General features: G+C 51.4%; 1 pseudogene; it reads left to right on the forward strand.

The window, feature by feature from the left end:
• Window positions 1-20261: 20261 nt before the first annotated feature.
• On the forward strand, window positions 20262-54727 carry LOC120095345 (uncharacterized; annotated as a pseudogene).
• The last annotated feature ends 16652 nt before the right edge of the window (window positions 54728-71379 follow it).

The following is a 71379-nucleotide window of genomic DNA, read 5'->3' on the forward strand; positions in this document are numbered from 1 at the left end:
TCAGTGGTAGAGCGCTTGCCTAGCAAGTGCAAGGCCCTGGGTTCGGTCCCCAGCTCCGGAAAAAAAAGAAAAAAAAAATAGTTACTCTCTGCCTCCCTTGACATTCCACAGTCAGGCATGACATTTCACATGAGGCATGAGGAACCCAAGCACTTGCTGGCCAACCTAGGCAGCATCTTGGGCAACCCTCCCCCCCCCTAAAAAACCAGAATCATCCTCTCAACCTTAAGAAAAGTAGGTGTAATGGCCTGTGAGCTAGGGAGGGCAGTGCTTGGTGAGAATGGAGAAAGGGAAGACCCAGTTCCCATCCCAGCACAGTCTCCACGTAGCTGGCTTAATTAATCAGCCAGTTCCTACTAGAATGCTCCGGAGAGGAGGGAGCTGGGCTGAGATCCCAACCCTCTGCTGTTTGTTGTATGGTGGTTTGCAAGAATCCAAGAACAGAAAACTAAGGAGAAAAGGAGAGGAAAGGAGGGAGGAAGGGAGGGAGGGAAGGAGGACAAAGTAACCCTCTTCTGGTAATTACTGTTAGAGGAACGATGGGTAGCAGGGAGACTGGGAAGTTGGAGCAACCTGATCCTAATGGTGCTCAGTAGATCAGTATGGCACCTATGGCCTTTTGTTTGTTTTGTTTGTTGTTGGTTTGTTTTCTAGAGAGGGTACCACTATGTATCTCTGGCTGTCCTGGAACTCACTATGTAGACCAGGCCATCTTGGAACCCACAGAGATCTCAGAGATCTGCCTGCTTCTGTCTTCCAGGAGCTGGAATTAAAGGCTTGCATTATCGTGCCCGCTCATGCTTGGGTTTTTACTAATTTGCAGGCTTATATAGAATAGATTCCTTGCTTGAGGCTGCGGTTCTGCTCCTCCAGTAGCAGAATCCCCATCCGAAACAGCGAGTTTTCCTGGCAGTTCACAGCCAAGGGCTCTCCGAAGCATATTCAAAGGGCTCAGTACAGAGTAAGGGTGGCTAGTCAGGCGTGGGGTTCTAAAGCACAAGTCCACAGCGCCCTTGAACCGAACTGCCCAAGAGAAATAAAGATTCTCACTCCCCACCAGATTTCTGCGGGCTTGGTGGTCGGTCATTTTGGAATTACACACGCCCCTTTACTTCTCTGTGGTCACTGCTTCCAAATAAAAACCTTGGTTTTGCGTTTGCTACTCTCGGCAAGCTTTAAAGCTCTGTTTGGAGGGACCTTTGTAATTAGGTTTGGGGAAACTAAATTCAATCTTGTAGCAACCTCACTCCAATCCGCCTCTTCTCTATGGTAGAGCCCCGCATTCCCAAGGCCTAGACGAGGAGCCGCCGTCTGTAGAAGTCAGGGTCCCTCATCCCATTTTGCCTGAGATTCAGAACCGCCAGATCGCCTTTGCTCTTTCTGACGGAGCATTTGGCGAGCCCTGGTGCTGGAGTGGGAGCCGAAGGCCTCCGCCATCCCGGCTTCGGGTTTTCCGTTGAGCTCATTTCTACTTTCCACCAGGAGGAGAGTTTTTTCTGCGTGTTGTTTTCCAAATAATTGTAAAGATGCACTTCGTGGATCAGGAGAGAAGTCTTGGAGTCAGCACTACCCTGTCCAGGCACCACTTGGCGTGGGGCTCCCACAAGAGTCTTCCCCTTTCCTCCCACACGATCTTAGCGGCAATTCTGCCCCACCCTCAGTCTCTTGTTTTCTTTGTGTAACATCCAAGAAATCTACCTGAGATTGACCCGGACATTTGAAATAAACAAGTACACTGAAAGATACCAATGCTAAGTAAGAGCTTAGCTCTGAATAATTCTTTGACCAGGACACCTTCGCCAAAAGAAAACTCAAAATTGGGGAGTGTTGGAAGAAAGTGTTTCGGTGGCGCGCCGGGCTCGGGGAGGAAGCCACTCCGTGCTAAACTTCGCGGAGCGCCGGGACCGAGGCCAGACCTAGCTGGGTGACGCAGGGTTTCTTGGCAAAGTTTCTTAGCGGAGTGACCCACATCGCCCACCAGTAGACCGAGGACCCCCATGGGGAGCCGGGCGGGTAGAGGATAACCCCAGGGAACATACACCAGAAATCTTCAAAACTTTGCAAGCTTGCTTCTAAGCCAACCCGCCTGCAACGAATTTGCTCGGTCTGGAAAGAAGGCGGCTTGGCCAGGTCTACAACCTTCCTCAAATCCCCGAACCGCACAGAAATTCAGACTTGGCGCTCTAATTTTCCTCTCCAGCCAGCAAGGTAAAGACTGGAAGGGCACTTGGAGTTAGAAAAATGCCTGTACCGGGCAACAGATGAGAAAACCAGTGTATGTGCAGGGACACCCAGATCTGCTCTGTGGACCGGCACAAGCTTATAGGCGACCACTCTCATACCTTGCACACACGCGTGCGCGCATGCACACATACACTTTATATGCACCAAACACACCACATTTGAACACAACATACGACTCATGTTGCCTTCCAGATCCCCCGAGGTAGGCGATGGGTCTCTATACCGGTGTGGGTTGTTGGTTTTGCTCGGACAGTGGAGGTCAGTTTCCTTTTCGCTACCCCTACCCCTTTTCTTTATTTAAAAGGAGATCGGGTGTTGACCATCCCAGGATCCCAATTTGGACTTCAGAGTCTCCTTGGTACTATTAGCCTTCCCTCTGTAGCTCTGGGTCTGAAAGGATGGGGTAATACAGCTTTAGGGAACAGACTTCGAATAGCCCAGCGAGCCGGCAAATCAGTTCTCCCAAAATGAGACAAAGAATCATGTCTGCAAAACAATACATAACCTGCCGAGAAACAAAATCAACCCCCAGTGACTTTCCTTCTGCTTACACCGGGAGGGGAGTGGGCAACAAAGGGAAGATTAGACGCAGTTCAGAGTAACCCTCTCCCTTTCTTTCAAGCCACCCCCACAAGGCCGTAAAGGGGAGGTCTGGCCAGGAGAAGGGAGGGATGTAGGCCCATGCGGGGGTGGGGGGTGGGGGGTGGGGGTGGGGGGTGGGGGGTGGGGGGTGGGGGGTGGGGGGCTGGAAGATCTCCTGCATCCATTCCAGAGCCCTTCATACTGCATCATTGACCATCCCCTTCTGTTCCAATTGGAAGAAGATCACCCAGCCTGGAGTTCTTCAACTGCTGCTGAAAGGGGCCAGAAGAGGTGGTGAGAGGGAAGACAGCAAGCAGAGAAGTCTGTGATCTGGGTCGGGGGGCTGTGCCAAGGGTCAGTGTCCTCCTTGGGAAAGTGAGTGCAACATGAGATAGGCTGTTAATCCATAATGCAACTGCTTAGGCCAACCGGACTGCGCTGCTCTTCCAGTGCTGCTCTCTCTCTCTCTCTCTCTCTCTCTCTCTCTCTCTCTCTGTGTGTGTGTGTGTGTGTGTGTGTGTGTGTGTGTGTGTGTGTCAGGGGACGGACTGTGGCAACTGCCCACTAGCTCTCTGCAGCCCAAGTTCTGGATGGCAAGTGGGAGCTGAGCTTTTATTTCCAACCATCATTCAACCCAATGGGGCCAGCTGTTGCTTTCCACACAGGAGGGCTGGAGGGCCAGGTCCTGGTCCCCTGGATATCTGGGGTCACTGGAGGATCCAGGTGAAGACCTGGTATCTGGAAGACAGTACTAAGGGACTGGGGGAGCCTGTCCCAGGACCTTAGAGCTAGTAGGGATACTATGGGGATTTGAGTCCTCTGTTTTGAATAACAGTAATGATTATACCATATGTTGTCAGTGTGCCAGGCACCAAGGACTTAAATGATTCTCTTTATCTAATGATTACAATATTTCTGTATAAGATAGAGGCCACATCCAATTCAGATATGTACATTAAACTTTCTTTTTACAAATGAGGACACTGAGGCACTAAAGGGCCAAATACCCTTTTGAAAAGCAATTGGAAAACAAACAAACAAACAAAAAAGAAAACTATGGGTTGGGGATTTAGCTCAGTGGTAGAGCGCTTGCCTAGCACTCAAGGCCCTGGGTTCAGTCCCCAGCTCCTGAAACAAACAAACGAAAAGCAATTGGAGTCCAGCCACCCGGTTGCCATAGTTACCAGGAGACTGTCTTTCCCTGTGCAGCAAGGTCAGAGAAGGGGGGGAGGAGGCTCCTGGAGAGCAATGTCTGCTATCGAGGCAGTAAGAAAAGAAATAATATTAATAATGGCTCGTCACTATTGGAGCTCACGTGCCACACAACCCAGGTAAGGGTTCTTACTCTTTTTTTTTTTTTTTTTTTTTTGGTTCTTTTTTTTCCGGAGCTGGGGACCTAACCCAGGGCCTTGCGCTTCCTAGGCAAGCGCTCTACCACTGAGCTAAATCCCCAACCAAAGGGTTCTTACTCTTATTCTTATTCTTATTCTTATTCTTATTCTTATTCTTATTCTTGTTTTATAGGTGAAGAAACCGAGGCACAGAAAGGCACATGCAAGGTCTGTGCTCATTTGGCTGCAAGGTAAGAGAGCTAAGGAGGCACTGTGCACTGTGACCTTGAGTGATGGGAAGGTGGGACCCGGATGGAGGTAGAGGGGCTTGCCTGGGTTGCCTTGGGTACCACAGTGGACAGGGGAAGGGAGTCAGGTGGCAGAGACTTGAGGAAGAGAGATTTGCAATGGGTCAAGTGTGCAGTGAGCAGGGACTCCCCAAAGGTGTGACAGAAAGGAAGGGAGCCAAGAGAAGGGTGGCTCAAAGACAGCCCCCAAGTGGACTTGGTGAATGGGACAGGGAAGGGTAAAGACTGAAGTACGCAGCCCAGGTAACCAGAGGAGCCCAGGGAAAGAACCATGTGTTGGATTCAGAAGTTTAAACGCATTTGATTGGTCCGTGAAGCATGGACCAAGATTCCGGGTTGATGCTCCATCAGGCAGGCAGCCACACAGAGTTGGACCTGGCTGTGCTTTCTGCACAGGTGTCTTTCCCAGCCCTGCCAATGTAAGCAGGTGAAACTTACATATATGCAGATATATGCAAATGAGCAACCCAGCCCGGGCCCAGAGCCAGGCAGGCAAGCCCTCCCCCACTCCCAGGGACCCAGAAAGGGCCATCCCAGCCCTGACTCACTTGCTGACACGCTGCCTGGAATGCCATCTCCCCTGCCTGGCTTCTTTTAACTTGGTAAACTTGCTCCTGGAATCTCTCTGAAGCTCAGGCCGGAAGTCCCAAGGTAGAACACTGGAAGCCAGGGCTGGGGAGACATTCTAAATCAGAGTACGCATGGAGTTGTACTGAGTCCCTCCTGCAAATCAAGTCATTGGAGGTGGGAGACAGATGCCTGTCTGGATTAAAAGTATGCAGTGTGGGCCAGCAACATGGCTCAGGCCCTACCCGGTGTGGAAGGAGAGAGTCAAATCCTTCAAGTTATTCTCTGACCTCCATGTGTGGGACATGACTTGTGTCGCACACCTCAAACAGAAATAAAATAAACATTAAATGTGTGCATTGTACACGGTATTTCCTGAAAACCTTTGACACACACTGGGGCTTTGTAACAACTCCATTTTACAGATGGAAACACAGAGGCCCATGTTGAAATGCCTTGTCAGGGAAAACCTGACTTGTGTTCACAGAACTGGCTTTCCAGAGCAGGCAGGCCCTTCTGACTCAGTGTTCTTGGCTGCACTCTGTGGTTTGTGCTGGGCTGAGAGAAGGGAGGGGGGAGCAAATTCTGGAGTCTGGGGCTCAAATTTTCCCAGACAATCATGGAAAAGAAGTGGTGTGTTTCTTTTGTATATTTAATTTTTTTTCTCATTTATTTATTTATTTGTGTTATGCTGGGGGATGGAGCCCAGGGCCTTGAGTACGTTAGGCAGATATTCTGCCAATGAACCTGGGGGGTGGGTGGGGTGGGTGGGACTTAGTCTCTTTTGGTCCTTGTACACTCCAGAAAGTAAATTCTTGCCTTGGAAAAGAGGCCATACCCTTTGGGTTGAACCATGCATCCCACTGTGACCACAGCTTGCTTGCTTACTCTCTCCTCTCCCTTCATCCCCCCTCTGTTTCTAGATACAAGGTCCCACTCTGTAGCCCAAGCAAACCTGGAACCCTCTTTCAGTTTCCCCAATAGGGGAATTGTACTGCTGGCACACCAGGGAGTGTGCTCTTTTTATGAACCTACTAAGTACAGTCTACAGCACACGTGGGAGATTGGTATAGATTCTACTCAGTGAATTCAGTCACATGCTGTATGCACCTGTGGTGTGTGTGTGTGTGTGTGTGTGTGTGTGTGTGTGTGTGTGTGTGCGCGCGCACGCGCGCGCGTTGCATGGGGCTAGAGAAATGCCCCAGCAGTTAAGATCACTTCCAGAGGTCCTGAGTTCAATTCCCAGCAACCACATGGTGGCTCATAGCCTTCTGTATTGGGGTCTGACGCCCTCTTCTGGTGTGTCTGAAGAGAGCTACAGTGTACTCATAGACATCAAATAAATAAAACATACAACACAATGAAGTACCTTACAAACTTGGTACTTGGGCCTCCCCCCTCATACACCCTGGCTTGTACAGTTGTCTTCCTCTTGTTTACTTACCTGTCTACTGGTGACCATTCAGGAAGGCCACACACTGGCCTAAGTTCTGATCGAGACAGGGTTTCACTATGTAGCCCAGGCTGACTTTAGACTCTTGGCCCTCCCACCTCAGTCTCCCAAGTGCTGGGATTACAGACCTGCCCTTCTGCTTCTTGCTTCCCTCAGGGTCCCCTCCTGCAGGACTGTACAGCTCTCTGGACTTTCCCTAGAACTGCTCATTTTCCCTCCCTGTCACATGCTCTTGGTGGGGTTTGCATGGATGGAGTCCTAGTGTGACCGCAGTACCTTGGCACAGGGTTGACATGTATGCTAAATGACCTGTGAACAGGAACTCAATAAATAAATGAAAGTGAATTGTATGTTTGTGTGTGGGGGGTATGCCTCTGTCTCTCTCGTCAGAAAGCCCAGTGACAGGGGCCCCATTGAGGCCAAAGGGTCACATTAAGAGAGAGGTTTCTGCCAAAGGTCCCTGCTACCTCCTTCCCCTCCCACTGTTTCTCAGCACCAGTTATCAGCTTGGATACTGGCCTTTCCCCCAGTGCAGCCAGGTAGAGTACAGCAACTTAGAGACCCGGTCAGTCTGAATTCTAATCCTGCCTCTCCACCCTGCAGTGACTTGGACGAGTAAAACTTCACTTGTGTCTCAGTTTCCTCATCTGGGTAGTGAGTGACACAAGAGCAAGGCCTGCCCCAGAGGACTGTGAGGATTCAGTAAGTTACCTGGTAACTGCATGCGTCCAGGGTTCATCAATTAGAACTCCCTCCTCAGCTCACACTCAGCCTGCCTGGTACCGGACTCAACCTACTTTAGGAAAGGTTTTTGTATTCTGGGTGTGGTAGCACATGCCTGTCACTCAGGAGACTGAGGCAGAAGGATCAAAGGTTCAAGGCTGGTGTTTGGGGACTGGGGATGACTCAGTGGCTGAGAGTGATTGTTGTGAAAGCAAGAGGACATGAGTTCAAATCCCCAGTACCTAGGGGCTGGAATGGGCAAATCTTATTCAGAATCTCTCTCTCTCTCTCTCTCTCTCTCTCTCTCTCTCTCTCTCTCACACACACACACACACACACACACACACACACACACACACACACACAAGTTCAAGGCTAACCTGGAACTTATAGTAAAACCCACTCTCAAGAAACAAAAGCTGAGGATTAAGCTCAGCTCAGTTGATAGAATGCTGGCCCAGGATACACAGAGCCCTAGGTTTGATTTCCAGCACCACATAGAACCAGGGCCTGTGGCATGAACTCGTAATCCCAGCACTTGAGAAGTAGAGGCAGGACAATCAGACGTTCAGAAACAGCTTCAGCTACAATAGCTGGTTTGAGGCCAGCCTGGGCTACACAGAACCCTGTTTCAAAAGCAAAGTAAAATGAGAAATAAAAGCCCAGGAATCTGGCCTTGTTATTACGTCATAGAGCCCAGAGGGCTTGGTGATGGCTGGAGTTGTCCCTCCAGGCTGTAGAATTCATGCAGGTCTGACCCATTCCCAGCTCCCTCCATATCAGTACCCAGGTCCCCATTCTCATCTGGCATGGTATCCTGCATCATCCTGAGATGTCTAGGGCAACTTTGATTCTCCAGCCACTCCTAAAGTCACCCTCAGTTTCTCTTGTGTCCTTTGAGGGTCCTTGTTGACTGGCACGTGGAATGCCTCTACACTCAGGATCGCAGCTAAGCCTCACCCTGTCAGGTGGGGCAAGTATTTCTGTCCCCATTTCACAGATGAAGAAATCAGTGCTCAGAATGGCCTAGGACCTTGCCTTGCCCAACATTGCACAATGATGTGAAGGAGCTAGGGCTAGAACCCCAGGCTGCTGTCTCTGGGGAACAGCTGTCTGGGTCTTCCCAGAATATTTCAATATATTCTTAAGTGGGCAAAGGAAGAAAGATCCTCAAGATGCCAATGGCCAGCTGCTAATAGGTCTCTCTGGGCCGTGCAAGAGAATTGGTGGTTGCCTGAACAAAGCCAGACCCTGGCAGCCAGACAGGACAATGAACAGAGTCAAGACTTGGAGAGAGGGCTGGAGAGATGGCTCAGCAGTTAAGAGCACTGATTGCTCATCCAGAAGTCCTGAGTTCAATTCCCAGCAACTACATGGTGGCTCACAACCATCTGTAATGGGATCTGATGCCCTCTTCTGCTGTGTTTGAAGACAGCTACAATGTACTCATATACATAAAATTAAAAAAAAAAAAGACTTGGAGAGAAAGAAGCAACTGATCCCACAGACAAAGAGGCTACCCACTAATTCTGTGTGACTGTCTTATTTTGCTTTGTTTTCTCAGTGTTGTGAATGGAACCTAGAGCTGTGTGTTTGCTAGGCAACCCCTATACCCTGTGTAACTATAGCCCCGGAGTATTCTGTAATTTAAACAAAAAAAAATCTATTTTTGTTTTGTTTTTACATTTTATTTTGTGTGTGTGTGTGTGTGTGTGTGTGTGTGTGTGTGTGTGTGTGTACCCCTCCCCTGACACATTCTACCACAGATGAGGATGTCAGAAGACAATTTTTGGAAGTTTGTTCTCTCCTTCCACTAAGTGGATCCAAACTCCGGTTGTCAGGCCTGGTGATAGGCACCTTCACCTGAGCTCTCCGGTGGGTCCGCTCTGACTTTTAAGGCCAGATGCAAGACAGCAAGCAGAAACCACAGGAATGTAGACCTGGGTTCCACATAAAGCTCTTTGTCATAATGTGCTTTCTCAACCGTCCAGATGCAGCCCAAGTCCTTCCACATCCTGGGTACATCCTGGGTCCCTTGCTGCAGTGAGATACCCAAGCTTCAGGCCGGCTTCTTTAAACCTAGACACAGAGTCTGTCTCATAAAGTAGCTGCAAGCCCCTGTATCTAGAGGGGCTCCCTCGGAGGCTGCAGGATGTAGTTGAAGATCTGAACTCTAGAGCAGAGAGACAAGAGATTTGCACCCCAGTTCTCTAGTTCACTAGCTAAGCGCCCCTGGACAGGTGGTTTAGGATTTTCAGTTTTCACTTTTCTCATCTGTAGCATGGGGTTAACAACAGCTACGCATGAGGTCATGAGAAGATCAAAGGAAACATCACGTGCCCGGCCCATGAGCACAAGCCCATGGAAAGCCAGTAATGTGAGGTTTTTGTGATGGTGTGTGTGACTGGGGGCTGCATCATAGGCTAGAGGAATGTGCTGGGTACCCACTAATGCTGTATGATTCTGTCCCCCAAGTATCAGGAAAGCAGCTAAGTAGCAACCAGGAAGCAGATCGACTCAACATAGGAAACCGAGTGGGAAACAAACAGACCCTCGTGGAGGTCCAAGGAAGTCTTCTTGCCTTTTCTGTCCCCACACCTAGGCCTGGGATCGAGATGGAGACTTTTCCTGGTTCCTGGAGGACCTTGGAGTCCTTTAGTCTTGTAAAGGTGGCAGGAAGTCCCAGACCGTCCCAGCCCACCCTGGAAGCCCTGCCTCTTCTGCACAGCGTGGGGCCGGAAAGTTCTGACTCGGTCACCACCTGTTATAACCACAAACCCTCAACTGGCCCAAGCCTCCAAACCATCGAGATGACGTGGCTTAGCCTGGAAGGTGGTGGTGGCCTCTGAGTGCCAGGCGCCCAGCAGGGCAGGGAGGAGCACTTGGCAGCCTGTGGGCAAGTCCTCGGCCTCCACCCTGTGGGGCTGCTCAACTCCCATGGTCCCTGTGTGTGTGTGTGTGTGTGTGTGTGTGTGTGTGTGTGTGCCAGAGGTCAACATCAGGTGTCTTTCTCAATCCCTGTCCACTGAACCTGGAGCTCCACATTTCAGCTCAGCTGCAGGCCAGTAAGTCACAGGATCCTCCTGTCTCCTCCTGCCAGTGCTGGAATCACAGGCATGTGTGCTGTGTTCAGCTTCGTATGCGGTACTCAGGATCCAAAGCCAGGTCCTCATGCATGCATGACTATGTCCCTAGTCCCTCAAACGCCATGGGCCTTAGAGCTAGAAGATATCCGAATCCCCCCCCACCCCCTCACCCCCACCATCTCACCCCCCCCCGCCTCCCCCACCCCCGCAAACCAGTGGGTTTTGAATTCTGGAGCCAAGAGAGATGGGGTGAGATTGGTAATTTGCATATTAGTAAACACCTCGATGGGAAAATCTTTCAGCCCAGTGCCCCTCAGGAGACACATGAAGAAGGGAACACAAAAGGGGACAAGGCTGGCATACGCCGACATAGTAAATTGAATGAAATCCCAGCTGTTTAGGGTGTACAGGGTGTCTTTATGTTAGCCATCTTTTTTGAGACAAAGTTCCTCAGGGTTCCTATAGCCTGGGCTGTTCCTGAACTGGCTCTGTAAATCAGGCTGGGCTGGAACTCAGAGTTCTGCCTGCTGCTGGCCTCACAAGTATTAGGATTAAAAATGTGTGTCACCACCGCCCAGCTTTTTGTTTGCTTATATTTTGTCCCATCCCTGACCCCCCCATCCCTAGTGCCCTGTCCCTCGTGCCTTGTCCCCAAGACAAAGTCTTACTATGTAGCTCTGGCTGTCCTTGAACTCACTCTGCACACCAGACTGGCTTCAAAATCACAGAGATCCACTTGCCTCTGCCTCCCAAATTCTGAGATTCAAGGCATGTGCCGCTACACTGGCCCTAAACCAACTATCTTTCAAAGCTCATTCCCCCAGATTAGAGAAGGCCAACTTCACAGGGAAGTCCTTCTTGGGTCTGTCCCCCATACCTCTGTCACAGGCGGTATCAATCATAGGAGAACCAGTCAGTCTCCCCAACTCACCTCCCCCGCCCCTGCATCCCCAATGCTACTAAATCCAAGAAGGGCTTTGCTTAACTTTAAAAAATTATTTTTATATAAATCGTGGTATGTATGTATGTATACTACTTTGATATAAGCAGAAGAAGGTATAAGGTCTCCTAAAACTGGAGTTACAGCTAGTTGTGAGCCTCCTTGTGGGTTCTAGGACTCAGACATGGGTCCTCTGGAAGAGCAGCCAGCATTAGTAACTACAGAGCCTTTGCTCCAGCCTCCAAAGGAGATTCAAGTGTGGGGTGTAGGCAGGTCCTTCAGGCTGAAGTCTGGAACACGTGGGTGTTTGAGCCAAGTTCTCTCAGGGGCACTCAAATGCTTGGGTGGGTATAGGTAACCCAGAGTGGGAAATGGGGATCTGGTTTGCAAAGCATCATTTTCAGTGCAAGTGACGCCGTGTTGAAGGCTCGTTTCGTGGGACTCAGGCCTCTCCAAGGCATGTTCTGGGGTCTCACCAAAGCCTGGCCAACACCATATAGTGAAGTGCTTTCAGAGGAGGATGCCAGGGAGGGGCCAGAAAATGAAGGGACGGGTGGGGCACTAGGTGATTCACTCTCTCAGCCTCCCACCCCAGGGCCCAACTGCCATCAGAACTGAGCGCCAGAGATTTCATGAACCCGTGTGTCTGTATGATGGATGGTGTGTGTAATCGTGTGGCTGGTCCCTGTGTGTAACTGTGATTGTGGTGGGTGTGTAACAGATTGTGCGCGAGTGACTCCCCGTGTCTTGGGCGTGGCTCTGCACATTGTGCGGGAGCTATGCAGTTATGGCTGTGTGTTTGTGTGACCATGTGCATAAGAATGAGTGTTATTTTGGGCTGTGTGTGTGAGTCCCAGAGACAGGTTCTGAGAGCCAATGGGTGCTGGGTAGATGGAGACAGAGGTGGTCGGCTGCCTAGCTGTGGTTTGCTGCCCATGTGTGGCTGTTTGGAGGCAGCTGCCATGGATACCTGTGGGACCCTGGGATATCTGCACGTGTGTCTGAGAATCTGAATGTTCTTGCTTCAGTATGACCTTTTAGAAGCCACTGGTCTCTGAGTGTCATGGCTTCAAGTGAACTGTGTCACTGTGCACTCCTCTGAGGGACTCGGTGGGTCAGTGTGTGACTGTGACTGTGTGTGACACCTTCCTCAGGTGGCTTTGATGTGGTTGAGTTTCTAGGGGCCCACAAGGACGCTGCCTCACTCCCGAAGACCTCAAACGATGCTGATGCCTTCAGCACAGCCTGGGAAATCCCTGTCCCCCTCCCTACCCTTCTCCATTCCTTCAGGAGCCTGCTTGTTTTCTGTTTTTACTGCCGAGGGTGAGTTCACGGCCACAGCTGACTCACCATTCTTTCCTAGAGGCTTCATGAAGGATTTGGGATTGCTTGGTTTGGGGCTTTGCTTAAGTGCGTAGTGCATTAAGGCCAAGGACACAAGGGCCTGTGAGCAGGAAGGCACCTTCCTGAGCCTAGAAGGTCAAGATGCCTCTTTGGGTGTCACCATCCAGTTCCCACCCTCCTACCCTGAATTAGAAGCCTCGCTCCTCATCTGAATGTTCTCCCTTCTAGCGGTCACAGGCCACGGAAGGGTGCTGGAGAAGTTGGTTGCCACATACTGGTTCCCGGACCCATATTCCTATGGCTGATTCACAGTGCCCGGTGCCAGCAGGAGCCACAACCGTACTGTGTGGGCGCCCCCTATGGGTAGAGCCTGTCCTAGTGAAAGCAAGGAGAACTTAGGAGGCTGCCAGGGTTGAGGGGGAGGGCATGGTCCTTGTCCCCAAGTGTCTTTTAGTTTCACAGGGGACTTAGAACATCTCTCGGGACCCAGCTCTAAGACAGCAAAGAATCATACAGTTTTCTGGACTGGGGGAGGAATCCTAGAGGCTTCTGGGAGGGGCTCATGAATTTTTGGGACCTAGTAGGAGAGAGAAAAACTCCAGGAGGGTAACTGCCCAGGACCTAGAGAGGGAACACATTCTTGGAAGATCTGAAAGATCGGAGAAGTGGAGAGATTGAAGGATTCCTGTTTTATGTGGGATGGACATGGGAGGGCTTGGACTGAACACAGTGCCCAAGGCAGAAGAACTCTGCCTAGGGCAGTCTGTAGATGGGAAGTCCCCCTGGTATCTATCTGGTGTCCCTCCAGCTGCAGTCGACATGTAACTACCCATGTCTCATTTCCAAGGGTAAATTTGAAGGCTGGAGCTTCTCTTCCTCTTGCTTTCACTGAGGTGGCCAGTCCAACTGTGCTCTGAACTAGCCTGCAGGCCCAATTCTCTCCACGTCTACCCTGAAGGTGTTTCTGCCAGGTCCTTGCCAAGCCAGTGGCCAAGGCCATGAAAATTTCTGCCTCCACCATCCTGGCCCACTGCCCCTGCGGCTCCTTCCAGCTCCTGGGACAGGCTAACTCAGCAGATGAAACCCTTCCCCCACCTGGCTGCAGCCCCAGACACCCCCATTCCAACTTAGTCGTGTTAGAAGAATAGAAAAGTTAAGGGGCCGGGCTTCAGGCATTTCCTGGGTGAGATCTAACCTCAGTTTCCCAGTGGACGAAATGGAGATCTGGTGTGTGGCCTACTGGGTTCCCAGGGCGCATAGGGAGGCTCCAGTGAGCTCATGGGCATGAAGGCCCTAGTGAGCTGTAAATAGTCCAGTGCCCGTGGGAGGGAAGGGGCTATGTTATTCCAGCTGGGCTCAGCTCCCCACAGGGAGATTAACCAGTGGGGCTGGGGAACGGGAAGGGTCTCTGAGTCAAGTGCCGAGAACGGCAGAATCCAGTCTGGTACCTCACTGCTAGGTGTCGGTCAGACCTACAGAGGCCACATGTTCCAGGACTAACTACTGTGTGACAGCTGCAGGGTCTGTGACATGGGGACTCTGGGCAACTCATTTGAGTATGTGAATGATGAAACTGCTTTACAGAGAGGGGTTGTATCCAGAACCCTGAGATCACCAGAGTCACCGCTCAGCCTCCGAGGCCTCTGCCATACATGTGTGCCTATTATCCCAACACTCAGAAGCTGGAGCAGGAGAACTGAAAGTTCCAGGCCAGCCTGGGCTATATGACAAGACCCTGTCTCCAAAACAGTAATTAACTAATTAAAAAATTAAATAAAGCGCAAAGAACGTTCTGGAGCTACAACCGGTCTGCTTGGAAGGTCTTGCTACCTTTCTCAAGGTTGTTAAAATTTAAAAAAGGCTCTAGAGCCTTCTCCTTCATCTTCAAATGGGCAAACCAATGCCCTCCCCCACATGCTCCTCACTACCCCAACCTTCCACCTCGGAGCCTGTGGTGAGTAGGCTGCACCCCTTTGGAAAGCTTTCCCCAGACCACACCCCTCCCTACCTCCCCCAAACCTTGCCCCACTAGCTTCCAGCCACGTGGAATCGGGCAAGTCACAGCACCTCTTCAAGCCCCCATCTTCCCATCTGTAAAATGGGATTGCTACTACCCAGCAGGGAGGTGGGGACCAAGGAGTGGCTTGTGGAGTCCCAAGTCCAGTTTCTGGTACCAGGAAACCCAGTTAGTTCCTTAGGCCTCTAGGAGTCTTTCCCATACCTGTCTTATGTATTGCTGTAGAGTTTCGATACTTTGTTATTTACTAAATACTGAGCAGAAACTTCTTGGGAAGCTCAGGAGAGGTTCTGTGCCTACTTGGAAACAGATGTCAATCTGGGTATAGGAAGTGACATTTGTAGACATGGAAATAGCCAGCCACTCTGACAGCACAGCAATCCTGCCTGGCTGAGGCAGAAAAACAAACAAACAAACAAACAAACAAACAATCAGAACAGAAGCAATCCAAAGGGTCCCTGCAAGATCAGCAAAGTAAAAAATTACAAACCAGCAAAGTTACAAAGTAACAAGAAGGGAATGCTGGCCAAGTGCATGGCGGAGAGATGAGCAGGATGTGTTCAGAGGGGACACAGAAGAGGAAGTGAGGGTTGGAGACTGGATTGGAAAGGTCAGGACAAGAACTGGAATGCCCTGAGAGCCAGGCAGAGGTGCTTCGGTCCATCAGTGTAGACAAGAGGGCTTGAGTTCTTGAGCAGGGGAGTAAAGTTGGATGAGCCTCCCTCTATTAAATGAAACTGACTTCCAGAAGTTTGCTAAGTGCTTGTTATGTCTTCTCAGTCTTCAAGCAACCTGATGAAATAAACACCATATTTCTATTGTTCTGGGGAGAGATAGAGAAGGTTGCATTCTCTAAGGTCACAGAATAAAAGAAAGCGGGACCAGCCTGAGTGGCACTACCTCCAGTCCATGCACTTGCCAGAACAGGCCGGGGTCACTGACAGAGGATGTCAGTAAGAACATGGGGCCCTCCTTCCTCACCTGCCCTGACGACTACCCTCTGGTGGGTTTGCTCTGAGGTGTCTCAGCCTGAAGAGATGAAGAACCCCGAGCTTGTTCTCTGGCTATTGATGAGATGGAGGGCCAAGTGAGTGAGAGGGGCAGCCCTGCCTCCCCATGAGAACAGGGAAGCTACAGTGGACCAGTGGACCGCAGGCAGGGTGAAGTCCTGGGTTGCGACCGTGGTCTGACACAGTGGCCAGGCAGGAAGAGCCTTTGCATTGGAAAACCAGTCTCTGAGTTTGGTAGAAGTGCCTCAGGACTGAACCAAGCACTCTTTCCTATCCCATCTGGATTGTGGGCCTTCAGAGAATGGTAGATGGTGTGTGTGTGCGTGAGTGTGTGTGTGTGTGTGTGTGTGTGTGTGTGTGTGTGTGTAGGATCCTGCCTTGTCTGCCTATCATACACGGACCTATGTTCTGCGGTGGTAGCAGGACACATCAGCTCCTCTCTCCCCCCCATCCTTCTTCCCAAGAGACTGGCACTCCTCCCTGAATTCCAGTAAGGCTGTCTTCGGGGATTCTCCGTACCAGTCCTGCCAGTCTGAGGGTTGTGTATGCGTCTTTCCTTTCCTGGGACGCACCTTCATTTAGCAGAGGTTCTTGGAGCCCTGGCTATGCCTGCCCCACACTAGGCACCAAGGCTCCGGGATCTCAAGGAGCAGATAATGAGCAAGGAACCAGAACCTTGGTGCAAGTATGAGAAGTGCTGAGCTGAAGAGGAAGACTAGAGATAGAGAGAGCAAGAGCGAGAGCGAGAGCGAGAGCGAGAGCGAGAGAGAGAGAGAGAGAGAGAGAGAGAGAGCGCGTTAGAGAGATAGAGAGTGCCCTGGAGACCCAGAGCCACAACTTCAAACAAGTCGTGGGTCAAAGTCTTGGAAAATCTAACTTTGGAGTGGCAAATATAAGGAAAAGAGGTGGAGAGATGGCTCAGTGGCTAGGAGCACTGACTGCTTTTCCAGAGGTCCTGAGTTCAATTCCTGGCAACCACATGGTGGCTCACAACTGTATGTAACAGGATCCAATGCCCTCTTCTGGTGTGTCTGAAGACAGCTACAGTGTACTCATATACATTAAATAAATAAATAAATAAATAAACAAATAAATCTAAAAAAATGAGTAAGGAAAAGTGTGGGAAGGGGAGGGAATGTCCAGGGTAAAGGTCTTGAGGTGAAGACTGGCCTGGGATCCGTGGGGAACCACAGGCGGGGATGCTGGGTGAGCTGACTCAGGGGGTAAGGGCGCTAGCCACCAAGCCTGATGACCTGAGTTTGATCCTTGAGAGCTTCATGGTAGGAGAGAACCAACCCCTGCAAATTGTCCTTTGACCCCCACACACATGCCATGACATACATGCACCCTGGCCCCTCCTCACATAAACAAGTAAACAAATCCAATAACAAAATTAAGGAAGACAGCTCAGCCTGGAGTGGGCCAAGTAAGGAGACATGGAGCTCCAGAGGTGGGCGGGGCCCAGAAAGTGCAGGGAACAAGGCTTCCCAAGCCTAGTGATGCTGGAGTCTGGCTACCGAATGTGTGTGTGTGTGTGTGTGTGTGTGTGTGTGTGTGTGTGTGTGTGTGTGTGTTAGCAAGGCAGACACCCCCTCCCCCCAAGCATACTGATTTAGAGCCTTCTGGCTAAGGTATGAGTGCTAAAGCTAGCTGAAGTCAACTCTCTCCCTACTCGGAGTTCAGTGTCTCCCACATTCAGAATCCTCCAGACATCCAGACTCAGGCTCTAGAACATTCTAAAGGAGTTGTTTTCTTCATTTTTATCTAACAAGGAAGATTCTGGGGTGACTTTGGGAATTGTCATCATGGAGAAACTACCGCCTTTGCCTTATGGGGATCCTTCAGTGCCAGCCTCCTGTGGAGCTCCTGTTATAAGTGGGACTCTGTGAGGACGGTGCCTGGCCAGGAGGAGGGTGCCACATCTACCCCAGGCTGAAATCTTCATGTAGACAAACCTTCCAGTTTGAGAGGGTAAGGTCGGAGGTGGTAGAGCAAGTGGCCAACCGGTGACCTTTGCCCCCTGGTTTCCCCACATCCTGTTGAAACCTCTAGTGGGCAAGCAGGGCTGGAGATGGTCTCTGTCAGGGTGGAGCTCCTGAAAGCTAATGGCCTCCTGGGGCTGACTTTGGGCAAGGCCGCTCAGCAGCAGGCCCAGGGAAGGGACTGAGTCAGATCCGGAGGGCAGCACAGGCAGCCTGCTGAGGTCACAGTCTGGTGGCTAGAGGTGGCCTTCTGACTCCAGTCCTCCACCCCAGCTGCTGTTTGTCCAGTGCATCCTTCAGCGTGTGCCAGGCACCCTGTGGCGTTCCTCAGGCACTCCTGGGACATCAGCTGTGCAGAGCCAAGTCCGGGGGTGGAGCTGCTGTCATCACACTTCCTGGGCCCAAGTCTGAGGGAAGATGCCACTTTGCTCTCCGGTAAGAAACATGACCCTACCCTGTCAGGAGCCCCAGTCCAAGCATAGAGTGCTCTATCCTCACAGCACCTCAGTGTGAGGAGAAACAAAGACATATTTAAAGAGCACAATGACACATTTGAAAAGGCAACCTCTGTGCTGGGGGAATATGTCTAAGTGGTCGATTACCTGCCCGGTGTGCACAAGCCCTAAGTTCAATACCCAGTCCTGTAAAACAAAACAAAACAAAACAAAAAAACAAACCAAACAAACGGGGAGACGCTTCAAGTGGACTAAAACTGGTAGGAGGTGGGGCACCATAGCACATACTAGTAAGAAGTACAAGATCTCGGGGTTGGGGATTTGGCTAAGTGGTAGAGCGCTTGCCTAGCAAGCGCAAGGCCCTGGGATCGGTCCCCAGCTCCGAAAAAAAGAAAAGAAAAGAAAAAAAGAAGTACGAGATCTCACAATCTGAGACGAGCCTGGGCTACCTGGGCTACAAAGTGAAAGCCCATCTCATCCTACAACTCAAAGCTAGAGTGGAAAGTGAGGAGGGTGGAGGAGGGATGGGAAGAGCAGGAGCCATGGAATGAGCCAGTGTCCAAAGGCCCAGGTTCTGAGAGCCCTTGTAGACACTGGACTTTCTGCTGGACCCGTTCCTTCTTGGTTCAACTGTAGGGGAAGGGGTAATACAGAGACAGTGGTTAGCCTCCCCTGGTCCCCGAAGAGGAGCACAGCACCCAAGAGACCCAGGGTATGGAACCCGTGTGGGTGGATGTGTCAGCTCGGCTCCTGTCCCTCTATCTGCAGCCCAGCCTATGAGAGCCCTGAGAGCCCGCGAGTCCTCATTGCACCACATCAGGGAGCCAGCGCCAGGCTCAGTGTGCTGGAAGGGGATTTTTGGGCTCCCACTGACTCCCCAGGCCCCCATCCCCCCGCCCCGCCCCCATCTCCAGCCTAGCCTCCTGAAGCCAGAGCCCTCCCCCGCAGTGGAGACTGTAGACTGTTGGAGCTTGTTTGGCCTGAGGCCTCTCACCCCTCACCTCCTCCCTTGCCCTTCCCGCTGGAGAGCAGCAGCCAGAAGCCTGGACCAGAGGAAAGCCAGGGGCTGGAGCTTGGCAGCTGGTGCAAGGATGCTTCGTGAGCGGAGCAAGGGTGCCTGGTAACTGTGGACAGAGTCAGCGAGTTTTCCTGTCTGTGGCCTGCATCGTCGAACCTCAGCAGGATGGATGGGACTGGGTGTAGACTTAGGAACCCAGCAAGGCGGGCTCTAGAAAGGTCATAGAAATTAGAGGGCGCTGGGAAGGAATACCCACCCTACATGAAGAGACCATGTTTTGTCGTTATTTCGGTTTTGTTTTTTGTTGTTTGTTTGTTTTAAGAGGTCCATCCATCTCAGGGTAACACTGTCTTCATAGGGAGCGAGTTGCTCATTCAAAGAGGCATTCAAACACAGGTTTAATCCTACTCTCTGACTATTGTGCCTTCGTTGGTGGTCCAGTCCAGGTAACCAGAAGGTTTGAAGCCCCTGTCAACACAGAGCTTAAACAGGTTAATCAGGGCAGACTTCTCGGAGGAGGAAGAGGAGGTGGTGGAAGGGACTACGAGAGAAGACCTATTCCAGGGACTGGGACTAGACCAAGCCCTAGACTCTGAGGCTTGCTGGAGCCTTGGGCAAGCCACTGCTAGACTCAGCCCCAACCCCAGGAGTGTAGGGGCTTAGGTCCTGGGGTGCAGGGCGGCAAAAGGGAGCCAGACAGCTTCTTAGAAAGTGGCAGGCAGGTGAACAGGGCTCCCCAGTGATAATTAAGGAACAAAGGTGCCGAGGAGCCCAGGAGGAGAGCAGGGCTACGCAGGCCTCTGGGGCAGGCTGGCTAATGGGAGCCTGGAGGAGAGGTAATAACAAGGGGAGGAGCGGGGCAGACAGCCCGGCGTCACGACGCCCACAGGCCGCCCCCTCGCCCTCCTGCACCAGGACAATAACTGCAGCACCTAGCTGGAGAAACATGGACGGTGCCCAAGGAGCTGTTCCCGGGGCCTCCAGGCAGGAGCTGCAGGGATGAGGTGGTGCAGGCGGAGGGGTTCTGGGTGACAGCCGAGCAGAGCCTGCAGATGGTGGGAGGAGGACCAGGATGATGTCAGCGACGACGGAGGCTGAGAACTGGAGCAGATGGACATTCGCCGAGAATCCCAAAGGTGTAGAGTACCTGGATGGAAATACCCAGTCTTAGAGCCAGCAATATCCTATCGGTCTTCGAACTATGCTGCGGCGACTGGCTCCCACGGGTGAAGAAGGGGTAAACCCTAGCCAAGAACGTCCTGGGGTCTGGTTCCTGGACTGTAGTGTGACCCCTCGACATGGTTCATGGAGATTGGCTTCTTTACAATAATATGTAATTTCCAATAAAGCATAAGAAAAAAAAAAGTAGTGCATGAGTTAGTTCAGCATTTAAGAGGTGAAGTAGGTGGTAGAGCGCTTGCCTAGGAAGCGCAAGGTCCTGGGTTCGGTCCCCAGCTCCGAAAAAAAGAACTAAAAAAAAAAAAAAAAAAAAAAGAGGTGAAGCAGGAAGATCAGGAGTTCAAGGTCACCCTCAACTACATAGTATACATTTCAGGCTAGCCTCAGGGAGCCCTTGTCTCATAATGTTTGTACTTGAATCAAAAAATGTCTGTGCAGTGTAATACAATACAGAGAATTCAATAGATGGGTGTATAAGAAAGGGGTCTATGGACCAGAGAGATGGCTCAGGGGTTAAGAGCACCAGTTGCTCTCCCAGAGGACACAGGTTTAATTCCCAACACCCACACTTGTCTATAACTCCAGTTCCAGAGGATCCAACACCCTCGAAGAAAGAAAAGGGGCTAGCTCATGGAATCTTCCTACACAGGTGTCCCTACCCTGTGAAAATCAGAGCCCTAGTCAGCCCCACACTTGTCCCATTCTCTCATTAGACAGGCCTACAAGAGCAAAATTCCTTCACAAAGCCTCTCTTACCATTGGACCCTCCCCAATCATACCTTCTACACACGTGACCCCTCACACCTGTATGCACACCTGGCATGGCCGACTCCCACAGGGTCCGTGCTTCTCAGCTACATCCCCCCATAGAGTCCAGAGTCACCTCGCTTTTCTTCACTAGTGTCCCAACACAGAGGTAAGGAACAGGGTGATATCTAGCCCTGATATTCAAAAGTGGGGTGGAGTTGACACTGGGTCCTGAGACTATAGGTGGAACACAGGTGGGCCCCAAGATGTTTTAAGAGGGCTCGATGTGCCAGACCTTTGCTACCATAGTTGGGAACCACTGTCTTTTATCAACATCACTTTCACCATACACCTCTAGTCTTTGCCACCCCTACCCCCACCCCACCCCTGTTACATGGTGTTTCTCCACATGTGGGTCCACCTCTGCAGGCTGGGGCAAATCCTACTTCTTTTAGTAACATCCTTTCTTCCTCCTGTAAAAGAGCAGCTCCCATTGGCAGGGACCAGACTACTCTGAGCATCTCTGTGCCCCGATACCCAGCACAGAACTCACAGAGTTCCTCCTGCTTCGGTCTCTCAGTGCTGGCACACACAACTAACTCTGAATGGGGTAGAGGGGTGTTAACGAAAAAATTGGTAACAGTAAGGAGTTTCTGAACATGCAGTGACCAAAAGTTCTTTTGAATTCATGAGCTGAGGCATTTCTGGCTGGACTGGCCTGTGTGTCGCACAAGTCCTCTGTTGTGTATGTGTCAGTGCCTTATATCAGCTTGGGTGTGCTGTCTGGTTGGTGGCTCAGTGTCTGAGAGATCTCAGGGGTTCCGGAGAGTTGAGACTGCTGGTCTTCCTTGGGGTCACCCTCCTCAGCTTCTTCCAGCCTTTCCCTAATTCAACCACAGGGATACCCAACTTCAGTCCAATGGTTGGGTGTAAGTATCTGTGTCTGTCTCACTCGGCTGTTTGTTAGGCCTCTCAGAAGGCAGCCATGTAGGCTCCTGTCTGTAAGCACACCATAGCTTCAGTAATAGTGTCAGGCCTTGGAGCCTTCCCTTGAGAGGTGGACCTGCCACTGGATCTCCTTTCCCTCAGTCTCTTCTCCATTTTTGTCCCTGGAGTTCTTTTAGACAGGGACAATTCTGGGTCAGAGTTTTTGACTGTGGCAACCCCATCCCTCCACTTGATGCCCTGTCTTCTGGAAGTTCTCTCTCCCCACTGTTGGGCATTTCACTGAGGTCCCTCCCTTTGAGTCCTGAGCATCTCTCACCTCCCAGGTCTCTGGTACTTTTTAGAGAGTCCCCCCACCTCTCACTCCCACCCTGAGGTTGCATATTTCCATTTCTGCTGGCCTTCAGGGCTTCTCTCCTGTTCGCCGCCCCCCCCCCCATACCTGATCATGTTCCCCTTCTCCATCCTCCCCCAACCAGGTCCCTCCCTCGGCCTCCTATGATTATTTTCTTCTCCCTCCCAAGTGGAATTGAGGCATCCCTACTTGGGCCCCTTGGCTTGTTAACCTTCTTGAGTTCTGTGGATTGTATCCTAGGTAGTCTGTACTTTTTGGCTAATACCCACTTATCAGTGAGGATATATCATGTGAGTCCCTTTGGGTCTGAGTTACCTCACTCAGGATGGTATTTTCTAGTTTCATCCATTTGCCTGCAAAACCCATGATTCTTTTTTTTTCTTAAAGATTTATTTATTTTATTTATATAAGTACACTGTAGCTGTCCTCAGACACACCAGAAGAGGGCATCAGATCACATTACAGATGGTTGTGAGCCACCATGTGGTTGCTGGGATTTGAACTCAGGACCTCTGGAAGAGCAGTCAGTGCTCTTAACCGCTGAGCCATCTCTCCAGTCCCATGATTCTTTTTTTTTTTTTTTTTTTTTTGTTCTTTTTTTCGGAGCTGGGGACCGAACCCAGGGCCTTGCGCTTCCTAGGTAAGCACTCTACCACTGAGCTAAATCCCCAGCCCCCAGTCCCATGATTCTTAATAGTTGAATAGTATTCTGTTGTGAATGAACCACATTTTCTGTATCCATTCTTTGTTGGACATCTGGGTTGCTTCCAGCTTCCGGCTACTACAAATAAGGTTGCTATGAACATAGTGGAGCACGTGACTCAGTAGGAGAAGATGTGCCTAACCCTCTTGAGGCCCCAGGGAGTGGGGAGGCCTGATGGGGGAACATCCTCTTGGAGACAGGGGGAGGAGGAATGGGATAAGGAACTATGGGAGGGGGGACTGAGAGAGGGGCAGCAGCTGGACTGTAAATAAAAAAGAATAATAATAAAAAGATTGCTGTGTATCTCAGTCAGGGTTTCTATTCCTGCATAAACACTATGACCCAAGAAGCAAGCTGGGGAGGAAAGGGTTTATTCAGCTTACACTTCCACATTGCTGTTCATCACCAAAGGACGTCAGGACTGGAACTCAAGCAGGTCAGGAAGCAGGAGCTGATGCAGAGGCATCAGGGATGGAGGGATGTTACTTACTGGCTTGCTTGCCTGGCTTGCTCAGTTTGCTCTCTTATAGAACACAAGGCTACCAGCCCAGGGACGGCACCACCCACAATGGGCTGGGTCCTCCCACCCTTGATCACTAGTGAGAAAATGCCTTACAGCTGGATCTCATGGAGGCATTTCCTCAAGGAAGGCTCCTTTCTCTGTGATAACTCCAGCTTGTGTCAAGTTGACACACAAAGCCAGCCAGTACACTGTTTGAGTTGCTTTTCGAAAATTTATTCGGCCTGGAGAGATGGCTCAGCGGTTAAGAGCACTGACTGCTCCTCCAGAGGTCCTGAGTTCAATTCCCAGCTACCACATGGTGGCTCACAACCATCTGTAATGAATACAATTCCCTCTTCTGCTGTGTCTCAAGACAGTGACAATGTACTCACATTAAATGAACAAATCTTTAAAAAAAATTTAAAAAATTATTCCCAGTGCTTGGGAGTCTGAGGTAGGTGGATCTCTGTGAGTTCGAGACCACCCTGGTCTACAGAGTAAGTTCCAGGACAGCCAGGGCTACACAGGGAAACCTGTCTCGAACCCCCCAATCCAGACTCCTGCCACATCACCAAAAGGAAAATTCAAGGCCAGGAGTGCTGACACAAGCCTTTAATCTCAGCACTTGGGAAGCAGAGACAGGTGGATCTCTGTGAGTTTGAGGCCAACATGACTTAAATGGCAAGTTCCAGGGCAGCCAGGATGCAGAGTGACACCTTGTCCCAAAAGTAACATTTAGAGAAGAGAGCTTAAAAGTTAAGAGTCCTGCTTGCTCTTAGGACCTGGGTTCAAGTCCCAGCACCCACATGGTAGCTCACAACTGTCTGTAGGCTCATCTACAGAGCAAGTTTCAGGACAGCCAGGGCTACACAGAGAAACTTTGTTTTGCAAACGAATGAATACTTTTGACATTTTGTGCTATGTATTTATGCAAAGCAACGTTCTCATCACTAATTGCTGTAAATAAATATCAATCAACTCTAAAAACGTTTGCGGATGCTCTATATCCTGCAGTATAAAATAAGCAGCCGACATTTAATTGTTTAATTTATCGCGATTAGTGTGTGTGACGTGTAGGTGCAAATGCCCAAATATCATGATACAAGCGTGGTGGTCAAAGGACAGCTTTTTAAAAATTTGTTTTCACTCTTTTATGTTTCTTTCTATTAGATTTATTTATTTTATTATTTTACATGTATGAGTGTTTTGCCTGCATGTATGTCTGTGCACCTCATGTTTGTCTGGTGCCTGTTACTGGCCATATGTGTGCTGGGAATCCAACCCAGGTCCTCTAGAATAGCAAAAAATGTGTTCTTAACTGATGAGCCTATACATGTGTCTACGCACTGTGTCGGATGTCTATGGAGAGTGCAAGAGGAAATCAGCTTCCTTGGAACTGGAGTTATAGAGGGCTGGGAGCTGTCACGTGAGTGCCGGGTGGTTTGGGATAACATCAAGTACTCTTAACTGCTGAGCCATCTTCCCCACCCCTAAAAAACTGTCTTTGTGGCTGATTATCACTAACTTTTAGTTGTATTCCTATTTTATATACCCAGGATTATGTTAAAAATTTCCCAGGTGAAAGGGGGTCTTGAGGAAAAGAAGTTTCCGGAAGTTTTGTAGAAGTTTAAATGACGTGAGATCCAGGGCCGCAGCACAGTGCCTGGCACATCACAAGTTTGAGAAAGCAAGGCAGCTTTCACAATCCATCCGCCCCCAGCTCTGCTGCGGGAGCTAGTGAGCATGTCAGCCTCATCTGCGCTGTCCGCCCCGTCTGTCTTCCGTCTACCTTGCTGCCTCTACCTCTTTGGCTACCTGCCAGCCTCCTGCTACCCCCTCCCTCCCCTTTTCCCATAGCTGCAAGACCAAGCCCTTATTTTCTGCAAGGGTCCCCCTCTGCCTTCTGTCCTCGTCAACGAATCCCGGGATACTGCCGCCATCCTTAGAGACGAGACGGCAAATGGTCCAAGTAAGGCTCTTGACTCTCTGGAGTCTCCTCTGTGGTTTAAACCCCAGGCAAACGTCCTCAGCCCACAGGCTCAGACTATCAGTCCAGCACTGAGCGCTGATCCCCACGGAGGCTCTGCCTCAACCACCGATTCTTGCCCAGAAGGCCAGTTTACACCTGCAAACCTTGCTCTATGACAAAACAACTGCTTTCTCACACACGGCGGGCATGTGGGAAAGTACCTGCTCCTTGCCAGAGCAGGAGGGGCGCAGTGGGTTGAGGGGAAACAGAAGTTGCTGTGTGTTTCTCAGTGCCTAGGGACTAGTAGGGAAGGCCAGGCTGAACAGACAAAGCCAGATGTCTGTATATCCTGGGAGGCCTCCCGCCCTAGGGTTGGATGAAGAGGATCCAGGGAGAAGCTGGGTGGGAAAGACCTTTTAGGATCGGGAGCCCAGCAGGCAAGGGAGAGCAATATGGCGGCCCGCCTCCAAAGTCTGTGTGGCTCAAAGGAAAGTACAGTAGGAAGCCCACACACTGAGATAATAAATCGCTAAGTAAGCTCATGTGGGACATACCTGTAATTCCAGCGCTTGAGAGGCAGAGGCAGGAGGATCATGAGTTTGCAGTCACCTGGGGCTACATGGCAAGACCCTATCATAAAAATGAACGAACGAAAGGACGAACAGGTGAATGAGTGGTTAAATGACGTATGGACGGATGCTGGTTAGATTGGGACCTTCGTGCAATCCCCAGCATTTGGGGTGTAGAGGCAGGAAGATCAGAAGTTCACTGTCATCCTCCGCCACATAATAAGTTTGAGGACAGCCTGGGATAAGGAAGATCCTGTCCCAAAATAAAAAAAATAAAAGAAAATAAAATAAAGTAAATAAGATCAATTTGAAAAAGAAAAGGAAAAGAAAAACGTTGGATGTGGTGGCCCACACCTTTAGCCTCAGACCTATCAAGGCAGAGTCAGGTGGATTTCTGAGTCTGAGGCCAGCCTTGTCTACATAGCAAGACTCAAGTGAAATCTTATCTCAAAAAAACAAAACAAATAAATTAAAAATGTATGAAGACCGAATAGGGTCGACGAGTTGGCTCAGTGGGTAAAGGTGCTTACCACCAAGCCAGACGACCAGAGTCTGATCCCTGGAATCCATGGATCAGGAAGACAGAACCAGCTTCCATAAGTAGTCCTCCGAGCTCCATGCGTGTACCATGGCATGTACACACAAACATACATACAATAAATAAACAAACATAAAGAGAGAGATTTCTGGGTGTGGGTCTCAGAAATTAATACATAAGGCAAAATCTCCCTTCCCACCTTAACACTATTCCTTTATAACAACAAAAGTGTTTTAGTTGTGTAAAGCAAGCTGGGGGTTGATAGCACATGGCTTTAATTCCAGTTCTCAGGACAGAGAGGCAGGCGGATCTCTTAGTCTGAGGCCAGCCTGGTCTACAGAATGAGTTCCAGGACAGCCAGAGCTACACAGAGAAACACTTCAATAAACAAAAACAAAACCAATAACAACAAAAAAGGACAGCTTTGGGCTGGAGAGATGGCTCAGTGGTTAAGAGCACCCGACTGCTCTTCCAGAGGTCATGAGTTCAATTCCCAGCAACCACATGGTGGCTCACAACCATCTGTGAAGAGATCCGATTCCCTCTTCTGGTGTATCTGAAGACAGCTACAGTGTACTTACATATAATAAATGAATAAATCTAAAAAAAAAAAAAAAAAAAAAAGGACAGCTTTTCATTCAGCTTCCATTTCAGCACTTGCAAAATAAAATAAAATTGCTGGTAGTATTAAACCCGTATGTTTTTTGTTTCTCTGAGTCCCAAAGTCCCCATAGACTACCAAAGTATTCGGAATGGACGTAAACTGTAGGTGGGAGCGGTTTGCTCTACTGAATGGTGCTCCAAGCTCTTGGTCTGTGTGACATAAAGGGCCAGAGGGACAGGTGAACATTAACACGAGTCTTTATACTCACAATTTGATGGAAACTAAACACCAAAATTTTAAGTTTTTCTTTAGTAAGTTAATTTATTTTTACATTTTAAAATTATTATTATCATTTTGCATTTTATTTACTGTGTATGGGATAATTCATGTGTGTGCCACAGCACAAGAGTGGAGGTCTGGGGCGGGGGTGGGGGTGGGGGTGGTGGTGGTGGTGGTGGTGGAAAGAGTGGAGGTCGGAAGTGGGGTTTTCCTCTTTCAGTCTCCGGCCACCACAGGGAGAGGAGCTGCCACTAGGGCTTTGCATCTGCAATGGATGGTCATTCGGAACTGCTCCAGTTTCTTGATCAAGAGGAATAAGCAGACGTTCAGCACTGAGCCCAGTAATCTGAAGGCCTGCAACTCCTTCTGCTACAACAGGCGAATTCTCTGCACAACCGACCGTGGGAGTGGAGCCTGCGGCTGACGGCAAAAGGGGTCGTGGTGGTTATGAAACGCAGATCGGGTCAGCAAAAACCTGCCATTTCTTAAGTGAGGAACACCATCAACAAGAGTGCTCCGGTGGGCTATCATGTGAATGCATCAGGCATGTGATCAGAAAGGACAAGGACCATCCTGATCTGCGCATGGCGGCCATCCACAGGGCCAGTGCCACCTTCCGAAGCCAGAAGCCCGAGTGATAAAGAGGAAACGGACCACCCCACCGAGAGCTTCTGAGCCCCACACCCCAGAAGCAATAAAGGGTCCATTGACTTTTTCAACCACCAAAAGAAGAAGAGGGGGAGAGGGGGAAGAGGGGAGGGAAGAGGAGGGGGAAGGGGGAGGGGGAGGAGAAGGAGGAAGAGGAAGAGGAAGAGAAAGAGGAAGGAGGGTCTTTTTTCCTTTCACTATGTGAGTCCCAAGTCTCAGGTCGACAGGCTGAGAAGCAACATCTTTTTTTTTTTTTTTTTTTTTTTTTTTTTTTGGTTCTTTCCCCCCCCCCCCCCCCCCCCCCCCGGAGCTGGGGACCGAACCCAGGGCCTTGCGCTTCCTAGGCAAGCGCTCTACCACTGAGCTAAATCCCCAACCCGGAGAAGCAACATCTTTACCCGCTGAGCCATCTCTCTGGCCTTATTTGCTTATTTTTTGAGACAGAGTCCCACTATGAAGCTCTGGCAGACCTGAAAGTTGTTAGGCAGACCAGCCCGGTCTTGAACTCACAAAGATCTGTCCTCCCAATCATAGTATTACAGACATGTGCCAACATGCCCAAGTCAAAGCACTGTGTTTTGTAAAAATATCTCCTGTATAATTAGATTCCCATGATTATAATTACAATTTTAGATTCGATCAAACATTTTTATATTTAGTCAAATTAATTTTATGTTTATTAGTTATAGTTTATGTTAAATTGGAATTCTTTAACATTTGTAAAGGATAAACACTTCTCATTGTTTTGAAGGGCAGAAAGTTCAAGGTCCTGGCACCAACAGATTCAGTGTCTTCATATGGGTTCTCTGCTGCATTAATGGAGCCTTCTGAACTCTCGTGTGCAAGAAGAGCTAAGTCAGAATATTCAACTCCATGAATATTTAGCTATATGAGAATTATGGCCTTACCTACTTTTTTAGTGGTTTTTCAAGACAGAGTTTCTCTGTGCAGCCCTGCTATCCTGGAACCCACTCTGTATATCAGGCTGGCCTTGAACTCAGAAATCTGACTGCTTCTGCCTCCTGAGTGCTGAGATTAAAGAACCCAGAAGTCTTAAAGTTGCTGGACAAGCATTTTCCTCCTACTTTTTTTTTTTTTTTTTTAAAGCACCAGAAAGTGAGCCGAGGGCTTTGTGCATACCAAGCACACACACTACCATTGAATTCCACCCCCACCCTATACTAGAGGATTTGGTTATGGGAGAATAAGTTGTGTTATTTTTTTTTTGGTTCTTTTTTTTTGGTTGTTGTGTTATTTTTAATATGATGATGATGATGGTGGTGGTGATGATGATGACGATGACGACGACAACGACAATGACGACAACAACCCAGGGTCTGGAAACATCTTACATTTGCCTAGCATCCACAAGGCCATGGGTTCAGTACCCAGTACCATATAAAACTGGGTGTGGCACACATCTGTGATCCCAGCACTCAGGATGTAAAGACAGAAGGAGCAGAAGTCTGGGTTATCCTCAGTTACATGGGCAATTTAAGGCCTGCCCTAGATTTCTGTGATCTTGTCTCAAAAACCAAAAACGAAACACAAAAACGCCTGCCGTATTCCTGCTGTGTGGAAGGCTTGGTACACTCCACATTTCTTTCTTGCACGGGGTACAGAACGCACCCTATCAGCGACCCACACCTAGCCCACACACATTTCTACACCCCCTCCCCCGCCCCAGCACTTATATAAATTCCACATTCACTCTGGTGTGGAGACAGGGTTTCTTTTTACATATTAAAGACTCAAGAGTAAGAAGCCTTCGACTAGGGCTCTGTCTGTGTCAGATGTTTAGAGCTAAGAGTTGTGTGGTACACAGCATCCTGGGGCCTGGCCGGTCCAACTGCTCTTTGACACAGGCTGGTTCTGTGTGCTCCTGCTTGACAGAGCTAGGGCTCAGAGGACAGAGCTGCACCGAAGGGTTCTAAGCCGAGACACAGAGAGAGACAGGCGGAAAGGTGGAGACAGTCGTAGGGGAGACTGAGGAAGTAGTTTCTAGGTGAATAAAGGTAAAAGCCCCAACTAGACAAGAAGGGGAGAGTGTAGGAACCTTCCATCCAAAGCTGGAACTAACATGGAGTGCCAGCCAATAATACCAATAAAATCAGAAAAATTGGGCTGGAGAGATGGCTCAGTGGTTAAGAGCACTGGTTGCTCTTCCAGAGGTCCTGAGTTCAATTCCCAGGGACCACATGGTGGCTCACAACCATCTGTAATGGGATTGGATGCCCTCTTCTGGTGTGTCTGAAGACAGCAACAATGTATCCTATACCTGAAATAAATAAATAATTCTTTAAAATAAAAATCAGAAAAATTCAGTATCAAAGAGGTACCTGAGATGGACCCAGCCTTAAGCAGTCTGAGCCAGGTACTAACAAGAGACACACTCTCATGGAGAGCTGCACTTTTAAATGCAGAGGCTTAGCTCTGAGTTCGACCTCAGGAAGCCCTACTAGGGAATGGGTATACGTGAAGACCAGCTGGTGCCAGAAAGGAGCACCCAGTCTCAGAAGCCATCCCCAGAAAGAGCCTGCTTGGTTTGTGGCCCAGTGCCTCGCTGCTCTTCAGGCTGGACAAGATGACCTCACAGAGAGCGCTTCCAAGTTCAAGCTCCTTGCCCTGATCCCAAGGGCTAGAACTCCACCCGGGCATCCTCCAACTCCATGTCTACACCTGGCAGCCCTTGCAGATGGTTATCTCCCCTCCCCCACCCCACGCCTCCACTCGGCCCGCCTGTCCGTCTGCCAACAGCCCCACTCTTGGCCTTTCATCTCGTGCCACGGCAGCCGGCCACGATGCTGTGCCCATCCCCCACCAGCCAGCAACACAGCTTCTCCTGGGCTTAGGCCCCACAGCAGCTGGAGACCAGGGTCCCTCACAGTGTCACATACATCCACAACTTGAGCTGACCTCCCCATCCACCCCCAAACCCCATTGTCCTTTGCTCCTGGGCTTCCCTACCAAGGAGAAGGCTTGACAGGGGGGACAGAAGTGGCCAGGGATAGCAGCACTGTCTTTGGCAGAGGCAGGCCTAAGACAAGATGAGGATGAGTGGCCAGTGATAAGTCAAGATGACCATCTCCTTGGGTGGATGGATTGTCACCAAGGCACTGTCCTCTCCTGGCCTCGGTCTAATTCCCAGGGCCTTGGGGAAAGTGCAGAATGAGATACTTGTGGTAGAGAGGCCCAAGAGAAACCCTCAGTAACAGGGCTGTGGCGCTGCTCTGGGAGGCCAGGTGAGAGGAAGTGTACCATACCATGGTGAGGGGGGAAGACTTCAGAGACAGCTCACAGTTGCCCTCTAGGGCTCTCTGAGGAACACTTGATGGGTGAGGCCAAAAGAGCTAAGCCTCCTGCTGTTGCTGGGGATGAGGGTAGGCCTATTTGGGCATGCCCTTGTTGCAGCTAAAAAGCACAAAGTCCCATCCAGCAGAGAAGGGCTGAGGCTCTGTCCAGAGATGCCACTCACGCATGCACGCACGCACCCATGCACGCACACTCACTCCTCACACATCCAACGGGGTCTGGCCAAAGTCCTTCAGGGTCCAGGCTGAGACGGGTGAGCATCTGTAACTCCCAACAGCAATCTTCTGCTCCCTCCTGCTTGCACTGCCACTGTGTGTGTGTGGGTGGGGGGGGGGTCCCAGCCTCCTACTAGGTAGAGACAGCTGACTTTCCTGAAACCTTAACCTCTTCTTCACTCAACCCCAGTACCAAGTACCTATTCTGTCCCCAAAGCTCTGGGGCAATCAGGGGTATCCCTGTCAGCACCCAGTAAGGGACAGAAACATGGACAGCTGGGAGGGGTGGCTCCTGGGGGGGGGGTGGCTGCGTGAGGAAGCACGGTGTGAACCAAGTGCAGGATCGCTTGGATGGGTACCACCAGGTGAAGGCAAGCATGATATCTTCGTGCTGCAGATGAAGAAGAAGGAGGTTGGCCCAAGGTACTGGCTACTACAACCAGAGACCCACACTCTGGTGCCCAAGACAGAGAAAATGATCTCTGGGCAGGAGAGACTTGGCAAAAAGGGATGAGGCGGGATCCATACTGTCTTACATGTTTTCTTTCCTGTTGAACCTCATATAGAATATACCCATAGGGGCTGAAGAGATGGCTCAGCAGTTAAAAGCACTGGCTGCTCTTCCAGAGGACACAGGTTAAGTTCCCAGCACCCACAGGGTGGCTCACAACCGTCTATTCTTTCAGTCCAGGGAATCTGATGACATGGAAGCGATGTGCTAACATATGTACAGGCATAAACACCCGTACACATACAATAAAACTGAAGTTAAAAAAAAAGTATATCCTCGTATGTCTTCTGGCATTTAAAAGGGTCATAATGGTACAATTCAAACGAAGTGTTGAGGTTCGTTAATAGTGCGCCAAACTTTGCTTCTTAGCCGAGACAAATGGTACGAACTGATACAGAATGTAAAAACAAGAGGGATGGTGGTGGGCCTATGAAAATTCTTTGTTTGAAACTTTTATGTATGTCTAAAACCAAAGAATAGTGTTAAAAAAAACAAACTAGTAAGCACACACACACAAATCAGGTCTTACTCGAGGCGCTCCTGCTGGGAAAGTCGGTCACACTTCTGTGCCAGAGACTGTTGACGATGCCTGGTGAGGACGCCAAGAGGCCAACGGCATTCAAGCAGGTCACTAGACAGGTACAGCCTGGCCACTGGGCATCAGGAAGGTCTGCCCTGGTGGGTCAAGGACATGCTGGGCTAATGACAGGCTTCACTGATAAGCAGCCTATGCAATGTGGTGTGACTGTGTTACGGCAGTCACGCTCGGGCGCTGTGATGGCATGAATAAAGGGACCTGACTCAGACTAAAGGGAGAAGACATTTCGAGTTCCAAACAGGAGGGGGGGACGAGGGACTTATTTTCTCTCTTCCTTCTCTCTTCTCCCTCCCCTTCTCTGCTTCCTCCCTCCCCTGCTAGAGACAAAATCTTGTATAGACCAAACTCGGTTCACCAAGTAGCTTCAAACGATCTCCACCAGCTCCTGATTCTCCTGCTTCAACCTCTCAAGTGCTAGGATTAAAGGGTTGGGACATTTGCTGGGCTGAAATGAGTGCTTTCTAAAGCAAGTCTGTCCATGGACTCAGTTCCTTCTGACTGGGGATGTTGAGCACAGTGGCAGTGCAGGCTGAGGGCAGGACACGGAGCTTGGAGGAGTCAGTTGGCAGTCCCGACTCCTTACTCATTGTGTCCTTGAGCAAGCCACTCACTCTTTCGGCCTCAGTTTCCTCATCCGTAAAATGGAGCCCTATCGCTCCCATCAGCCCGGCTTGCCTCCCAGAGTTGCAAGCGTCACATGAGACAATCATCGCAAGAGGGCCTGGCGTGGGGCAGAATCACCTTGGAAAAATGAGCAGGGCTATCAGGTTGCTGAGTGGCTGTCACACCCTGTTCTGGCCATGAGGAGTCCCGGATGGAGATCTCCCAGGAGCAGTTGCCTAAGCAAGGCCCTCCCTAGGAGCCCAAGATTGTTGGGGGGGGGCAGATGCCAGGCCCTCCCTGAGCCTTTAGGAGATAGGCCAGAGTCCCCCCTCCGTGGGTGAGGGCTGCCAGCGGGAGGCCTGGGAGAGTGGGCCGCCTAGGCTGGGAAGATGCTGGGGTAGAAATGGAGGTGCCTGTGAGGGCCCAAGCCCAGGGGGGAAAAAATTCTTACTGGAGCTGTATAATTAGAATCCTATTAAGCGGCGCCTGGCAGTCTCCCACCAACCCCCTCCGAGGCTCCTGCGAACCTCACAGCACTGTAGCACCCTGCTCTCCAGGCTCTTGCTGAGGCTGCTGGCTTGGGAAGAGCTGGGAGCCAGGCTAGCCAAGAGCAGAGCCAGGGATGAGCAGGGAAGTGGGGGGGCTCAATGTATCCAGCTCCAGTTCTGGCCCCAGGTCTGAATCTGGGCCCCGTACCCCTGCCACCCTTCCTTTTGCTCGGTGAGGAATGACCGTCCTCCATGACCCTTCCAGGCTCAGGACTAAGGTTTTCTGGCTTCCCAATGTCTCTCCTCCATGTCTCTCCCAGGCTGCCAGCTAGCTTCTTAGCCTCAAGCAACACCCAAGGCCCCCTGCTCTCCGGCACCAGTTGGAGGCTGGCATTGGGCAGAGTTGGGTGGGCAGAGTTTAGGTAGTGAGATCTGTCTAAAGTAGGTACTGGACTACCTTCTCTTCCTATCCCAGTCTCCTCTTCCATGCAAGCTTCCAAGACCCCCCTCTCCCTCACACGTCTGCTTTCTGTGCCTCACTCTCAGGTTGCGCTCAGGTCACACGCACGTTGTTGTCCTCATGTGTGAGTTTCACAGCTCAGCTGATTGGTCTCCTCTCTGAAGGGGCTCTGTCCAAAGTCATGCTGTCAAAATGGCTGACTTGTGAAAAAGAAGGGGTTCCCAGCCATCCCCTCCAGGGGCCTGGAGAAAAGCCCCAGAAACCATTACAATGGGGGAGGACTGAAGGCTGGAAAACCAGAAACTTTGCAGGTTAATTCCCTACTTCAGCCTCAGCTCCTGCTTCTGGCTCTGCCCCTGTGGGTAATTCTTTAATTCCCTATGGGGGTCACAGGGACCTGATGCCAGACCCATGGCTTCAGAGAGATAATCAGGAATAGTGACCTTGAACCTCAGCTCCCGAAGGGAACCTGGCTCTGAGATTTTGGTTTTCTTCCTGGGTCACTTGGTTGGAGCCACTCAGGGGCTTTTGGGCTGCCTGGAGTCTTTCTCGTCAACCCAAACTTCCCAGGATCAGGCTTCATCCCTCTCTTCCTCTTTGCTTTTAAACCTTTCCTGCTAGCCTGCCATCTCAAATGCTGATGAGTCAGGGGTTCAAGACGGAGCCCTGCCGCTAACCTTCATGTGACCTTGGCCACACAGTCACCCTCTCTGGAACACCCTCTTTCCTTTCAGCTGGACTTAGCTCCTTCCACCTTTGTCCCTTCCACTTCCCAGTGAGCCTGTCCTCACGCACACTGCTTTGTGCCAGCGTCCCTCCCAACCCTTCTTGGTCATTTCATCCAAGGAGTTCTCACAGGGCTCGTGCTGTGTGATAGGCCCAGCTCTGTGTCAGGTCAGAGGATCGCAAAGACAAACCAGGGTCTCTGGTCATCGCAGTGGCAGAGAGATAGGAGCAGAGGTTAAAGCGGCAGAGGCTAACAAGTGACTTGTACACATTGGCACATTGGACATCAGTGCACTGAAGAGGTGCAGGGCTCTCTCGGGGACTAAACACACTTCTGAGCATTTGTTCCATTCAGAAGGCTCTTCGGAGCCTGGGGTCACTGAGGTTCAGGAAGGGGAGGCACCTCACCTTGAACCAGTAGCACAGACATTTCAGGGGGAACAATGGCTACCTTGTGAGCCCGGTCCAAACTGCACCTGCTTGGGGGCTAGGAACATTCCACAGTTCCCTGGAATAGGGGCAGCTAAGGAAGCTGGAGCTATGCAAAGTTGAGGCCTGCCACCTCTATCCTCTTGGTCTCAAGGAGTCTCTGTCTAAAGCTCCATGGAGAGTTGGCTAGGAGCTCAGACACAGTAGCTGAAGGTACAGCAGCTAGGTCCCAGGGAACACACAAGCTCATTCCTGAAGATGTGGAGGAAGGGGGATTCCTGTCAGCAGCAGGGGCTCCATGTTCTACATGGAGGACATAGTAATCTACTCTGGGTAGACCTACAGGAGTTCTACTTACTACAGACTCTGAGACAGAGCACCTTCACACTGTGGAAACCCCTGGAGGAGAGAGAGGCTTCACAAATGGTAAAGACACCCACTGAGGGCCTTCCTGCTATCTGCTGGCACATCTGACATTCTGCAGGGTCCTTCCCAAGACACATCAGAGACACATCTGCCTCCTCTGGAACAAGGATAAGGAGTTACCATACCACGGGGACAGATGGATGGACGGACTCCAAAGAGACTGATCTTGTCCTAAAAAAGCATGCCAAGGAGCCAGCATGGGACAGAGGGACAGTAGGTGGGAGGAAGACTCTAGGTTCAGGCTCCCTACCTCTCTGTACTCTCCCAAAGCCCTCCCCTACCTCAGATCTCAGTGAGCCTTTACCACTGCAGGGAGCAAGGCACAACAGTGGCAGGCCGCACACCTGGTCCAAAGCTGCAAGTGATGTCACTGCCAGCTTTCCCGGATGTGGGATCTTCCTATAATGACAGACAAAGTCCACAGGCCTTTCATTCCATGCTGGGAACAATGTGGAGGGGGAACCCTCAGGGGTGCTTGCCAGAAACATTCCTCCATCCTGGAGTGGAGATTGAACGGTGTAGCAACTGGCGACTGAGATCACACCCTTCCCTCATGAAGGTTCAAAGTTCTTCTTCAAGTCTGTCTTCTATCCCTCAGGTTACAGCTGCAATCCTGTACACAATCATGGACGCACGAGAGCAAAACAAACCAAAAAAACAGTGGTCAGGTTAGTATGTTCCCCTTGTCATGGACCTGTGTATACGACCAGTCCTACAAGAGACATTTATCATGAGAAGGACTAAGGATGGAACTCAGTTAGCAGAGTGTTTGCTTGGCTGCTAGGAAGCCTAGGGTTTGAGTCCCAGTACCACAGAAACCAGACACTGTCTTGCAATGGCTATAATCAAAGCATGGAAGGTAGAGGCAAGAAAATCAGAAATCCCAGGTCACCTTCAGGTACTTGGTGAGCCTGGGCTACCTGAAACTCAGTCAAAAGAGGACGGGGGTATGGGGTGTGTGGGGGAGCGGGAGGGAAGTGAGGGGATTTACAGAGAGGCCAGCACTTTGAAAGGGGACAGCTGCACATCAGTGTGTTTCCTCCACAGAGCCACACACTCAGCATCTGCCCTCCCTCTCTACTCTCCAGTCTCCCAGGTTCTGTTTTTTGTTTTTTCCCCTACTAGGTTCATTGAGTGCTGCAGAGCCAGCCTTTCCCTCTGCACTGTACAAATCATACCCCTCACTCAGTTTCTCTGTCTGTAAAAGACCATTGTTCCTCCTTGTTGGGGGACATTCTAGAGCTCTCACACGGACCTCCAAGCCCCAGTCAGCTGAGTCAAGCAGGGTCAAGCAGCTGGCTCTACTCCCAGCCACAGAGGGACGCCTTCCCACGGAGGGCTGACACTCAGGGCTTCTCTAGTCCCCAGGGCAGGGCCGGCCAGCTGACAGCATCAGCTCAGAGCCCTCCAGAGTCTCATCAGAGTCAGCACTGCTTCCACCCCACCTCCCCCAGCCCCACTCAGGACACCGCATCACCAACACCTTCCCATCAAGGGCCCCTGGCAAGCAAATGCACAGGAGGGCGGGGGGTCCCTGCACTCCTCGAGTCTTATTACTACGCGCCACCGCCCCGACTCTAGAGTAATTGGGGGCCCGATTTGCATTTTGCTGTGTGTGATTTCTGAGAAGTTCTATGCTACCCTACAAAGCCAGGGGCTCCACACTCTACCAGGAGAGAAAGGAAAGGAAGAGCGTTGGAAGACACAGGAAGTGGGAGCTGAGAAAGGACACTGAGCCCCCCAAATCCTCCTAGGAAGGGGAGTCTTGGCAGGGTCCCCCTAACCTTGTGCCAGCCCTGGCTTATGAGCCAGGGTGGGGATGAAGGGGGTGAAGTCCTTTACCTCCCCAGCTCAGTTTCCTCATTTGTAAACTGGGGTTAATGACACTTAACGAGCGAGGGGGGTGGGGGGCATGTAATTAGCAGCTGCCAGCTCTGGGCTTTGAAGTGGGTGGAGGAGGGGACAACTGGGCAGGGTGTGGGCAGGACAGAGCTGGAGGTTCAGGGTGCTTGGCCTACAGGGAGAAGGTGGGAGAACCAGGGATTTTTTCCAATTTGGAGATCAAGAGCTGGGGTCACACACTTACGGGGGCTCTGGAGGGCAGGGGGCAGGGCATAGGGTCCAGAATCTGGGGCATAGATGTCTGTGGAGTTGAACTGAGGAGCCCACAAAAGGCCTGAGAAAGGAGCCAGCCCCCAGTTCTTCATCAACATATGTTCTTGTGGAGACAAGATACAGAAACGAGGTTCTTATGCAAGAAGCCTTACCGTCTTGTGTCCATTGACCCATAGCTAAGCGCACACAAGGCACATTGCCACAGACAAAGGCACTAACTGCCAGCCTAGAGACTCATGGGAGAGGACAGGCATGTCAAGAGAGGAGTTTATGGGGACTGAGACCAGGGAAGTGAGGACAGGAGGGAGGGAGCCACCACCTCCTCCACCCATGGCCTTTCCGCTTGCCCCACTACGTCAGGACTGAGTCACTGGGAGAGGCCACTGTCCAGCAGGGGTGGGAGGACCTTGGGGACCAAGGTCTGGACACTATCCCAGACCAAGCATCTGCATGGGGCACCTTTGGCCGGATTGGCGAAGACAGTGATACAGACTTGATCCAACCGTCCACAGTTCAGCCACCCACGCCTGATGGGTAGAGGCTTGGATGGGCCTGGGAGGCCCAAAAGGGCCTGTGATGGTCATGCAAATTGTCTGACATCCCACTGTCTCTGTGCAGGTGGAGCGAGGAACCGTCCATGATACACCAGACACATGGAGAGATCCTTCTCAGTGTCAAGCCACTTGTTCTCTACCCACTGGGCCTTGAGCAGGAACCAAGAACGTGCCCTCTCACTCTTATTGCGTGACTTCTGCTGTCCAGATCCTTCCGCACGTTCCCAGGAACACATTTGGAGGTGATTGGATTTGGCCATTTAGACAAAACAAGTGAAGGCTTTTTCCTATCTACTGGGTTCCAGGCACTATTTGATGCATGGGCCAGAAGCATGAACAGCCCTACTGGGCCCCCTCTCTAGCCAGAATGTGAGTATGGAGAAGGGACTAGAACTCTTCAGAAGGGTAAAAGGGGATGTTTCCAGAAGCAGCCTCAGAGGGCAAGGGAGGCTTTCAGTGGCCCAGGGGAGCTATGGGCAGAGCCTCTCTGCCTGTCATGAGTTGCACGGGCTGGGACTAGGAGACCACTTTCCCACTGGCCCCATTAAGCCTAGGGCTCGCCAGCTGCAGCATCTGGAACAAGTGACATGGATTCTTCCTGTCCTCCCTGCCTCCACCCCCCAGTGTGCAAGTACTGGGGAACACAGCAGGCCCTGGTCTGGGGAACTTGACACACAGACTTCTGTCTACTTCATAGACAGCTGTCAGGAGAACTGGGCATCCAGACATTAGAGCACTTTTGGAATGGGACTGGAGGAGGGAGGGGAGAGCCCTCATATTGGTGAGTTAAGGAATCCAGGGCTAGGCTGAGCCCTTGTCCTGTCCAGTTTTAAACACTCCAGCCTGTTGGGGACTTGGGACTATTTCTCTATGCGTATTACCCTCTGTCCTATTCAGTGTCCACTCTTCATGTCCCTGTGTCCCTGGATAGCTGCTACTGTCATCACACATGAATCCTTATGAATCTCAGGGGTAAATCTTGTTAAAAAACAAAAACAAAAACAAAACTCCAGTGCGAACCTCACAACCTGAATTCAGTCCTGGAAATCAATGCCACAGAGTTGATCTGTAGCTTCTAGACACATGACATCCCAGCATCCACACTTACACACACACACACACACACACACACACACACACACACACACACACCGTTAAAGCCTATAGGCCAGACAGAGTAGCATGTGTGTAATTTCTCCATCAGAAGCAGGAGAGTCATGGAGTTGGAGGCAAACTTTTCATCTTCATAAAGAGTTCCAGGCCAGCCTGGGCTATACAAGTGAGACTTTATCTAAAAAAGAAACCAACCTGGGGCTGGAGAGATGGCTCAGAGGTTAAGAGCTGCTCTGGCAGAGGACCAATGATCAGTCCCCAGCACCTATGTCAAGTGACTTGCAGCTGCCTTAACTCCAGCTCCAGGGCAACCATTGTCTCTGACCTCCAAGGCCACCTGCGCTCATGTGTTACCTACCTGCAGAACACACACCCCATACACAACAAAACGTAACTTAAAAAACCAACCAACCAAAAGACCATGTTAGGCTAAGTATAAAAACTAGAATACAGTTTTTATAAGAATAGATTTTTTTCAATGAAATTCTGTGATCAAAGCGAAAAGGTGAGACTGATAAGCTACACTGTGGCTAAGGAAGAAAACTGCCGTGTCCCTGGGATGTACACGGAAACATTGAGGGATGACCCTTGAATTGTTCAGGAGAGGGTGCATGGCTGGGGCTAGAGCACAGTGCCTGCTGTATCCCTAGTACCACATATACCACACACACACACACATACACCACATACACACACACATACATGCCACACACACATACACGCATACACACTCACACACACACCACACACACATACACACACATACACCACACACACATATACACACACCACACACACACATACACACACACATACACACACACATACACACATACACACACATACACACATACACACACATACACACATACACACACATACACACACATACACCACACACACACATATACACATACCACACACACACATACACACACATACACACATACACACATACACACATACACACACATACATGCCACACACACATACACACCACACACACATACACACTCACACACACACCACACACACAAACACACATATACATACACCACACACACACACATACACACACACATACACACATACACACACACATACACACACACATACACACACATACATGGCACACACACATACACGCATACACACTCACACACACACCACACACACACACACATACACATACACACACCACACACACACACATACACACACATACACACATACACACACATACACCACACACACACACCCCAACAGTAAAATAAGAGTGTGAGAGAGGGGCATGGTGATGCACATCTGTAATCCTGGCACTTGGGAGGTGGAAGCAGGAGAATCAGGAGTTCAAGGCCAGCCTGAGCTCAGTGAGACTCTGTGCCCAAACACCAAGGAACAGTCAACGAGACTAGATACGGATATCAAAACATGGATCATCTGGGTAGAGAAACAAGGCCAGTCCGTACTATTTCACAGTTGCGGCTTTTGAAGTCATACACAGCTAGAAATAAAAAGAATGGTTGGTCTGTTCCTGGTGGCTGAAATTGACTTCCTCTTCCTCCTCCTCCTTCCTCAGCATCTCGTCCCAGTACACACATGGTTGTCATTTTTTGTGTCTTTTTTTTTATCCATAGACCCCTGTGGTGATGGTTATTTTCACACCATCTTCCTGTCTCTCATCTGTCTCAACATTTGCACTCACTCATTCATTCGTTTACTTGTTCACTCACTCACTCACTCATTCATTCCACACATACATGGGCAAGCCCTCCTCATCACACATGACATACCCTAGAGAGACAAAAAGGTTGACTGACAGCCTTAGTGATTATGAGTGGCTTTCCCCCAGTGTCCCTGATTCCTTAACATTGACCTCAGTGGGGGGGGGGGGTACAATTTTCCTCTTCAGGTCTCTGGGCCTCTCAGTGGGGTGAAGACTGGTCCTTTGTCACAAGACTTGGATGACTTCTCCCTTTACTCTTGGAGCATGTACACGTTTCTGAAACCCAGGCCATGGCTAATGCTAGCAGGGCCAGCTGGGCTGTGAGCCAAGCAGCCCTCCCAAGAAAGGGTTGTCTCTTCTTTTCTCACTTTCTGACCCCTTCTATTTCCCCTGGGCTTGGCCATGGGCCTATCATCCTTGGCTTGTAGAGGTGACATCACCAGGGCTCTCCAACAAGCACACACACCCCAGAGAAGCAGGGATTCCTCTGCATCTCACCATCTCTCCTCTCCAACATCAAAGGCCCAGGCAGTGGCAGTGTGTCCCTCCTCCCGGCCCCCAGGGGTAATCAGAGCCCGGAATGTGTAAGCTGGACCGACAAATAAATAAATACCAAAGCACGCGGAGCCTCCCGCCCCTCGCTGCCACCCAGCACCCTGGGCTGGGACCTAGGCACAGGGCCAGCTCCTGACAAGGTCGAGGGGACCGCCTGGAGCTGGAGGTGTGTGTGAAGAGTTTCGTGTGGGCAGAGGTCTGGCTTATCCTAGGCAGCATCAAAAAGCCTGTGGTGGGGGTGCGTAGAGAAGCCCTGGGTGTGTGTGTAGGGGGGTGTCCTTCATCAGACGCCCCATCTCACAGGCTCATCCACCCCTCGATCTGTACCAGCCCAAAGCTAGCCTGCCTGTTTCAGTGGCTGCTTATTGAAGGGCCCCGTGTTAGGGAAGATGGTGGGCAGTGGCTGGGGTTTCCAGGATGGACCCAGATGACTCCCTTAAAGGATGGCAGTAAGTGAAAAGAGAGGAGAGGAGGAGAGGAAGGATAGAGAGAGAAGAGGGAGGAGGGAGATGATTGTGAAAAGGAAAGAGAAAAAGGAGAGGGAGAAGAGGAGGAAGAAGAAGAGGAGGAGGGAGAGAAGCTAATCTCACAAAAAGCAAGAAAGAACCCCGAGGAAAGTGGCTTTCTAGTTCCAGCTTATCTGCTGTGTGAATTTGGGGCAGCCACTAGCCTCTCTGGTCTTTAAGAGCACTGAAATGCCTCTTCTGATTTGCCTTTCTGAGGGGAGTAGAAAGGAGTAGAGAAGAGGCGCCCTTTGAAGAACTATGAATGGTCAGGTTCCCACGGGTTCTCCCTCACCAAGTAACAGACAACTTTGGTTTGGGCAATTCCAGGTGTAGACGCCAGGGCCTCACACAGACTAGGCAAACTCTGTGCTAGTGAAGGTGTGCCCCTTGTGGGTGTCCCCAGTGTCAGTAAGCACTAAGGACATGCTACACACTAAGAACATGCTACACACTAAGAACCACTCTTGAAATGGGGACCAAGCAATGGGGTGGTCTGGACCTCTTCGTCTTTTCTGTTTCATGTCGAATCCGGAGAAAGTCCAGAAACTCACTTCATACAAAAGTAAACCTACGCTGGATTCTGTTTCTGGGGCTCTGCCCATCTCTGTCCCTGGGCCTGGAGCAGAGCATACACCTCAGAGAGGCAGCATGTATCCCATCCCATCCCTTCACTGGCTGCCACAGCCTCAGGAGCACATTCCTCATAGAAGCAGAAGTCTCACGTAAATGCCTAACCCTCCATGTGTTACTGCCCCCTTTCCCAGATCCAGAAACTGAGGCACAGGTACAGGAAGTAACTTAACAATCTACATCAAGGTCAGGCTAGAGCTAGGACTTGCTCAATATACTTTATTCTCCAAGTCCTCAGGGTTTCAAAGCCTGGGACTTTTCCAGGTTTCACTTCCTAGAAGTTTTGTCTGTCTCAGGGCCTTTGTGTCCTCAGCTCTCACAGCTCCAAATGGATGCCCGCCATTTTGCAGAGGGTACTGAGCTTACACGCCCAGCTGACACAGAAGCAAGATGACAGACACACAGAGGCCCAGAATGTTCTATAGGCTCTGAAACCATACTCTAAACTGAGAACAGGTCTGGAACAGTTGGACAAAATGTTGGGAGAGCACAGGGAAGCTCTGAGGTCACAGTGCGGGGGTACCCTTCTGGGAGGGCTCCCCAGAGAAGTGGGTACCGGTCAGACTTTCTGCCCTGGGTGAAAGGGCTTAGGTGTGGTTCACATAAGCATGAGTCCAGCCAGCATCCACGGAGCAGCTCTCTGTACCATGTACCCAGCACCAAGAAGAGACGCTAGACTTTGTTTAACCTTAACAGGAGTCTAAAGGAAGGGGCTATGGTAACTGGCCCCACTTTACAGACAAAAGGGTTAAGTCACCTGCCCGAGACCACCTGGCCAGTGAGTGCCTCCTGCCCTGAGCAGAGCAGGGTAGGGTGGGTGATGGATGATGGATGGACGGACAGACGGATGGACCTACTCTTGCCATACTCCTAGGTCTGAGAGGCAATAAGCAAGAATGGCGAGTTAGGCCATCCAGATTCCCAAAGGAGGGGCACCTGACTATTTTTCTTACCCACTTTACTCATAATAAAACCGAAAATCATAACCACAGTCTACACAGCCCTTTAAACTCTGAGTTCAGACTCATCTACACCCTCTGTTCTCTCGTCCCACTTAAGCCCCAGTGGATTCCTCGACTTTCTTCAACACAGCAAAACCTCCCCACCTCCGACACCCCAGGGCCTTGGTACTTTCCACTGCCTGAGAACTCTTCTCCCAGCTCTCCACCTGCCTCTCTGCTTCTGTGACCGTCCAGGGAAGCAGGACTAAGCTTGTCATCAAGTACATCTCTCAGTCGCTTCCTGCCTCTCTACCCACCTTAATTTTGTGCCTCAGCTGTCATAACTAACACACACCCTGATACCCTGTCTATTGGTTTTGTTTTGGTTGGTTGGTTGGTTGGTTTTTGGTTTTTGGATTTTGTTTGTTTGTTTGTTTGTTTGTTTGTTTGTTTGTTTGTTTTTAAGATAGAGCTTCTGTGTAGCCCTGGCTGTACTGGAACTTGATTTGTAGATCAGGCTGACCTCAAATTCACAGAGGCCCTCCTGCCTCTGCCTTCTGAGCGCTGGGACTAAAGGTGTGCGCCATCACGCCTGGTTCTTATTTACTGGGTTTGATTTGCCTCCCCTACTCAAGAGCACAGACTCTGCAAAGGCAAGGAGAGTTTGGTGTTGATGGCCTAGCACTATGTCTTCTATACTTATGGGTGGATGGACGGATGGACGGATGGATAGACAGACAGATGGATAGTAGCTCTGGCTGGTCCTGAAAGGAAGGGCAGAATCTGCTTAGACACCCTCCATTGAGTTTATTTTTTAAAGAATATTTGTCCCATCTTTAACTATGTGGGGGTCGGGGGTGGGGGGAGAGGTGGTTTGCACATGCGTGCAGGGGTCCACAGAGGTCAGACAATTGTGGGCTGTCCAGTGTAGCTCCTGGGAACCAAACTCGGGCCTTCCGAAGAGCAGCAAGCACTTTTAACTACTGGCCCGGTAATTAAGCATGCCCCTCCCCAGTTGGGTTTAAGTGTGAATCAAATCCACAAGACAAAATGTCCCTTCTTCAAGAAGGCTTTCTTAAGGTTGTCCCTTCCTCAGCAAAAACCCAGATCCTCCAAACTGACCAATTGCCTTAAGGAGTAGGAACAGCTGTGCCTTCCTTGTGAACACGCCATCTCCCTTCACTATGATCTTCCCAGATGAGAGGAGGGGGCAACAGAGCCCAGGCCAACCTGCAGCCACCTCATCAAGGTGGTACCCAGCCAGGAGGCAGGAGGCGGTGCCCTGGCTTAAGGCATGAATGGAGCAGGAGGAGGATGAAAGGAGGCCAGTGCTCCCAGCCTAAGGAACAAAGGGACCCAGCAGGTGTGAGGGGCCTGGGGGCCACGAGGGCAGAAACTGGATCTGAATCAGGAGATCAGTGTCACCTGCAGCGGGGCTGGCTTCCATTAGCCTTCTTGGGTTGTCACTCGCTCTGAGGACAAAGCTCAGGCAGGAGGTCGGAGCAGGGTGGGGGAATCTTTTCTATTTCTATCTGCGTCCCAGCTTCCCCTTCCAAGAAGCAACCACGTATTTGGTTCTCATCAAGGTCAGAGCCGGGAAGAATGTGGAGAAGACAGCCTGACGCTGCACTTTTACACAGGAGACCCGTGAGACCTCCAGGGTACAGTGGCTTCCTGACTCACGTGACTAACCGCTGGCTGAGCCCACACCTGGCTCCAGGAGTTTTGGCTCTGGCCTCAGCTGGTAGGAAGTGATCTTTTTGTTACTTCGTTTGAGTCCAGGGTCTGGATAAATTACCCAGGCAGGCCTTGAACCCATAAGCTCAAGGGCTCCTCCTGCTTCAGTCTCCCCAGTACTGGGGGTGGGGGGTTACAGGTGCAGATACTGCACATGGTAGGAACTTATCTTTCTCTTTAATCTGTTCTACCTCCTAGCAGTCTATCCATGAGACGGTAACCAAGAGAGCTAGGACGGAACTGAACCTGGACAGTTCATAAAGGGAATTGCTTACAGTAGTCTCAGGGGCAGAAGGCTCTAGGCAGGGTCTCCCCAGACATTATGCTTTCCAAGTAAAGTGTTCCTCCTAAGACAGAGTGCTCCCAAAGGAAGGTGATCCCCAGCAGGGCGCTTCCTGAGGGCAGGGTCTCCTAGGACACAGTACTCCTGGGTCAGGGGTGTCATACAGGCAAAAGGGTCAGACAAACTGAGCCAGGTCAAGGGAAGGTCAAACTCCTAAGCATGCTGGCATGTGGAGGGGACACCTTGCTCCCACACAACAGCCCAGAGCCACCCTGAGTCCCACCCTTGCAGCAGCTGCTTTGCCCCAAGGAATGGAGGAACCCACTGGAGGAAGCCTGGAGACATAGGTGAAAGGGAGGTGCTGGCCAGGTAGGAGGGCAGGGAAAGAGGGAGAGGAAGAAGAGGAGGAGGAGGAGGAGGACAAAGCAGGCCTGTGTGGTACCTGGGACATTCCCAGTCTCTGCCTTGTCCCCTCCCTGATCCTTCTCTGAAAGGGGAGGGAACAATGCTCCCATTGAGGTCCATTTCCCTAGGGATAACATCTCTGTGTCCACCGGGACAGAAGCCAAGCAGGTGAGCCTTGTGGGGGCTGAAAGCCTGCTCTCCAAGCAGCAGGGGCAAGACCTCAGAGATGAGGCCAGGGGTCCCCAGGAGGGTGACTGGAGGAAGAGAGCCAAACTCTGCTTCTTGTTCTGAGGCCAGAGGAGGGGGCATTGAGAAAGAGAGCTGGGGGGTGGGGGGGTAAGGGGTGTCAAACTCCCTGGTACAGTGGGGACTACTCTCCCATTCTTATGGAGCCCTTCTCTGTTCTGAAAAGGAATACAAACATGTCAGAACCCTGGCTGCTGACCTACCAATGTCAGGAGGTAGGCCTGCCCTCTTCCTGTGTGACAGATGTTCAGAAGGACAACCATGGCTGTCTTTTGTTCAAGTTGTTCAAGGGTCTGGGGATATAGCTCAGTTGATAGAAGGGTCACCCAGCATACAAGGAGCCCAGAGTTGGGTCTCCAGTACCATACAAAATGGATGTATGTGGGGGCTGGGGATTTAGCTCAGTGGTAGAGCGCTTGCCTAGCGAGCGCAAGGCCCTGGGTTCGGTTCCCAGCTCCGAAAAAAAAAAAAAAAATGGATGTATGTGGTAATGAATACCTGTAATACAAGAACTCAGAAAATGGGGACAGAAGGGACAGAAATTCAAGGTCATCCATGGCTACACAGGGAAGTTCAAGATCAGCCTGGCCTAGAAGCCATCTCAAAGTGAATAAAATAAAATACTGTTTGCATCAGGAACAGCAAGAGTTCAGGGCCTCTTTGAGACCCATCCAAGGACTCCAACACAGGGAAAGCTTCACTAGATGTCATTTCACTTGCCTGTTGGCTACTCCATTTGAGACAGGGTGTTACTGTATGGTTCTGGCAGGCCTCGAACTCACAGGCATGGACCTGCCTCTGCCTCCCAAGTGTTGGGATTACAGGCACTTGAGAAGCTGATACTGTGGACCTGTCCCTGAATAGGGCTGGACACTCTTTTAATTGGGTGATTGATTCCTGGACTGGAGTGGGCTTAATATATAATGCAGACTGGTCTAGAGTCGCAATCCTCCTGCCTCAGCCTCCCCAGTGCTGGAATTACAGGAATTTACCACCACTCCTGCCAATTTTAAAGGCTTGAGGTCACACCAACACTGAAAATAGTCTAGAAATTCGAAGGAAAGCTCACTCTACTTCAGCCTCAACACGCTGTCGGGGCAATGGAAAGGTCACTGGGCTCAAGGGCGACAGGAACATTTTGTCACAGTGGCTTAACCTCACAGATGGAGGCCCCAGGGAAGGGGTCAGGGTCGAGAGGCACTGAGATGACTTCAGAGGATCGCTGAGACTTTAGCAAACAGGGACAAGATGGAAGTCCACCGAGCTGAAGGGCGGGGTCGGCTCAGCATTGACTCAATCAACTGCCAGCTTCTGTTTCTCAAACAACCACAACGACTCTGTTCCACCTGCTGGGTGCATTAGACACACAAAAAAAGCCATGTCCAAGTCATCAAGACAGCCACCCATCACTCCGTCAGCAGTAGCAGGAGCAACCGCAGCCTCCATCAATGAGGAGACAGTTTCTAAGCCTGCAAAAGATGTCACAGTTGGGCGCAAGCTAGATGGTTGACAAGGAAAGATAGAGGATCTGAGATTATCAGGTATTAACATGGGTATGAAGAGCTTGGGGCCCACTAGCGGAGGTCACTGAAAGAAGGCTGAAGGAATGGGGTGTTTTTCTGTAGGCAGTGGGGAGTCATGGGAGGTTTTTGAGCAAGGGAACTCTACATTTACAGAAAGGTAACTGGGTAGTAGCACTAGGAGACAGTCCCTGCTTGTCTCTTGGGTCCATTTTGTGATGAAATACCTCTAACCATCTCAGGGGAAGAAGTAATGTAAATGGGCCGGTGGCTGGGGCAGATGCAGAGAAACACTGACTCACCGAGGCAGGATCTCAACCCTGGTCCTCCCCTCCGGGCCATCCGTCCTGCCTCCCCCAAGAAGCCTGTCATCTCCTCCCTCACTTCCAGCTTCTCTCCATCACACCAGAGGACCAGTGTCTCACTAAGGCTTGCTTCTCTGTGCAGACCATGACTACAGAGGCAAGGGGACAGGAAGCCTGCCTCTGGGCCTTAGGATGGAGGTGGAGACATAGGTGGGGAAAATGAGGTGACTATCTGCCAGGTGTCTGGTCAGAACCCCCAACACAGGCGTGTAGCTGCATTGTGGGGGTGGGGGTGGGGTTGGGGTGTAGGACTACCAGCTAGTGATGCAGCAGTAAGCAGGATGGTTGCCGAAACACCCCACACACAGGCTTCTGCCCCTCAGCCTCAATGCTACTCACTGAGCCACCTGCTCCTCACAGGTCCTAGTGGGACCCCTCAGAAACAGCCCTCTGAGGGGTTTCATAAGGATACACAGGAACCCATCCAGCAGCTCTCCCTCACAGGAAAGGTAGAGGCCTATCTGCTCCCAGGTGGGCTGGGCTTCCGTGCAGGCCAGGACCCCAGGCGCCTAGAGGTGCAAGGAGACCCAGGAGGAATGTTCTCTCCTCTCTGGGGTTGAGGATGGGGATGAAGGCTGGCGCCTGGAAACCCATCCAGCAGCTGTCCACCCTTCCTTCGAAATCTAGACACTTCCCCATCAAGCTTGTCCTTTTCATAGAGTTGCCCGAGTTACCAGGCCTCTCTCTTTTTAAACAGCCCCTCTGGATTCTCCAGCGCACAGTGAGTCAAGGCACTGCTCCAGTGTCCAGACAACACTTTCCACTTTGGTCCTGTTATTAGCCAGAAGCCTGATATGCCCGACTTTATAGATACCAACAATGAGGCCCAGAGAACGTAGGTCATTTGCCCCGGGCCCTACAGGGAGCAAATATCACAATATAGAAGCCTGTATTTGATTCCCTTTCCAATCACCAGATATCACATAAGTCATTTCCTTCTGACCGTGGAGGTGGTGGAACCCCATTGTGTGACAGGGTCAAGTGCAGAGGACGTTGGGTTCACCGCTTGACCTTTGACCTTTCTTGGGCAACCTGGACCGGGGCAAGTTGGCCTAGTAGAGCAGTGCCCCAAGTTAATCCTTCTGGGATGAGACTAGAGGAGGTCAGAGGGCAGGCAGGTGATGGTTTGCTCTTCCAGCCCAGCTGGACCCTGAGAGGGAGGATGAAGGATCACCTGACAGCACACAACTGTATCCACCAAAGGGGATTGATGGAGAGCTTAAGAGAAAGTTCTGAGTATCAATAGCTGAGCCATGACCAAGCTATATTACCTTCCCGAGCCCCAGTTTTCTCCCTATAAAATAGACGGCCATAGGACCTACCTCATAGGCTGTCCCATGCTTCCTGATGGGACTATGACCTGGCTGGCCATCAGAAGTCATGGCAGGGCCTGCCCTGGGGTAGCTGACAGATGCTGGGAGTCACGCTTTCTACCCTGCCTCCTGGATACTCCTGCTCCCACACAGACTCCCAAGCTCCTTTGTAAGTAGCAGACAGAGCATGCCCAGACTCCCGGTAACACCTGTCTTAGAGTCAGAAAAGAGCCAGATCAAGAGCTGAACAACGGCCATTGATCACTGTGACCTCTGTGGGGCTTTGGGAACCTGCACCTGCATGTGTCAGACACAGTCTTTGCCCTCAGCAACACGTGGATATAGACACTTGACTGAAGGTTTGCTTCACAAGTGTTTGTCTCCTCTCTGAGGAGGCCTGCTAAGGCAGGGCTGGCTCCTCAGCCTGACAGATAATCTGCTAACTTGTGGAACAAGGGCCTGGCCTTCCCTAGGGTAAGAGCAGATGTTTGCCTCCAGCTGTTTGCTGTTAATCAGTCTTCAGAGAGCGCTGCTAAGGCCTCCCCAGGGTTCCGCCTGACACTGGCTGAAAGTGGCTTCCAGCCTGAGGCAGAGGGCTAAAGCCTGGAGAGGTGCGGCCCAGGAGGCCCAAGAGGCATCTTCTCTCTTAAAGCTACGCAAGAGCCCTGGGGTCTGAGCCAGGATGGTGGAGGAGGGGAATGCAGCCAAACCAGACTTCTTCCTCATTCTTGGTCTCCTGAGTCCCTCCAACCACCACTAACAATGCACATCCCTCCCAAGGCACCCTAATATCCCAGAACCCCCCCCCCCCAAGCCATCTTGACCAACCCTTTCTCCCTCAAGCTTCCCCTTTCTGCAGGCTTTTCAGGAGGGTTGGGAAGTGGAGACTGTGGTCTCTATTGCTCCCCTGGGAGGATTCACCTGGGTCCAGTGTTGGATTGGACTTCCCATACCTGACGACCTTCAAGGCAGAGTAGGCAGTGAGCTGGTGGGCATCCCAGCAGCTGAAGCTGTTACCTTGACAGTCACTGCCATCCCAGCCCTTAGGGACCGCATCCTATTTAGGATCTTAGATGCTGGGACTACACAGCTGCTACACTTTGAGTGAGGCAGGTCGTTCAACAGGACAGTGAGATGAATTACTGGGACTTAAAGAAGTTATTAGAATTGTTAAAGCCATGATCAGACAGAGGCAACATCATGGCAGGGGCTCCAAGGAGAGCTCAGGCCCCATGGCAGGGGTCTCTGAAAAGAGGTTTCTCACACACCTTTATTCTAGCCCAGGCAGAGGGGGATGGATCTCTGTGAGTTTGAGGCCAGCCTGGTCTACAGAGTGAGTTCCAGGACAACCAGAGCTACGGAGACATCTCTCATTTGGAGGAAGGAACCTGGGGAGGGGAGAAGCAATAGAAAGAGAAGCTCTTAGATATTTTAGGGAAGGGGGGAGATTTCACAGGGGGAGCCCGTAGCCAGGCACAATGGCTCCTGGCACATACCAGGGGAAGTTGTGGAACAAGACACAGGGGCCCTCAATAATGCCCCTATGCCTGCTATCACCAATACCGGCTTTTGTGCAGAGGCTGGATTGTAACATTACATTCTTGTAACCCACGGCAGCCCTGAGTAGCTACCCAGAGCACCTGGCTTTCTTCCGTGCTGGGGCCCTCCTCCTCCAGCCTGGCCTTTCTAGACAAATGAAACTTGAGTTCGTGACAACAAGGACTCTCTGTGACTGACTGCTCTGCTCGTGGCACCTGTGCTGGGGCATTTTGATAATGAGGATGGACCCAAAGGGTGAACGAGCCTCACTCTAGTCCAGTCCAGCTGTATCCCTTCCCAGAATTCTATGGGATCCACACAGGTGCGGAACCCAGAGCATCAGGCAGAGCTAGCAAAGGACCCAACTTCAGGGATGTACCTTCCTCGAGGAGAAAAGCTGGCAGGGTAGGCCATGGAGGGACAGGCCACTGAAGTCCCAAACTGTGTGGCCTACACACTCCCTCCCTACCCAACCTGATACAGAGGAAGAGGCAGAGGAAAAAAACCTATGCAAGAAGCTTGTGTGGGGTTCAGGAGATGGCTGACCCTGCAGGCAAAGTACTTGTGGTACTAGCCTATCAACTTGAGCTAGGCCTACAGAAAGGTAAAGGGGGGGGGGCTGGGGATTTAGCTCAGTGGTAGAGCGCTTACCTAGGAAGCGCAAGGCCCTGGGTTCGGTCCCCAGCTCCGGAAAAAAAAAAAGAACCAAAAAAAAAAAAAAAGAAAGAAAGGTAAACGGGGAGAAGCAACTCCACGAACGTGTTCCTTAGCACCTCAGTACGTGTTCCTGCACGCGAGCGCACACACACACAGTGAAATTTAATTATTAATTACTTAATTAATATTTTAAGGAAGTAGCCTACATGGTCTCCGATGAGGCAAAGTATCAGATGGGTGGGAGATAATACAGGAAAGAAGGGTGAAAAAATTATTTTAAAGAGTCTAAGGAGGTGTTGGGGATTTAGCTCAGTGGTAGAGCGTTTGCCTAGCAAGCGCAAGGCCCTGGGTTCGGTCCCCAGCTCCGGAAAAAAAAAAAAGAGTCTAAGGGGAGCCATTGGCCTCAGTATGGAGGTGCCCTGAGGACTACTACCTCTGAATGTGGTATCTAGGACATGTCCAGGCTCTCAGAGCCTCAGTGTACCATCCCAACTCTCCCCTGCTGCCCCACAGCAAAGGAATTAGCCAGGCTTCTAAGGAGAAGGGCCAGGAGAGGTGATGGACAGATTCCCTGGGGCTCTTCCAAAGCCCAAAGTGAAGGATAGGGTGGGTATACAGGAGCAGTACCCTGCTGTGGGCATGAGGGCCTTCCTATGTCTCCTAACATCCCTATGTAACAGGAACCTGGGCCCTACCCCCCTGGAAAAAAATGGCTGGCCAGTGATCTGAACAGGGAGTACTCCTGTGGTCACTATCTCTAGCCTGGACCTCTCCTCCTGTTTCTGTGGTATCACTTTCCCTAGCCCAACAGGGATGCCCAAGCTGACAGTCTCATCCTTGGACTCAGGGGCAGGGCAAGCCCAGAGCCCAGTTTCCGGTCTGGTCGTTAAATCCTGATTGGAGATCAGCTTCATTTGCCAGACCTGAGCCCTCATGGAGACAGGATTTGGACTCAGGGGAGGAGGGGTGTTCAGAGGTGGTGAGGGATAAAGAAAGAGCTCTGAACCCCCACACCTCAGAGGGGACACCTAGCTCAGTCTCTCTGTTTCCCTTCCCAAGTCCTCCCAGGCTGTGTCTTCCTCCCCGTCACAGCCCCACTCATCCAATTAGCCAGCTCCCTTCTCCTTGCAACCACATGTGGGTCTCAGGTTCCGGGTAACAAGGAACGGGTCCCACTGTCTTTGTCCCCATACTTGCAACCCACTGGGTACCTTCAGAAGGCAGAGCAGAAACACGTGGCTCCGCCAGATGTGGAGCAAGTGGGTATGTCCCTGGGCACCAAGCCTGGCAAACAACTTCTGTGGCTGCGAGCCCAGGAAACAACAACTCCAGCTCCCCACACCTGGTGCCAGGGGCCTCTAGGTGTCCAATGCCCTATGAAAAGGAACTAGGAAGCCACACTGGGGAGCCTTCTACATACCCAGGAGACTACCGGGGCCTGGCACCACCTACCTTCTCTTTTCCAAATCATGTTACTCCAGCAGGACCTGTTCATTTTACAGTGGCCTCTCTTCCTCGGTTCCCCCTCAACTCCTGGCCCTCTCTCCTTTGAACATTGTTCAGCCTTCCAGCTGGGCTCCACATTTCCCTCTTCCAGGAAGTTTACCGGGATGGTCCAGCCTCTGCTTTCTTGGCTCTAGCACACCTCCAACACACCTACTGATGAGCATAAAGAAGATAAAGAAGATCCTTTTTCTCCTCTAACTCTTCCTCTTTTTCTTTTTCTTTTTTTGAAGATAGTCTCCTGTAGCCCAGGTTGGCCACCAAGTCGTAGCCAAAGCTGACCTTGACCTTGATCTTCCTGCCTCCACTCTCAGTATTGTGATTACACCACACAGGAAGGTGTGGCAGCTGGGCACTGTCCCTCAGATGCTGACAGCGCCCTCCTGTTGGAATCCCATTCTATACAGGGATTCAAACTATCTTCAAATTGACCAGAGACAGGGAGAATTTAGGGTGAAGTATCGCCTCCCTTTTATGGAAGACCCTGTCACCCAAAGAGCAGAGATAAATCCCAAGGTGACTGAACCTTGCAATGGACTGGTCCTAGGCCTTCTGACCTTCCATGACCCAAGAACACTTCTTCATCCTTGGAGGGGAACCGAACCAGAGGAAGCTCGGGTATAGAGAGTGAAGGGGAGTGCAAGGGTGGTGCCAGGTGGGGGCCAGGTGGAGACTGAGGTAAACTCACAGCCCAAGCTGGGCAGCATGGGAACAGGCTGGGAGTGGTTCTGGACCCCCGCACGGGGTGCCGCCGCGCTTACCGCAGGATTCCGCCCCTCCGAGGGCGCAGACAATGGGGTCGCTGTGCCCGGCGCCCCCTCCCCTGGCTCGCCGGTCCCCGCCCGCCCTCTCTCCCCAAAGCTGCTTTCAATTTAAACGCCTCCAAACAGCGGGTGCTGCCCCGGGGGGGGGCGCGACCGCAGTGCCGAGCGCCCCTGTAATTTCCGCAGGGAGCTGACCGGCTCAAACACGGCCCCGCTGTGCCCCGACCGCAGGCCCCGAGACCGGAGACGGCGCCCAGACGGCCTTGCCCGGGTCGTGGGAGCGCCACCGGGGCGGCATCCTCCGGGGCCCAGCCTCGGTGCCGGTGCCGCCTCCTCCAGGCAGTCCGCCCCAGGAGCACTGCTCTACCACCTGTGAGGGCCGCCTGTGAAAGCCATCTGCTCCTTTTGCAAGAGAAAGGTGTAAGAAAGAGGTCAGCTCCCCAGCAAATGTGAGGTCAGGGTTGGTTCTCCTCGGAGTAGAGGCTCAACAAAAGGGGATCCCATTAGACTGCCACAGAGATGAGCTGGGGGCTCAAAGGACACAAGCCGAAGGAAGACGCAGTGTGTTTATTAAATGTGTAATTCTGTGTTCAGAGCTAGAGGCTTCCTAAGTAGCTCAGGCTAGCTTTGAATTTGCAGCCCTCTTCCCTTGGCCTCCTGAATAGGGGTGCGTGTGGTGTGGTGTGGTGTAGTGTGTGTGTGTGTGTGTGTGGTGTGTGTGTGTGGTGTGTGTTTTGTCTGTGTTGTGTGTCTGGTATATGTGGTATGTGCATGAGTGTTTTGTGTGTGTTGTGTGTGTGTATGTGTTGTGTTGTGTGTGTGTTGTGTTGTGTTGTGTGTTGTGTGTTGTGTTGTGTGTGTGTTGTGTGTAGTGTGTGTGTATGTATGTGGTATGGTGTGTGTGTGTGGTGTGGTGTGTGTGTGTGGTGTGTGTGTGTGTGGTGTGTGTGTGGTGTGATGTGTATGGTGTGTGTGTGTGTGTGTGTGTGGTGTGGTGTGGTATGTGTGGTGTGGTGTGGTGTGGTGTGTGTAGTGTGTGTGTGTGGTGTAGTGTGTGTAGTGTGTGTGTGTGTGTGTGTGGTGTGTAGTATGTGGTATGGTGTGTGTGTAAGTCATTGCACCCTGGATACATAAGATCGTTCTGTTTTGGTTGAGATAGGGTGGAATGTATTTCACACTAGGATCAAATGGTTCAGAGTGGGGAACAACCTTGTCTTGCCTTCACCTGGGAGTGCAGAGCTTACAGGGGGGCACTGCCCAACTTGGTTAATGCTATGTCGGGATCAGGTTCAGGGCCTTGTGCATGCTAGGTATAAATATAAATATATATATTTGACCCTTATCTCCTGTGTCTCCAGTCCTGAAGACCTTTAAGCACAGGTCTGTGTAGCCCTGACTGTCTTGGAACTTACTGTGTAGACCAGGCTGACCTTGAACTCAAGAGATCCACCTGCTTCTGTCTCCTAAGTGCTTGGATCAAAGGTGTGCACCACCACTGCCCAGCAAGATTTGTAATAAAAACAAGAAACTGGTTGTTTTAATTATTATGTTAGTAATTGTTTTTTATTACTCTGTCCTCCAACCCACTTCTAGCACTAATGTGTTAGTGTGCGGTTCTCTCTCCCAACATGACCAGAATATGATTTTGGGAGACTGGGATAGCTTGAACTAGCACCTGCTAGGCCTGCTGAGGGATGGGGAGGGGGATACCAACCATAATAAGCTAGAGGCCAAGCCTAGCCTCACAGAGATGTCTCTAGCATGGGGTGTCTCGAGCAGAGCAGGTGGAGGACAGGGACGTCTGTCCGAAGGTCCTTCCAATCAGTGTGGAGCACACAGAAATGACAGTGACAGCTAGACACTAGGAAGAACTTTCTAAGTTGCTGGCCAGGGAGTATGTGTGGGGCCCCTGATCCCCTCTGGCCTGAAATAGTCATCATATCTCCTCTCCCTCTGGCAGATGCTCGGCCCCCGACTCTGCCACCACGGTGCCATGAAGGGGCATTTTGGGTTAATGCCATGGTTGAGTCATCCCAGGGACCTGATTCCTTGGCTTACTGTAGCTCCCCAGCCTGTGTAATGTAGATGGAGCTCCTTCAGGCTCGTAGGAGTGCTCTCTCTCTCTCTCTCTCTCTCTCTCTCTCTCTCTCTCTGTGTGTGTGTGTGTGTGTGTGTGTGTGTGTGTGTGTGTGTGTGTGTGTACTCAGCTGCTCCAGGAAGGGAGCTCAGCTGGGGGCCGAGGCTTGTCATGAGTGTTCTGTTCTACCTTGTACCCTCCCCCTCCCCCCATGTCCCAAACACCCCTCTCTTTCCAGTCTGGCTGTTGTGGTGAAGCTAATCAGGAGTAATTATGGGGGAAGGAGGGATCCTGAGAGGGACCCCACAGAGACCACCTCATCCGCCCTGGACCAGCCCTGGTGGCCCTAGCCCCAAGGCCTCAGCCTGGCTCAGCCCTGCCTGGGTGCGTGGTGGGGGGTGAACCCACGGGCACCTACCCCACCATCCTTCTTCCCTCCTAGCTTAGCCTGTGCCACAGACTCTTCTCTCCTATCCAAGCTTGCCTCAGCCTCCCCAGTCATTCTACATTCATTTAATACTTCCCAAGCAACCTCTGTGAGCCAGGCTTGTGTTGGGCAAGGCATGGAGCCTGCCTGGTTCCTTCCCTCCCTGAGCAGGACCTGGTCAGGGTTGATGCCACAGAGGGCATTGTCTGAAGCCTTGGAAAGGTGTCTTCTCTTGCTCTACCTTGAATCCCAGGGAAGCAGAGCACACCGGCAGCTCTGAGCTACTGTTGACTTCTGTTACCCTAAGCCTAACCTTGACATCCAACCTGCCCTCCCCACCAGTAAAGACAATGTCAGGCCTGCCCTGCACCTCCTGCTGTCTCTGATCACCCACCCTCCACAGCCTCTACCTGGTACACCCTGTTCTTTGCGAGGAGTCCTCTTACCATCAGTTGGCCTCTCTCAGGTGCCCCTTTGGGGTTTATGGCTCTCCGCTGGAAGAGCGCTTAGAGACCATAGTGAGTGGCTTCACCCTTCCCACCTGGGAAGCCGGGCCCTGAAGGAACAGCACAGTCAAACTCCGTTCTTGACTATCAATGTGGTGCTCCCCAGTGCATGCATGCGTGTGCCTCTGATGTGTGTGTTTTCATGTGTGTCTCTGTGTGTTTTTTTTCCCCATGGTGTTGCACCTACAGGGCAGAATCAGAGTCTGTTCTTTTCTCAGACTCCTCACCATGCCCAGAAGGCTGGACCAGCAAACATCAGGTCTCCGCCATCTTGCCTTCCTTCCCAGCTCTGCCTCAACAGCCTGGAACCAGGAACCAGGTGGTGGCTTGCGGTAGAGTGGGAGGGACCAACCAGAGGAGGTCCAGTGGAGGGTCTCTCTCTAATTTGCTTCTGTCCCTTGATGTCCAGAGGAAGACCGGCCTCCTTTGCCCTAGAGAATGTCAAGTATAAACAGAGGTCAGTGCCCCCCTGCCCTTGCCCTGGAGGTGCCAAGGTGGTAATTAGGCTTGGGGGTACAGGCTGTGTAGGTGGGGGTGGGGAGGTTCTTACCCTGGGGAGCTGAGCTGGGCAGAGAACCTGTGTGGTCTGGGCAAATGGGTAGTTTGTAGGTGGTCTGGGGGGTTGAATGAGTGTTTGGAAGGGAAGCTGGTAGAAGTGGGAGGGCGCTGGTGTGGGGAGGGCAGGGAACGGAATCTGCCTTTGAGAGCAAAGCTGAATCTTTCTGGATTTTTTTTTTCTTTTTGGATTTTTAAGCAGAGCCCCTGCTGGAGCTTTAGAGAGATCCAAGGAGAAGTCTGGGCCACAGGACAGCCTCAAGACAGTGGGGGCATCTGGGCTGCCGCACCAGGGCTCAGACTCTCTTCCTAGGCTGATCAGGGGTTCCAGGGAGCCTCCATCTCCTACCTGCTTCCTCAGCTTGGGAAGGGAGAGAAGAAGGGCCCTCTAGCTAGAAGGAGGTGCGGGAGGTACCCCTTCACCGAGTCTGCGTCCCCTCCCCAACTGCTGTGCCCACTCTCAGCCAACCACTCACTCCAGGGACAAATTCCTTTTTAGGTTGAAAGCAAGCCCTCTTAGAGCTTCAGGTCTGCTGCTGGCTCCTCCCCCAGCCCCCAGGAGCCCCGGCCCCAGCTCCTGCAGGACTGGCTGCAAAGGGGCCCTGTATCCTAACTCCACCTCCCCAAGTGTGCTCAGTGTCTCCACCTGTAAGAGAAGGGTCAGCCAGTATTTACCTGCCAGGATTAAATAAGCCAGCACAAGGTCCGGGCTAAGGAAGTGGCAGTTACAGCAGTGACTAACACCCCACAAGATGCCCCTTGTGTCTAGAGGCCAGGTCTCCTCCTGGGAATGGCTACCCGGAAGCTGGGACCTGGTTATGACCCTTCCACATAGGGACTGTGATGGTGGCTGGCAGGTCATGGGGAGGAGGCTGGTGGCATCCTGCCCAGGCCCCAGGCACATTCCTCCTCCCCGGATCTCACCACCTGCTGGCCACCTGCACCTCCAGTCCCACCACAGGCCTGAACTCCACAGCAAGAGTGCGAGGTGGTGACCAGACAGGGCACCCTGAGGAAAGGATCTGAGGGGCCGTGGACACTGCTGGACACCTCACTGCAGGGTCTAGTTTGTCGTGTGTCCCTCGGTAGCCTGGGAGGTCTCAGAACAAGGATGTTCCACAGCTTCAGACCAGGAAACTGAGCCATGGCTCCTGAGGGCAGAAGGCCGTCAGACCATTGTCAGACCGAAGGGTCTCTGAAGGGGAAGCTTACACCAAGAACCTGGTCCAAAGGGGCTAGATTGACATCAGGTGGTCAGCCTCTCCTCTCCATGGCTTCAACAGTGTCTCCACCTTGCTTGATGCCAGTTTCCCACTGATGGGAAAGTCCCGGGGAGTGATGGAGCAGCTACTGAGAACTGGAGAACCTGGGAAATTGCCTAGTGGTACAGGGAAGGCATGGGGCAAGAGCAGTCTGTAGTTCAAGGTCATTCCTAGACAAGCTTCCTTCCTATCTCTCTCCCAGCCCCCTCCATTCTTCTGTGTTAGCGTGTTAGCGGGTGCAGGGTGTGTGTGTGTGTGTGTGTGTGTGTGTGTGTGTGTGTGTGTGTTTACAGTAGGAAACAGTCAAGGGGAAAGAGCATTTTCTTCTACCCATCTCTAGTCAGCTGGCAGAGCAGCCTGTGTGTGTGTGTATGGGGGTGAGGTGTACCCTGAGTGGCTGGGGCATCCAACTGCCAGCTTGAAGACTCCAAGAATCCCCACAGACCCTCTCTATTCTGGTAAGGATGACCTATCTGAGGGGACAGCCATCTGAGTCAATGTTCAGAAACTCTTTCAAGGTACCTGGAAAGGGATGGGCTTGGCAGAGGGCTCGTTTGGATAGAGAAAGGATAGAATTTCACCAAAAGGCATATCCAAGAGACCTAACTCCTTGTCCGCCCCATGCTTCTGTGCCAAACCTTGTGGTGACACTTCTGGAAGCCTGCTTCCTGCCTAAAGGTCACTGCCAATTATTGGAGTCAGTGCACTTGCACTTCAGAAGGAAGAAGATTGCTGTGAAGGGCCTACTGTGTGCAAAGGTGGCATTCTAGAGGGTGAATAAATAAGCAATAGTCTTTGCCCTCAGCTGCTCTGTCTTGACACGCTCCAGAAAGACTCAAGGATGAGAACCAGGCTAGGTAGGATGTCAAGAAAACAGGGTACAAATGGAGACTTCCATCTGACGGGAAGACATAAACTCGCAACCCCAGCGCCCAAGCGGTAACTTGAACCCTCTCCCACAAGGTGCCTCTCAGGCTTCAAAGCCTTCTCTGAGATCCCACCTGAATGTGCTCTGTCCCTGTTGGAGCTTCTCCTGGCGTTCCTAACAACAGGCTGTTCTTCTGAGCATATGTAAAGGCATATTTATTTATGGGATTACGGGATTAATCTTCCTCCCCAGCGACAGCCGAGGAGCCAGGAACAAGCTCATTTGTGTGGCGTGTGCCAAGATGGTCGGCCATGAAGACACGAAGCAGGTCTGAGGTGAGAGGAGCTATAGGATGTGGCTAGGGTTGAAGGGAATGAGATGCAAGATGGGGACCTGGGTTGGCAAGGTAAGTTGGCATCAGATCAGGGCAGACTGTAAATGCCAGGCAATGCTGGGACTGAATCCTGCCGGCAATGGGGAGCCATCAAAGGTTTCTGAGTGTAAGAGTACATGCTCCAACCTGTGTTCTAGGATGTCTCTTAGTGCAGTGCGGAGGAGGGAAGGGAGGATGGGGGGTGCTCCCTGGAGCTAGGGGAAATAGCCACTGTTGCAATCCTCTCAGGAACTGGTGAGAACAGGCTGAGGTGGGTCAGGAGAGAGGGGGAAACAGGAAACCTCACCAAGGACTAATGTAGCGGCTGGAGACACGATGCCAGTGACATCTGTAGATAGAGACAGGAATGGCACTGAAGATTACTCGAAAGCCAGACTGGGTAACTAACTCATGCCTGTAATTCCAGTCCTCTAGAGGCAGGGGGATTGTGAATTTGGAGCCTGCCCAGGCTACCTACTGAGTTTGAGGCCAGGCTAAGCCTCATCTATCTAATTAATAAATAACTTGCCATTTTCCAGGCCCTGCGAATTGGCAGTGGTGACACCTTCAGGCTGACTTGGCCTAGCCAAGGCATGGGTGTGGGAGGTGGGTGCTATACAACATACAGATCAGAAAGTCCTCTCTAGTGTAAACCCAAGCCCATGTCACCAGGCCTCATGGAAACCCCTCTCCAGCGTGCCATAGCTCTCTCAGAGGGAGAAGTTCCTAGAGGCCCTGGGGAAGGAGCAGAGTCATGGAGGACAGGGGGATGGGGGGTAGCGGTGGGAGAGGGGTGGAGGACTGTTAGCTCTGTCCTTTAACCATCTCACTCTTGCACCCCCTCGTAGATAGAGACTAGAGGAGATGGAGCGCCCAGGCCATGGCCCACTTCAGTGAGGGTTAACAATGAGATTTGATCTGTGGAAGATTCTCTGGCAGGTAGGGGGTGGAGCAGGTAGGTGTTTGGGGGTGGGGGGAGCCAAACTTGAGAGATTCAGCAGGTTTAGCCCCAAGAGCTTTGCTCGCTTCACCTGCCCACCACACACTCCAGCGCACAAGTTAGAACAAAAGGCTTCCCCTTGTCCCTGGATGCTTAGAACTCTAAACAGAACAGTAAGAGGAGGCTTTGGAAGGGGTGTGGACGGTAAGCACGACTCCACCTGGCACTGTGCTGGGTCTCACAACTTGCCAAAATGAGACCAGGTTTCAGGACAAAGGCTAGGGATAAAGACCTCAAAATCAAAGGTCTAGTCCTCCTCATTGAGGGGGAACACATCACCCAGACCCAGAAAGCAGAAGACCCCAGAGCCCCAGAATACCCTCACTCCAACACACACACACACAGACAGAAACAGAGACACACAGAGAAAGAAAGAAATAGAGAGAGACAGAGACACAGAGAGACAGGGAGAGAGACAGAACAACTCAGTAAATGCTCTGGTTGCCAAAGTTCTGGTGGCAGATGCTGACAAAGGCAGGACACACAAGACAGCAGTGCCTAAGCCTACCTCACACCACACCTAGCTCTCAGAGCTCCCCAAACTGGCCTGGGGTCTAGAGCCAGGGATGGTGTTTGTCAGAAGAGTGGCAGAGCCAAGACGGCAGGAACTCCCCACCCCACCCCACCCATACCCCCACCCCCACCACGCCCCTAACTAGAATTTCTCCCCTTCGGTGTACAGCCTAGGTATCTGCCTGAGATTCCACTTGGGGGCAGACTAGAGGTTGCTAGAGCTGACAGCCCCAGCCTTCAATCCGGGCTGTCATTCCCTACCCTGGGGATAGGGGCCGGGGACCCGGGACTGAAAGCCCATTGGCGTTTATTACATTCTAACAGCTGAGTTGACTCTCTTGCTCTTAAAATGAAAAGGGATGCAAAGCTTTCTGGACCCTGCCTGTGCTCTCTTCAGCTGTGTCTAATGGAGAGTCCTTCTGTTACTGGGAGGCCTGTTCCCAGAGCAGAAGTGCGCTGGTGGGGGTGGGAGGGTCGAGGGGGCGTGGCGGGGGGGTCTGCGGCCACCGGGATTCCCCAACGCCAGCACGCTGAAGCCTCTTCTAGCTTGCCCATTCAGGCTCCATGCCCAGTGCACCTCCAGGTCAGCGACCACCCAGCAGCCGGCGGCAGTGAGGGGGTGCGGGCAAGAAAGGGTTAATCTGGCAGCGCCTTTCATCAGCAGCTTGGCGTGCTCCCAAGGCCCACAGGCTGGGTACCTGGGCGCCTACCTCGCCTGTGGGGCGGAGACGTGACCACAGGGCAGCCCTGCCGTCTGCATTCCTCCCAGTGAGTGACGGCCCTGCGGCCACGCCTGCTGCGGAGGAGGGGCAAGGGGCTGGTCCACCGTGGAGTGTGTGTTGAGGGGTGGGGGTGCCCTTGTTGCTGAAGCCCTGGGCCTGGAGGGGCTCTGTGAAAGGAGAGAGATCAGGACGTCTGGAAGATCCAGGACCCCGCCAAAGCTCAGAAAGGTGGCAGTGCTGTCTCCCAGATCCGGTAGAAACTAGGCATGGCCGGATGTTCAGAGCTTCCTAATGAGATGTCGCCACAAGATCAATCCAGCCAGGCCTAGGCCCAGGGCCCTGGGATGGGCTCTGTACCCAATGTTCTTCCTATGCTTCCACCCTCCCATGACACGGTGGCTGGATGGCCATCCTCAATTCCTGGCCCCTGAACTCACCAGCCCTGGCCTTTGATCTCTTCTGGACCTGTTGGTGCAAACAGGAAGTTGCCTTAGGCTTGAGGCAAACTTCAACAGGTTGTAAACAGGCAGGTACCCCCTCCTGAGGCTTCTCCAGGGGAAACTGGGTGAGACTGGCTTCCAAATTGAAGCCAAAGTGTCCTGAGAGGATATACTGTATTTGACCACTGGAGCCGGGGGCTCCCCAAGAACATCAGGATTGCAGAGGGGCCTTGGTAGAGCAGTACAGTAACTGGGATGGTTCTCTCTAGGAAGTACAGCTCCAGGCCCAGCTCCAGTTCCTGCAGATTCCCAGGCTTCCTCCTAGGAGCCCAAAATCGCTTGAGGTCATCTTGTCTAGAAAAGGGGGCTGAGTGACCCTGACCTATGATTTACAGCTCGAGGCTCTGGATTCACACCCCAGTGTCCTCAGACCCATAGTAAACTAGAAGAAATGGATTCTTTGAAACCCTGCTTCCTGCCTGTCTCCACTGATAGGCCAAGCTCAGGCAAACTTGTCATCTTTCTGGGGAGTGGCTAAGGGTCCTGTGTCTATGCAGAGATGAACTTCAGAGAAGCAGTGGAGAGAGGGTGAAGCTGCAGGATCGGGTTCTCTCTTCAAAGCATGTTTAAGTCACCCCTCCTCCATTTTCCTTTCCTGGAGACTGAGATAAACAAAGGCTGACGTTGGGTTTAATGTCTACATTTTTTCTGACAATCTCTCTGCCTTTGGTATTCTGCCAAGATGACCTCTTCCTCTTCCTCTTCCTCCTCCTCCTCCTCTTCCTCCTCTTCCTCCTCTTCTTCCTCTTCCTCCTCTTCCTCCTGCCTGGGTAATGGAGTTCAGAGTAGGCTTCCTTGAAGGACCAGCAGATAGCTGGATGCTATGGACAGAACTTACTCCTAGTCTCAAGAAAAGAGCTGTCCACCCAGGCCTGTGTGGTATAAGCTTGTAATCTCAGCATTTAGGAGTGAAGGCAGAAGGATCAGGTATTCAAGGTCAGCCTTGGCTATAGAGTGAGTTTGAGCCAGACTTGGGTTATATAAGACCCTGTCTCAAAACTAAATAAATAGAAAGAAAGAAAGAAAGAAAGAAAGAAAGCAAGCAGACTGCTTTTTCCAGAGCAGAGGACTCTTAGGCAGGGGTCGATGCCAGAAGACCCTGCTTCTTTCTCCTCGACTCAGTCCTGGGGCCTCTGACTCCACCTCCGTTATCCCCATCTCTAAAATGGGATAATAGCTCCAGCAGCCAAATAGTGGGTGTTCTGAAAATGCATCTGTTAATTAGAGGTGGGTGGTCAGTGGTCGGTGCCCTGGAGGGGACAGGGCAATCTGGTCACTAGGATCCACCCAGAGCTGTGGTTCTCCGTTTGAATGAAATAAACCACCCAGACCCAAGTAAGAACATCCTTCCATGATCCCAAGCATTACCGACCCCCCCAAAAAAAGAGCTGTGGACCTAGGAAGGATAACAAAGCACCAGGCTACATCCACTAAGGACTAAATAAGAAAGATCCAGGGTAACACCAGCAGGTAAGAATGGCTGACACCAAAGCCTGATGACCTAAGTCCCCAATAGTGGAAGGAGAGAACCAAGCCCAGCAAGCTGTCCTCTGACCTCCACGTGAGTGTGTGCACACACACAATAAGTTAATTTTAAAAAGTTTAAGCAGGCAGAAAGGCAGAAAACTGGCTTCCCCTCCATCCCTCTGCCTGGCCTCTGAGGCTTGAGTTTAGGGGACAGCGACCAGCTGTCCCAGATTGCTTAAGACTGCTCCAGCTTCCATATTGAAGGTCCCACATCTACATCCTAGGCTGCCGTTCACTCTGAAGTGAACAGGGAGAGCGGCCTACTTCTCTGGGCAGTTTGAAGCCTGGAGATGGTACAGGGTGCAAATGTCTTCTGTAACACCCACATGACAGTGAAAAATGCTGGAGGCCCAAAATGCTCATACTGCTCGAGTCACAACAAAGCCGCTCACCCTCCGATGCGTAGAGGTCTAGGGCCTCTTCCTCCATTATCCAGTGAGACTTCTCATCCAGGGACTGTTGTTCTGGGTCAATACACATGTGTGCAAGTACATGCACACACACAAATGTACATATACATACATGAATGTATACATACCTCACCACAGACACACTACATATATATGTAGACCTTACAGGCACACACATCTTCGAGCGTGCGCGCATGCACACACACACACACACACACACACACACACACACACACACACACAGTCTGGAGACTCCAGGCCAACCAGGCAGCACCTTAGAGGAGGCAAGCCCCAGGTTGCCATCTGGTGGTAATTCCTCAAGGAGATTTGCCCAGGTGACCCCTAGGTCGGACTCCTTTAAACAGCCCCAAATTGCCTTTGACACAGGCAACCTGGGGTCACTGCTGGGGGGAGGAAGACCCAAGACTTTGAAGGCCACACCCCCGTACTACCTTGAAGCCATTTCTGGGGTGAGCCTTCCAGCTGTGCAGCAGCCTTCCACAGGCATTCCTGAGGAGTGGCCGCATCAGAGGCATTATGGGAGGGGTGTGGGTGCAGGAGGGGTGAGGAAGTGAGAGCAGGCCCTCCTCCCTCTGCATACCCAGATGCTTTCTTTCAGAAAACACCAGACCCTTGCCTCTTCCACACACAAGGCCCAGTCAGTCTCAAAACCTAACCATTATGGTGCAAAGAGAGAAACCAACAGGTGACCCAAGGGAGACCTGGGCAGGAGACCTCAGTGAGAGTACACCTAGGCTTGACTGTGGGTGCTTTGCATGAACAGAGCCCGACAGGTGTCCGGACCTGTAGGCAGGGTGGCATTACCCGGCATCGGGTCTCACGGTGGACAGGCAGCCTGGCCTTGGGCCTCTCGCTCAGAGCCAGGCCCCCCAGGCTGGCCAGGGAGCTGTCAAATCCCCCACTCCAGAGACAAATGGAGCCGTCAGAGAAAATGGCTCGTAATGGGGAGCAGGAGCCAGGCTGGGCCGGGCTGGGGGAGGCCTCTGCTGGCCAGATGTGAATTCTTGACTAATCACACCAAATTGGCCCAATTTGTTCACTGACACGTGGGGGGACCAGCTTCATCTTTCTCCCACTGAGCGGCGGGGTTCCCTCCCTCCTGCATGGAAACACTTTTGCTCTGGAGCTGGGGCTGGCCAACTGACAGCCGAGCTGTGAGGAAAGGTGCTGAGACCTTCCTCTCTGGAGACACAGGAGCTGGCTCGGGCTTGCCTCTCCTCTGTCACTGTCAGCCCCTAGTTCTGGGTGCTGATGTCACACTGTCTAAGGATCCTGGGGGAGAAGAAGAGAGCTGGGACATCTGCTCTCCAATCAGGTAGCAGAAGCAGGAACTAGAGAATCAGAATGATTTGGCGATGAGGAGATATGTTAGAGCAAGGCCATGTCATATTTTAGGAGCAGCAGTTTTTCAGGTCCCTTCAAGACACAAGCTCACAGACTGGTGAAGGGGGCAAAAGGGCTCATTAGCCAAATCCTACACCCTTTGTTTTTAAAGCTAAGGTTCAGCCCAGGCTTGCCTTGAACTCACAGCCTTTTGCACCTCAGCCTCACAAGTATGGGATTATCAGAGAGTGCTACCATGCCTAGCTTACCCCTTGAATTCTTACAGCAGAAACCCATACGGTGGCAGACAGTCCAGCTGGCTGTTGGAGCAATTGTGCACTATGTGTGAGAGCCTGGACTTGATCCTCATGGCTGAGAAATAAAAAAGATAAAAAGGAAGAAATGCACACTGATGGCTGACCACCATGGCAGGGAGGCTGCTGTGGGCGCAGAACACCCCACTTCCTCCTCATCGAGTTGCAGAAGGCAGACTAGAAACATGGAGATCAGGGTCAGGCAGGCAGGGTGTGAATGGCCTTGCCCCTTACAGCATCATCCTGTCTTATACCGGGAAGGGGTGTTCGGCAGGCTGAGGGCCTAGGTGCTGTGGCTTGCTCTCTCGTTCCCTCACCTCCCTCCTCACATAAACAGTCTGAGGCCCAAAAGCTCCATGCTACTGTGTGTGGAGAATCTGGGATGCAGAGAAAGGCAGCAGACCCAGCCAGGGTCACAATAGTCTAAACACGAATTCTGGGATCCAGGGTCTAAGAAAGGGGGTACAGTGAGCCTATTCTGGATGTATAAAGTCCTCACTCTCTGGGAGGAGGTTGCTGAGAAGTGACTAGATTGGAGCTATTGACCCTTGAGGACAGAGTCAGAGACCCTGAGGTCCCAAGACCCAGGCTAAGGAGAATGAGGCTGAGTCCTGCTCCCACCCTACCCTCCACCCTGTACCTGAGGAGAAGGCACAGGACTGGAGCTAAGGTAGATCCTTCAGGGTTCCAGGCAGGCTAGCTCTGGGGAAGAAAACACCTTTCATGTTTCTGGTCCCCTCCTCCTGCATTCCTGATGTCCCCTACCTCAGGGTGAAGCCATTCATGACTTTCCCAGTTCACCTTTCACCCCAGCCCAAAGTTCTGACAGGCTGGGTCCTGTTACCCTCTGCCCCCCTTTAGAGCATTCCATCTCGGTGGGCTGCTGGGAGTGGAGCGTTGCCGTCTGGGATAGTGGGGAGGCACTTGGTGTGGTGAGACCTTCTGAGCAGGCCAGATAGAACTCACAGCTCAAGGGGAAGAAACCAGGGCTAGGGGAGAAAAGGCTGGAGGACAGGGACAACATGGCCGACATAATCGCACGCCCACCACTGACTTGAGTTCTCTAGAAGAGAAAAATCCCAGGCAGATGTTGTGGCACATTTGGGAGGTGTGGGCAAGAGTATCAAGGGTTCAAGGTTATCTTCAGCTACATAGTGAGCTCTAGGCTACAACAGACTTTATCTCAAAAAAAAAGAAAGAAAGAAAGAAAGAAAGACAGAAGAAGAGAAAAACAAAAGAAAGAATCCCTACGACAAACCCACCCTACTCCCCAAGACAGTGTTGTTGCTGCTACCCTAAATCCAGGCACTTGCTCTATCTAGTTCTCCCTGGATAACAGAGTGCCCCCTTTTGGCAGGGCCATAAACTCAATTCCAGAGAGTCAAGCACAGACAAGAGGAACATCTTGAAACACTGGGCTTTTCCCTCCTTTCCCCTCCCTCCTTCCCTTCCTCCCTATCTTTATTGATCTATATGCTTTTGGTTTGGGGAGACAGGATCTCACTCTATAGCCCAGGTTAACCTCATGACGATCCTCCTGCTTCAACCCTATCTGGCTTTCTTTTATTGATATTTTTTTTCTGAAAACAAACAAACAAATGAAAGCATTACTATGTAGCTCTGACTGTTCTGAAACTCACTCTGTAGACCAGACTGCCTTGAATTCACAGAGATCCCCCTGCCTCTGCCCCCAGAGCACATGGGATTACAGATCTTCACCACCATGCTGGATCCCCTGCATTTCTAGGAGAAACACATTCTACCTATGAGTCGCACAGCAGTTTCTAGCTGAGTGTGTTTCTTTCTTCACTAATAGGCTTCTTTCTCGGGCCCAGAAGTCACTGTGACCTGGGTCTGGATTCTAGTTCTGTCACTACCTTGCTCTGTGACTGCCACCACCTTGCTCTGTGACTGCCACCTAGTTTTATGTTACCATGAGGCGTGTGATCTCTCTGGACACCCATTTCCTCATTTGTGAGGTAGGAAATGTACTTCAGATGACTATGAGAGCTGCAGAAACTCACATAGGCCAAGCACAGAGGGGCCTACTACACAAGGTACTAGTTCACTAAGTAGTGGGCACACTGGATGACCAAGCACTGAGAAGGCTTAAGGCAGAAGGGTTGAAAGCTCAAGACCAGCCTGACTACTGTTAGAGGAAGAAAGTGGAGGCCAAGGAGGGAGGAGAAGGAAGGAGGAGGAAGAAGAGAAGGAAGGAAGGGGAAGGAGGGGGAAGAAAGGGGAGTGAAGAAGCTGGTATGGTAGCAAAAGCCCATAATCCCAGCACTTGGGAGGTGGAGGCAGGAGATTCATGAGTTCAAGATCAGCCTTGAATCTTGGCTACCTAACAAGTGCAAGGCCTGTACAGGACTGTTTCAAACACGCATGCAGGCATACTTACACACAAATAGACTTAAAGGAACTTCTATTTGTTTTGTCTACTTTCATTACAGATCCTCGGACACCAGGAATAGGTGTCCTCCAACAGTGCAGGGACCGTTGCTTGTGGATGTTTGTACAGATGTGGAGGCCAGAAGCTAATGTTGGGTGTCTTTTCCTGTCAGTTTTTACCCCTCCCTCCCTTCCTTCCTTCCTTCCTTCCTTCCTTCCTTCCTTCCTTCCTTCCTTCCTTCCTTCTTGTGTATGTTCTTATGGGGTCCGGGGAGAGGCTATGGGCCACACTGTGCTTGTAGAGGTTAGGGAACAACTTTGTGGATTCTGTTGTCCTTTTATGTGTGTCCTCCTTTATGTGTGTTCCTGGGATTGTGTGACAAGCGCCTTTACCTGCTGAGTCATCTTGCCAGCCCTACCTCAGTTTTTTGAGGCACCCCCCCATCTTCTTCCTGAGCACTGAGATTAAAGGTCTGTGGCAGCTCTTTTGTTCTTAACACTTATCTATTCGTTGCTTTGGGGTGTGTGAGGTGCGTGCACACTCCAGTGTGCACAGATACACACAACCCATGGCTCTACAAGTTCTGGGAGTTAGTTTCCTTCTTTTTTTTTTTTTTTTTTTTTTTTGGTTCTTTTTTTTCAGAGCTGGGGACCGAACCCAGGGCCTTGTGCTTGCTAGGCAAGCGCTCTACCACTGAGCCAAATCCCCAACCCCGTTAGTTTCCTTCTTATACTGTGTAGGCTCTGGGGATGGGACTCAAGTCGTCAGGTTTGGTGGCAAGTGCCTTTTACTCCCTGAGCTATCTTGTCTGAGACAGATAAGATGGCTCCCACTGAACCTTTAGGCTAGGCTGGCTGGCCAGTAAGTATCCACTTCTTGTTACCTCCCAGTCCTGGGATTACAGGCAGGCTACACTTAGCTTTTTTTTTTTTTTAAAGATTTATTCATTTATTTTATGTATGTGAGTGCACTGTCGCTGTCTTCAGACACACCAGAAGAGGGCATCGGATCCCATTACAGATGGTTGTGAGCCACCATGTGGTTGCTAGGAATTGAACTCAGGACCTCTGGAAGAGCAGTCAGCAGACCGCTGAACCATCTCTCCAGCCCACACGCTTAGCTTTCAAGCGGGTGCTGGAGACCAAACTCGGGTCTTTACACTTGTGCAGCAAGCACTTTATTACTGAGCCATCTTCCCAGCACAAGGGGAACAGCTTCACCTTTCCGTGAAGGGCAGACAACAGCTAGAATTCCAACCTGTTGTGTTTATTGTAAGGAAGAAATGAACTAGTGTGGGTGAAGGTCGTAGAATGGGGCTTGTGCTTCCTAAGACTTCTGTGAGCATGGCTATCATCGGACCAGAGCTGTTTTGCCCATCATACAAGCCAGGACCCTCCTTTGACGCACCAGTTTATGGTCACCAGCCTTGAACACTTTCCCACTGCTCCCTGGGTCCTTCCTCTCTTTCCAATCTGACTCCTCCATAGCCCTGACCTTTCCCAGGAGTCATTAGTAAGTTTCCCATAGCCATTCTCACCAAGACCCAGGGATGGCAAACAATCTGGTTCCACCCAGAAAAGGCTGGTGATGGTGACTGACTGTCTCCGGGACTGACCCTCTTGTTGTCCCTGCCCTGCTGGCAACCTGTGACCTCCTCCTCCCTGTCAGTGCATCTTCAAGTCATCCCTATGGCACCCTGCCACCTCTCTCTAGGCTGGTATCTGCACCAGGCCTTGGGCAGAGCATTGGATGCCAGGAGCTCAGGCCTCCTCTTGCCGAAACCTGCCACCTCCCAAGCCTGTGGTCACACAGTCATCCCCTTCCGCAGCCACTGGGGAAGCACTAAGCTCCCAAGAGCTTTCCCTAGAAACCAGCACGCCCTCCTGTTGCTCTGACCCAAGGAGGGTGCTACAAGCCTGATACCAGGGGCGGTGCCCAGAATCTTTGCGAGAGCTCTGGTTCTGCAGTTAACATCCTCATTCTGGAGTGACCCCTGTCCCAAGAAAAGGAAACACAGTGGGCAATTGGCAAACAGCTGTTCTCCAAGTTCAGCCTGGGGTGCCTCCTTGAGCAGGCATTGAGGAAAGAGTGAAGGATGGTGACTGGGCCCATGGTTGTTTAGCTTTTATTGTAACCTTGTGTTCTACCTGTCACCCATCTGTTTATATTGATTTATGCATTTATTTGAGTTAGGGGAGTCATGCATGTGGGAGAGTACAAATAAGGAGGTCAAAGGGCAATTTGTGGGAGT

This window comes from Rattus norvegicus, chromosome 10, assembly GCF_036323735.1.
Source record: "Rattus norvegicus strain BN/NHsdMcwi chromosome 10, GRCr8, whole genome shotgun sequence".
Classification (NCBI taxonomy): domain Eukaryota; kingdom Metazoa; phylum Chordata; class Mammalia; order Rodentia; family Muridae; genus Rattus; species Rattus norvegicus.